We start from the raw sequence: 72089 nt of genomic DNA, 5'->3' as shown, positions 1-72089 counted from the left end.
AGTTCTGTTTGCTATAAGTCCAAATGGCCAAAGAAATCTGCATGGGTGGTACAGCAAAAGTGGTGCTAAGCCAGCTAACACCACATCATATCCCTGCACCCTCCTAGTATTTGAAGAGATACTAGTTGCTATGTCTTCCATAAGGCACCTTTGCACTTCTCTTTAGCACAAGCACTCCTGTTATCTGGATATAGCATAAAAGGTGAGCACAGCAAGTGACATGTTTGGGTTTTATTTTAAGTGACGTACTGTATGCACCTAACCGTATGTGTAGTCTCTTTCATGATACCATGATAAGTTCATCATTGACCCGAACTCTGTAGTTTCCCACAGGGCATAATGCCACAAAGTGTTAACATGCTTTTAATGGAAAAATAGGCATTTGTAAACTGGTTTACTGTTTTACAGTGGGGCACAGTGGCTGCATTTCTGCACCAAGCTTTGCCACTTTGTTTCTGGTGGTGGGTTTTTGTGGGTTTGTTTTTGGGAGGATGCTACCTTGGCTGCAGTAAAGGTTCTGCTTTTGACTGAGCACTCCATCAGCTGATCCCAGGGACCAATCCTTTTCTACCAGGCCCTATAAAGCTTGGCTCTCAGTCTAAGCAACTTGAAGAGGCATCTGCCTGACTAAACTCCTGCCACCTTTGGAATATGATATGACACCTGGCCCCTCTGGTTGTCAGCTGCTGCTTTTAGAACTTGACCTCTTTCCAATCTTGAGCTGCAATACCTGCCAGTCTTTACTGCTTCTTACAGAACTGAGTCATTGCCAGTGCTGGACTGTGCTACTCACCTCTGGTCCTATAGGACTAGCATGATTCCTCTACTTGAAAACCTGACAGCTCGGAACCTCACTGCCCACCCGCATTAGAACATGAGAGACCCATAGCTAACTTCAAGGCAGATCAATGTAAAACGTTGTGTTGTTTTGCCAGGGAGGCAAATAAAGAGTGATGGATTTCAGCTACCTTTGCTGTGTCTCTAGCAAAAAATCCTCATTGGTTAGCATTGCTGCCATTTGCAGCAGGAAGGATCCAGTCACAAAAAGTTTGCTTGTGGTCCATGGGGTGCAATTCCAGCAATTGAGAAGAAAGGACACAACATCCCATTAGAAAGCCAGCAATGTTACTGTTGGGAGACCAAAGCATTGCCTTTCTCTATTTAGCCTTTTTTTGTTTGTTTGTTCTAGAATTTATTTCAAGAATGATAATCAAGAGCATACTGAACTGTTAGCTATCGGGCTTATTCAATGTATTCATTGATAGCATATACAGATCACAGGCGCTGAAACTTAGCCATTAATTTGACTGAGAGTCTTCCCAGTTGCACCTTTTCATTCCAATATGTCTGCAAAATTAGTGAATTGTCATCCAGCAGTGCCTAAAGCTTCTGAAACTGAGGGACCAACTGAAGATATGAAGAACTGAATTCTACTTACTAAGAATATTTCCATCACTAAAATTGGACACATTATACGTCCCTATGTTTAGAAAAGGATGACATTATAGATAATTTTGTAAAGGACTGGAGATGTTTGTTGGTAGGGTGGTTTTTGTGGTTGCCTTTTTGTATCTTTATTTTAGATCTTGTTATTTATGTAGAAATTGTTCAGTTTGGTTGTGCATTTTTTATGTTTTATCTATTATTTATGGCTACTTTTGTTATGTTGTAGCCATGTATTTCTTTCATTTTGTAAGCAGCCTTGAGCATGAATTGAACTGTGGAAATGCAGCACGCAGGTAAAATTATGTATGTATGTAATGGTTTGTTCTTCTCTCACCTTCTCTTTCCTCAAAAATTCACTTTTGAACATTACACTAATAATAAAAAAGTGGAATTGCCCTAACAAGTAAGTAGGGTGGGAGTGTTTTCCCCCAAAATAAGAAATAAATGCCAGCTATTCTGCTTGAATATGTAAACTTATCCATTGTTTCACTGGAGCCTCAGATTGATCACAGGAGTCCTGGACATATAAAGATGAAGTGCAGGCGGCTTGTGAGGAAGCTTCTCACTCTTGGCAGTCAGTCTCTAAAAAATATCTACTACATGCCAAACTCAACATGCCTACTGGTTGGTTTGTGGGGTATGCAAATGGCAGATAGCCATGGCATGTGAATCAGTCATGATCAGTCTCGAATGTCCACGTGACAGAATTTAGAATAGCTTCCTCATGTGCTGGAGGGCATTTGTGTCACCCTCAAGAGGACAAGAGTGAGAATTGGATTTATTTATTTCAAATCATTTCACTTGAAGGCCCCAGAACTTCAGAACAAATAATACTTTAAATCGTTCTTACTGATACAAATCAAATAACTGGAGGAATTGGATAAAAGCACACACAACTAAATTATTATTGCTTTAGGTACTGCTGCTTAATTTGTTTTCCCACCCCATCCCTGTCTCTGGGTCAGTCAGGAAAAAAAATAAAATAGGAGCCACTTTGACAATAATAGATTTAACTTTAAGTGGGTCTCTTCCACTTTCTCTTTTGCCTTAACAATATTTGTATGAGATGTGTTCCAGTCTCCAGCCTGAAAGATGGTCTTTGAGTCAATTGCGAAATATTCCAGTGTTTTGTTAGTACTGTGGCACATTAACTTGTGCTACTGAAATTTATTTCTAATTGGGGGGGGGGGACATTTTTCCCATCTTATTTATTAGTGCAATCCCACTTTTATTTCATTAGTGCAATGAACTTTTGAGAGAGAAGAGGATGAGAGAAGAATCCCTTACAAAATTATCTGTCATTCCATCTTTTTTCTAAACATTGTCAAAGATGTATAATGGGTCCAATTTTAGTAATGGAAATGTTCTCAGGAAGCAGGATTCAGTTATGTGTATCTTCAGTTGACATCTGTGATGATTCTTCATCTCCTTTCCTTTTTTCAGTGAGGCCTAATTAAGGTTTATTTCCTTTGTGGCATCGTAAAGTCTGCTTTCTGCTTAACCTGAGAAGCACAAAGGCTGCTCTATGCTTGCTGTTGCTAGAATGATCTGCCATAGTAAAATTGGAAGTGTTTCATTGAATCACAAACAGCAACAGCTTTCCAGAAACGAGAGAAAAAGAGAGAGAGAGAGAACTTGACATCTGAAGTGAGAGGAATGCATGTGTCTATGTAGGAAATGCAGACTGCATTTTGAATTTATTTATTATAAACATTTCATTTCCCTTCTTGGAATTCACAGGAAAGCTACATTACTGTGTACATTCTTGGGTATAGTCAAGTAAGCAGAAAAGTTAACATTAGCTGTCTTGAGGTGAAGACTTTAGCATGTGGGTTTTGCACCCTTAAATTTTAGCAACAATTCCTAAAGCAGGCAGAAACATCATTAAGTGGTTCACCAAGACTCTCAGCAATTTTCAAGAGGTCTGTTAGAGAAATAAAGTTTGGGAATCACAGGTCTAGGAAGTTCCTAGCAGGCTGAGAAAGGCACTTTCTCCCTGTCATTTTTACAAACATAATATAAATAGCTAATATTTGGGGCTGCCTTAAGACATTTTGATGTCCGAAGCAGACCACCAAATCCTCCCCCCCTCCCCAGTATGAGGGACAACACATCATCCCAAACTCAATTCTTGCCTCCATTCCTCCACCTAATTCCTGCTACCTGAACATAACCTGAACCTTGCAGTATGGATGGGTTGACTCTACTGCCCTCCACAAACCTGTCAGTTGGAGCTGGCATCAAGATGACTCGCATTGCTCTTCTCAGTGTACCGAGTTCTTCAGGGAGATTTAATCTGACCCAGCTACCGTAGCAGTTGTGACAGGCATGACTGCACTAAAAATAATGTTTACAACAAAGTGATACCAACAGAGGAGGAAAGGTATCTCCCATTGTCTCAGAACATGGCACAACTGCCAGTAATGACTAGCTGTATACTTATAGGGGCTTAGGAACCAAGAACATACTCAGAAGGTGATGGACTCCGTTCACTGGAGATTTTAAAGCAGAGGTTAGATGGCCATTTGTCATGGATGCTTCTGCTCTTCCTGGATCAAATGATTAAGATGGTATCTGTATTTCTCTTGTATACGATGATATAGCCATGCCTGCTCAGGACATGTGTGCCTACAAATGCCTGCACACTACTTCTCCATATTCATGGAATAAGCCCTTCTGGAACATTTATGACTGAGGGGTAATTACCTCAGGGAAGGTCTTTCCACTGTGGTTCTGTTTTGCCAGAGGAAAGGCTGCTGCCTGTTTGATAAAGTTGGCTCAGAAAATAGCACTTTTGCTGAAATGCACAGGAGCACAAAGTGAGCAGCTTTGGGCCAAAATCTGGAAAGTGTAGTGCCCCATAAAATATTCAGGGAGTGAAAAAGACAGGACTGGAGCTTTCCAAGAAATTGTGCTTCATTGAGAAAGTAAACAAAATGGTTATTTAATAGTTAATGGTGAAGGATTGTCTCAGAGAATGGAGAGGGCCATTGAAAATTGCTGTAGTGGAAGTCAGGCTTGTATATCTGTGGTGGTGTTTCCCTCAAGTCTCATATCACAAATGTTACTTACCACAAAACAAAATGATCTGAAAATAAGTTTACTGGAACCCTATCCAGGCACTTAGCTTTATCACAGTGGGGGAGGGGGGAGGAGGGGAGTGTCAGGCATATACATTAAAGCCATACAACTCCTGAAACCTGAGGTAAAGCAAGATGCCTTGGAGGGATATGTGTCTTGTCAAAAGTGAAGAAGGGCAATTGATATGGTTTGTGCCTTTCAACCTGGAAAAATGTTATTCTGCCACATGGTTGCCTATTTATTCTCTCTTGTTGCACATTTAAAGAGGAATAGCACATTGATCTCAGTTTAAAACCATAGGTCAGGTTTTAGTATGCATTTGTTTCAGCCTGCTGCAGTTCATTAAAAAAAAAAAGCATAGAACTAATGCCCTTCTGAAACATTGCTTTGCAATTAGCTTAATTACAACAGCTGTGTCAAATGTATGTGTGTCTATGAAATTGATTCATAAACCTGTAGCTTGCTTGGGACACTTTTATGCAACAGTGAAAAGGCAGCTTTCACTTTGGTGATAGAAAGTCATGGGTATTCATGGCATCCCGGTTAAAAGTGTATAATTTATGGAAGCAAAAGTAATACTTGTGAGATTTAGTTTCTTACTTTAGTACACAAAGCCTTATTTATTTCCATTATCCACCATTTTAAATTCTCTCTCTCACTATATATATATATATATATATATATAGCCACATAGATAAATATACACACTGAGATTAGGAAATTAAAGAGCTACCAAAGTGCTGCTTGGACACTTTTTCCTGATTGCAATTCGGGAGCTCACAGCAGGAGGAGGATGAAATGGAATGCACCTTCATGCTGATAAATCATCAGTGATTCGAAGCTTGATGATTCATTTTTTAATCAGCTGAAACCAGGGCTTTAAAAATGCAGCCAATATATGCAAGTATGAGGCACATCAAAGAGCAGCATTAGCAAGGACTGTTATTTTTCTGGTTCATTCTCAGCTTGCTGAATTCCATTTAATGTAGTGGGCTTCCCCCTCCCCTTTTCAGCATATGCCACAAAGGCTCCCCCCCCCCTTTTTTTCTTTTTTTCTTTACAATAACCCTGCTGACAGTGAGTTATCTAAACTGGGAGTACTTACGTAATATCTGCAGAAATGGGAATCCATGCAGAGGCAGCCCAGTGCAGAGGTGTCCGAATTGTTCCTCTCTCTTGGCTGGAGGCACAATGTAGAGAATCTGCAAGGAGGCAGAAGCTTGAGGTAGCAATATTTTTACAAAGCAAAGCAGAATGCCAGATTCCTAATATTATACCATGCCTGGACTATGCAGGTGCCACTGCTTAGCAATTTGCAGAATTGAAGCTTTTTAATGCTCATTCCTATCAACCCTTGAAGAGGGCTATGAAGCTTGAATACACACAGTCTCACCACCATACTAGGGCCCAGCCTTAGATCATGAAATATACTTGGAATCGAGAGTGGATTTCATACTCTTTATTCAGCTCATAGTGGTGAGGAGGAATGGAAGTTCCCCCAGAATGTCTGCTTTATATACATTATTTACACAGTGGGCCCCACGTGATTGGCTAATTCCGGGATTCTCCTGTAGGCCAATCAGGTTGCAGATTCCCTTCCATCTGGAGCTGGATTGCATGGCTCCTGTGGACCAATGAGACTGCTGCATTCTGAATCCTATTGTTCTAGGACCGATCAGACTGCTGCATTTTGGATCCTATTCAACTCAGTACATAACAGATCAGTAGGTTGCTGGTTCAAGATCAGGAATGTCTATTCTCTCAGGCTTTGTTGTAGTTTTTAGTGTCAGGGTTTGGGGAGGGTGAGTTGGGGGCATGCTCCATATCTGGATCTCCCTGATTGCTCAAGGAGGGGGACACTGCCCCACAATCCCCCCAGCTCCCACTGGGACCCTCCCCAGCTTCCTACTTCTCAGACAAGGCATGGAGCGTCAAGAGTTCCGTAACAGGCTTTAGGATTGGGATCAGCAGCCTCTGACCATTGGCCATACTGGCTGGGGCTCATAGAAGGCCAACAACATCTGAAGGGCCAGTTATGCTGGTTTAGGGGTAACGCCACACATTTCTCTGTAATGTCTGTGTGGGAAACAGTGTATGAAACATACACACTCTCAGGGGTGAAAATAATCTTTTGATTTTGCTGAAATTACACATCTTTGCCAACTTTTGGGAAGTAATCTTGGTGCATTCCTGAGGAGCATCTTGATTATTTATTTATTCAATTTATATCTCACCCTTCCTCCCAAAGGAGTCCGGCAGGTAATAAAAGCCGCACATGATGCAACAGTTGTGCGTAGGAAACAATCCGATGTTATTTCCTAAGCAATGAAAAATGTATTGGTGTAGTTCTTTTTAAAAAATATTTTCTCCCCTTGTCAGTCAAGACACTTTAATTAGAACAGGAATGAAAGGACCATAATTCAGCCTTTCTGAAGTGATGGGAGTTTGAAATCAGGAGAATAATAGGGATGAAACTGCAAGCATGAAGAAGCTTTATGGGGAAACAGCCAAAGTTTCCTGTTGAATAACAGACTGCTTTCATGGTTGGTAACTGTTATGTGCTTGAGAAACTATAGATACAGTAGGATATTGTAACATTTTGTCATCGTTCATGGTTTGATGAAAGGGCAGTTATCCACAGACCACGTAAGGTGTTGTCCTTGTGTTTCCTTTCCATGCTTTTAACTGCTGTTGCACCAGCTGAAGTGGTTTGTGGATTGCCCTTTTTGAAACCAAAAGCAGCTTGAGACAGTCGCCAGTCAGGTTTCATCAATAATGAATAGCTTTCTAATAGGCTGCACTAATACAGAGATGCTTCTGAGACCCAGAATGGCCTTATTCCTTCAGCATCCTTAAAATGAAAGTAATATATTTTCCAAGTGCTCCAGTGATTAGACTTGGCAATGGCAGCTTTGCCATTAATTAGACAAAGTGAACCACCTAATTCCAAGAGCCCATGATGCAATCACAGCACATTCATTCCGGGTAAATTCTCATGATGTACAATTACAGCTGCTTAAGGACAGTACTGTAAAATCTGACAGGATGACAGCCTCTTCCAGAAATGATATGAGAAATAATTTGAATCTCTATCGGGAATATGCTCACAAACCTTTCACTGCTAAGATTGATAAATAGCTTAATCATAAATCTGCCAGTGACCCAAATGAAATTTGATGCAGTGCTGTGACGCATTCATGAATACATACAATAGGACTTAAACCAGCAGATGACTCTCTCTTTCCACTCCCTTCTCTCCCACTATATATTTATTTGCAATGTTTTGGGGTTTTTTATGATTCTATAGCTGTGTAACAAAGAGTAAAAAATAATAATTTGTACGCTATATAAATACAATTTAAAATAATCAAATAACCAAAATAAAATACAAGAAGAGAAAACAAGCTACCATTCAGAATGCCTTTGTTGGGCTGCAATCCTAAATGCATCAGCAGCAATCCAAAGGCCCAATGATACACACATGGACCGCCTTTGCATGAGGACTGCCCCATTCATTTCAGCGGATGTGTCACATCTGTACACACTGTCTCCACTGAAATAAAGGAGACATTTGTAGGAATGAAAGATTTCAATTCCTATCTGTGTGTTCCCTGCCTCAGAAATAGCTATATGAGGATCAATTATTTGGAAGTACATTGCATTCAGATTAATGGCACTTGCATGTAAATCTGTGAGAGAGGAATGCTTGTTAATGAATACCGATCCAGTAATGAACTATTTTATTATTATTAACTTTCACATTAGTCCACAGTTATATGTTTCTGTCAGTGTGGTGCTCTGGGTGTGATTCTGTGGGACATGACTCTCAGAATCTAACCCTCGATGCTTGAATTCCCTTTGTAGCCTTGAGTCATTACTATTACTCAACTGTAATTCCTCAATCCATAAAATGAGACTAAGTGACTTATCTCACAGGAGGACTAAGAATATAAAGACTGAATTTCTCTTTGCACACTAAAATTGCCATTAAAATGAGGAACTTTGGTCACAGTCCTAATGAGAGAGTGGATCTATTTTGCAGCGCTGCAACTGGTACCAAAATCCTCTGATTTTGATTTTTGCCATATACCGGGTATATCTAAAGATGAAGCTAGCCTATTTTGAAAATCAAAAAACAAACACCCCCAACTCAGTGATGTTATTTTGCAAATGAATTGAAAGAACCACTTTAAGCCTTACAAGTAAATGGATTTTCAAGGGAAATAGCTGGAATTCATTTGACAAGGCTGAGTAAAAAAATTCTCTTTCCCCTGTGACAGTTAATTACAAGATTATCACTCCCAACAGCACAGTAGAGCACAAGCAATTTTCATGGAAACGCAAAATTAGATTAAAGGATAAGGAATGCTATAAATATAGTCCATAATATGTTATCTATTGCCATGTAGTATCTGCACAATCCCGAGCAGGTGCCTTCTCTGGTTTGTCCCCAACTGCCGATGACATGTGACAGTTTTACTGCTACTTTTACCATTTAACATCTGAATAGCTCCAGCAGTGTACAAGGCAGGGTACATCAGAAAGAAGTGACACAGCCCCTGTCAAGCAGGCTTTTAGCCTAATATTAGACAAGACAGAAGCAGAGAAATCTTAGCAATTTACAGTGAGTACCTGGGGTAGCACAAGGGAGGAGTAAGTAATGAAGTCAAAAGTGGAAGTTGAATCAGGAAGGAGGAGTGGTCTGTGAACAAAGACAATGAATAAGCCAAAATATGGTGGGCTCCAGGCCTCTTGCCCCTCTCTTCTTGGTTTGGCCACCTTGCAGTCAAGGAGTTATTTCCCCACTTGAATGGTGGGGGGCGGGGATGTGAAATGGACTGATGCTCAGCCAAGATAATCCAAGGCATTTGGAGAACAAAGATACCCACATGACTATTTAATTCTTCTTATAATGCAAGTCAGAGAGGGGGATAGCTTAAGAACTAGAAGCCTGGAAGTGATGCAGAGAAAGTCAATGAGGGTATAAGTGACACCTATAACTTGAGGTGGGATGCAAGTTCCTGTCAGTGATAAAGCAGCTGTTGGCTTTTATATTTTATGTTAATTGCACTTTTGGATCTTTGTACCTTGATCTTTTGTGCTGGGCAAATATAGCATAATTAGTCTGCAAAAAACATTTTGAATCAGCATCTTAAGAGTGTAACATACTGCTGGTGGGGCTTATATCATGCCTTCTATAAGCAGCACCCATCTCACATTAACCATTAACCCTAGGAGTTCTGTATAACTCAAAAGCTAGTTCACAGCTTTGTGGTTTTGAGTTGCCTCTTCCTGTTTGGATTTAGGTAGGGACATTGATTTTTATGGTGCCTCATTTTTGTTATCAATGTCATATTTCACATGACATTTCATATTTGTATCTTGCTCCTCCTGAGTACTGAGGTGCCGCATGTACCTTATTAGTCCACCATCCAAAGTAAAACACAAAAATGTGCAGAATGCATTTAAATTAAATTAATTAAAGGATCATTGATGTTTAATCTATTGCAATTTGCTCCTCATTAAGAGGAGTAAAATTAAGCCCTCACTGATCACTTTACTGATGGACCTCCTGTTCTTAATGACCAGGATGCCTTAGGGACCAGTCCTCCTGTATCCTGGAGGTGGAATTAAAAGAGCTATTTCACTGCCCTTGGAAACATTTGCAGAACAGAACAAAAGACATTCTGACCTTTTTCCATTGGAAAGTCAATTGCCAATATGATGATATTGGATGTGTGGAGCGGGGTGGTTAGAACTCAGTTCCCAATGGAAATAATGCAAGCTCTCTTGGGTCTTAATTTCCTGGGCAAATTCTACTATCTACTATTTTTCTACCTTGCTTTATTTGAAGTATTTGAGACTCCATGGCACAGACAATTCTGGGCTTGTTTCTGCATATTGTGCTCAATATTAATAGCACACAATATACAGTTTTAAATAACATTCTAAATGCAATTAATCAGCACTTTAATGGTTGAACTATACCATTCTACCACAAGAGATTTAGGGCAGTGCGAGTGGTTTTCCCACAGAGTGCTGAGCCAAGGAGGGCACAAAATACTGCTACTACTACTACTACTACTACAACTACTAATAAACCTCTATTTATACAGGTACCTATTGAGAAGATCCAATAAAAAACAGCTGTACCAAAAGGAATGTGAAAATAATAAATTTTAATAATAAATTTTGCCCTCACTCAGGGCACCATTTTACCAAAGTCTGCCCTGATGTCCCCTTTTAGTTCCTCTCCTTTGTCATTTGTCTTATTTGTACCTTCTGTAAGCTAGTGATATCTGTATTTCTATCTCTGTGCCTCTGCTTCCGTTATTTTAATTTCATATTGTATATACAAGTGCTCTGTATGTAACACTGTATGTCGTTCCTTAGATTTATTTCATTCTGTTCTACTGTATATATTGATCCCCCCCCCTTTTGCCCTTGCACAGGTTATTTACCTACCCTACAGAGTTCTGGGCTAAGCAACTCGCTTCTTTGTGATCTAGTGTTTCATTTTCTTTTCCATAGATCAACACCTTTTCACTGTGCGGTGCTTCTTCATAAGGAAACAGGCGAAAACAAACAAAACTTGACAGCAAGCACTTGCCTGAGAACTTAACTGTGACTTGTAGACGAGCTGCAAATTCTTGTCTCTCCATCAATGTGTGTTGCACTGACTCATAAAAGTTGAGCACATCCATTGGTGAATTCTTACAATAGAGCTTAAGGATGCAGTTTTTTTCTGTTCTGTGCCCTTAGGTATCAATCAGGAAAAAACATAGTTCAGGCCATTTAATCAGCAGCATGAAAATGCCCAAGGCAATTTATATTTGTTGTTTTACTCACTTAGGATTAAGTTGCTCCAAGCTTGAGAGAGATCCTAAATTTGATTTCATTTTAAAGCTATGTTGCCCTCCTATTGGCTTAAAAATGCTTTGCTATTTATATCTGTACACTATGCTCTCAGCCTCTCACATCGTGTCCTTAACAGGATTTCACTCACAATTAGGGTACACTCACTATATATGCCACTTATATGGAGAGATGCCTGGATGGGTAATTTTCAGTAGTATTATATTTAGTAACCCCAGGTTGCTTTGGGGTGACATGGTATCTATCAGCATTTGAAGGAAGGGCTGTAGCTTAGTGGTGAAGCATCCTGAGAGTAACCCCTATTGGCACAACTATCTGGTTGGAGGCCACAATTGATCAGCTCCCTACATGGACACAGCAGTGTTGACAACAAAATGGGTTCATACTTTTAGCCCTGCCCTTTATGTTTATTCTTCTTTCTGCAACCTCCATTTGCCATTGTGTCTTTCTGCAACAAACATGTGTCGAGTGTGGTCATCTGCAGAAAAATACTGACATACATATGTCGCAGGAAAGTGGGCTAAATGCATGGTATGCTCTGCTAGGAACACAGTTCTGCTCTGCGTGAGAATGATGCATGAATAGGGCTCCCATGATTGTCTGTTTTTAAGTGGCCATTGCATGATGAATCCAAGTTATCCGAATCTACATCTATACTCTCTTATCAAAGAACAAAATTCCTTTACTCCAATTAACCATTTCCACATCATTTCAGGGCTTTGCGCCTCGTGGAATATATAAAATACCTTTCAAGGTGCAGTCCTTTACTTTCTGATGAGAGAACCCTGTAATATAATTCCATTTTTATTTATACATTTTACAGTGCTTTCCTTTGCTTTTGTCTTTGATAATTCCACCCTTAATATATTTTAGCTCTCTGGATCTTTGAACTAATCACACATTTACTCATGAAGAATAATAAAGTGAGTTTAATCTGTTAATTGGTTTTGTATTTTGGGAAATGCTTAGTGGGAAATTGTCACAAGGTCTGATGAATGCATGCCATGGAGCATTAAAAAGCACCCCTTCAATGGTGAAGAAGTGCCCCCCCTTGAGAAATCAATATATAGTTTCTGGATAAGAGTGATATTAATTGTTGTGCTTGGTAAGAAAAAGGAATATATTTTACTGCCTAGCACTGCTATGAAGTTGGCATTCTATATTATGTTGTAAAAATGCATTGGGAGGTAATGTTTTCAAAAATCAATGCGAAGCTGCAAGTTAGGGGGCATGAAAGCTTAGAAACTCTTTTCTTTAGTATCCTGTAGAATAGTAAGATTACTCCTGTGTTTGATAACCTCTGGATGGTGTTTGCATTTACAATCAAGATGTTGCTGTGGAAACCCCTATAATTTCTATACTGATGAGAATGTGAGTCTGGATAATTAATATTATTAGGGGCCGCTCGAATCTCTAAGCAGTGAGAGACTCCAGAGGTTCCTTACCCAAGTTTGGTTTCCTTGCAATGAAGTTCAGCAGAGTCTGTGGTATCTTTAGGATATATGGTTTTAGTTACACATGTATACAACCCAAACAGGGGATGGAGGGGCTCAAAGCATTAATACTCCAATAGATCTCACTTCCCCATTTGGTTTCCAGGGGAGCCCCAAAGTCCAGCATAGGTTCAGCACAGAGTGGGACGTGTCTCTCTTTCTGCAGTTTCCAACATTCAACCTCCAGCTTCCAGCTCACACACATGCTGGCTATTGTTCTCAAACATAGCAGCTAGGTGAGGGAAAGGCTCACCTATTTGTTCTATGGCCCATAGCAGCTTCTTAGGATATGCTAACTCATGGTGCTTAACTAGCCAGCCAAAGCTATTAACTTGACAAATTGCCTGGTTTGGCAAACTTCATCCTGTGCATTCTACCCTTGCGGATACAGGATCTCAAGAATTGGAAGGGACCCAGGGTATTGTCTATCTTACCCCCCAACTCATAATTAAGGGAAAAAATTAAATTTTGATGCTTAATACAGACCAACATTGCTTTCCTGAAGGATGCAATATGCTGTCATTGAGAAGGAGACCTCTAGGGGGCAGCACAAGTTGATGCATTGGAAGGAACGGAAGGTTATACGTACAGCGACTTCAGCCCTCGTCCAGACCACCTCCCCGCTATGCTGACATGTAAGGAATCAGGCATTTATAAATGTTTTAAGAATGAGACATGCAAGAATCTGCTGGTTTCTAATCATGTCAGAGCAGAAAGAAACTTCTGTGACTTCCCTTATCTGATTCATTTAATGTCTGAACCAGTTCTAAGAGTAACTTGAATTCGCCTTTTTCTTGAAGGTTACTGCAAACACTTCCCTTGTGCCTTTGCTGAGGGCACCTGCAAGATGATGTGCCTGCCTAACTGAAGAGACCAAGGAAAGACAAAGCAAAGCAGTTGGATTTTAATGTACGTGGATTCAAGACAGCTTGGGCTTAATGGGCCCAAATGGCTCCACCAATTGTTCCTTGATATTCCTAGGAAGCCAGTTCAGATACTGGACCAGCGGCATAATATGCTCTTGAGGACCCATCTTTAGCCAGAATCAAAGTGCAACTTTCTCCACCAGTCAACAAGAAAATAAATTGCATTTGAAGATTTTCGGAGGAGAGAAAATGGCAGTGAAATGCTCATAGGTCAGGTGCATAGTTTTTGTTGCCCTTAGCTCCCCCCCCCCCTTTTTTGGTGGTGTTTGTGAGTGCCCTTTTTGCATTCAGCAAATTATCTTGCTGGAATTTGGCACTCTGTAGCCTGCTTGGGTATCTGCACTTCCTGAAAACCTACAACATCTGAGGGGCACCATGTTGTCTACCCCTGGCCCCTGTCCTTCATTCCACTTCTTTTAGCCGCCCTGTCACATGGCTAGCCTCCCTGGCACTCCCATTTCTTACAGACCCATAACATCCCTCCCTGCCTCCCTCCCTCATATTAAGCACTGTGAAGTTTCCTCAGAGCCCCCCCATCTCAAAGCAGCTCTGTCTCCTTGAGTCTCCTCCTCCTCCTTCTCCAAATACTCTTCCAGCAGTTTCCTGCTTCTCAGCCCATTGTATACAACCCCACCCACTCATTCTTTCAGCCATCTTGTCTCTAGGCACTGAAGGGCAATAGCTACTTAAAAAGTAATGTAGCTACTAGTATGAATACTACTGAGAGCAGCATACTAATTAACTACGTATCATAAGGTGTTAAAGATGGAAGGGGGAAGGGGGTCAGATGCATGCCATGCCCCCAACATCCTTGTATATGCTGACCTCTCTCCTGTACTCTCTCTCCTGTAATGTGCTTAGGGCTCACTTCCATTTTATTTGATTCCAGAAAAAAATATATTTGAAGCCCTCTTAACCTGGAAAACCAGGAAAGTGACAGAATTTGAGATGGAATACCATCATACAGTTTTTTTCTTGCTGTCCTCTTGGGGGAATCACGGGACAGCCAAAACATGATTGTGGGTAAAGGTTGGGGGAAAAGCAATGTTGTCCAATGACATTTCTTGTGTCACACCATGCCCACTGGTTTGGTTGAATTTAGCATGACATGCCAGTAGGTCAGTCAAAAAGCCACAGTTCCATAAGGCAACATGTACTGCAATGTGAAAGCAACTTTGGAAAATGGGACAGAAGCACTAGCATTATAAACAGGAAAATGAATGCAATATTCCCATCTTCTGAATGTAACCCATATCTCCCTCCCTCTGTCTGTCTGTCCCTCTCTTTCTCTTTCATGTGTGATATGTTGAGAGTAAAACAACAACGCTTGCAGGAAGTTACCTGAACCCATCGGTGGTGGGGAGTGATAGATGGAAAAGCAACCCATTCTTCTCTCACTGGTTCCTTCTTGAATAAAGATTGCTTTTCCTCTTAGTTCTTTACTTATTTTCTGCTTCACTGTTAGTGCTGAACCTTCTTTTGTTAACCCCGTGACTCTATGATGAGCACATGTACACTGGTACTCAGAAAAGCTTTTAAACCTTAAGTTTCTTTATTCTTTCAACCGCCTGCCTTACAGACTATTTACTACTGCAGCCTGCTACACACACATACTCTCACCAAACTCCAACATGATCTGTCCTTCCAAGCTGACATGCACAGTCTTTGTGGGAGGTTTCACTGCCAGAAGCACAATACAATACAAGATTGGTGTGTATGAAGAAATTGTTCTCTACCGAAATCTTCCATTAAGGTGTGCAAACAGAATCATAACTTAGCCCCCCGTGATTCACATTTCCCTGCAATCTTCATCTGTTTAGCATACATTACCACAAAGCCCATAGAGTAGATTTTCTGAGATAATGGAACTTTGCCTGCTTTAATGGTGGCATACAACAGATGCAAGCCTTAAAATCTGCGAGCACCATTCATATCACCACATGCAAAACGGCTGCTGCATTTGTTAATGGAGAGATTTATATATATCGCCCCATGAGCCACTTTGGAAAGGTAGCCAAAGGCATTTTAACAATAACACACATTCTACTTTTGCCTGGACATACATTACGACATAAATATTGTAATCCTTAATATAATCTGGAATGATGGATCCTTATAAGCACTTAAGTACACATTAAACAGCAGCTTGTTTTTATTCACTTTACATCTGCAGTTGGGAAACAGGCTATCATGCTTAGCAGGAGGCCTTTCTGTTCATTTCAGAAAAAGCTCTCCGCTGGCTATTCAATTAATAATAATAATACAGCTGTAAGTCACTATTTGAAATGCAGCGCACATCACTTCTGCTAAGCCCCTGACATGGCTCTCTGTTGTCAGGCAAGTCCATGAACTGCAGAACTGCATTTTGGAAAGATACATCAGCATTCATTGAAGCCATCTATTGAGCTGGCGTCAGTGGCCCACAGTCTTTTTCGAGGGGTAACAGAATAGCTAAATAAGCCATTATGCCAAGGGAAGGGAAGGGCCTGATTAGTAACTTCTAGAAGAATGCTGTGGAATTAAAAATAACTGTCTTCAGCAGAATGGCTTAAATCTCAAATCTGCATGCAGTTTATACTCCCCAAGTCAATAAATGCCTTGCTGCCTGAATACAGAAGGTCTTAATGAGAAAACATGTACAGAACATCAGGCTGACTGTGTGCAGGTTTGCAATCCTGAGCCATGAAGTGGCCTGTGAAATATACCACACAGAAAGGCACCAGTAAAACCTGAAGCAGTCTGAAAAGCAATTTGAGAATCAGCAGCTGTTGGCAGCTGCCACTCAATGGAAAGGAAACAAAGTTCTGCATAGGAAGCCCAAGCCCTTGTTGGAGGGGTGAGATTTGTGGTTTTTAATACGGTATGTTCGGGATCTTCAACCGCTATGGGACCGTGGGCACATTTGTAGTTTTGAGAAAGTGTCACAGGTGTCAGTCACAAAATGACGGCCATAGGGGTGTAACATAGCAGAATATGGCTGGCATGGGGCATGTGGGGGGAGCCAATGGAATTAGGAACTGAGCAGGAAGAACTGCCTCTCACACACTGGATTTTTGAGGGGATATTTACTGACACCTTTCATGGGAGGCATAGGAGGTACTGGTGGGCCAACTAGTGCCCAGGTACCATGTTGACAATCTCTAATGTATAGACAAATACATTCTTGGCCAATCTGGAACCTCCAAATGTTTTTGATTCCAACTCCCATCAGCCCCAGCAAGCACTAGGCTGGTGAGGGCTGGAATAATGCTCCAACAATTTTCAACAATCTGTTACTTACTTAATCCCCATTATTGTTAGCTTTGAGCAATGGTGACACATTCTGTTTTGCCGCCTGAGGTGAAATGGAAAGGGGTCAGCCCACCCTACCCATGCCCCACCCATGCTGAAGCCTCCCTTACCTGGGTTGTGTAGCAGTGCCTGCAAAGCAGTGATAATGACAGCAGGTTCTAGTGAGATCTTGCCGAAATCTCACAAGCTCTCATGTGCTCTATGAGATCTTGCAAGAATCAAGATTTTGTGTGCGCTATGTGATCACATGAAATTTTGGTGAGATTTTGCTGGAAGCCACCAACACCACTGCTGCTGCTGGTGGGTGGGCAGAGCACCCACAGGGGTGTGCCTCTTTGGATTTTGCCACCTGAGGCATCTGTCTCAGTCTGTCACATGAGCAGGCCAGCCCTGGCTGCAAGAGGCGAATGCCCATGCTGAATACATTATTGAAATATGAATGCCTGCCCATGGAGAATTAACAGTACGAGAGAAGGAGGAAGAAAGACAAAGAAAAATAGGTTGTTATTATTTTGTTATTTATTAAATTTGTATACCACCCTTCATCCGAAGATCACAGGGGGGATTCACAACACGACTTTCTGCAATTAGAGACTTAAACTATATATTTTAATACAGTACTTCCATGATTATCTTTCAGCCAAATTAACTTGCTCTAATGGAGGGAAATTATGCTAAATAAAATCAAGAGTGAAACCATGGTAATTAAATTTGCCATGACCAATATTTACAAAACCTTCGCATTTTGGCATAGCACCACAGGTTTCTTAAGCACCTCATAATTAGTATGCAAAAAATAGCTGAAGGTAAATGAAATGAAAGAGTAACTTCTTTATAATAACTTGTTACACATACTTAATTATCAGGATTATTTGCATGCCTTTTGTGGCTTAGTCTCTGCACATTTGATGGAAACAGGTGTTGAGCTGGCTCTGAGCTATCACAGTGATTCATTAGCCTGCCCATATATCAGCCTTCCTAAACTGTGATCTTTTTGCAGGAAAGAAACCTACTTTTGTGGTTTATTGAATGTATCTTAAGTGGCCTATAAAGAACAGTCCACTTCCTCCTTTGATATTTGCCTGGTGTGGTTTAGTCTGCTGTGCATGGCGCTCCATTCTTCTCCCTCTCCATCCCTTCCACTAGTTTGAGTGAGAGACAACATGAACTACTCTACAAAGCTACGAGAGAGGTACGTATATAAGGCTTCACACATACCATACATTTAAAGCATATTACTTCCTCTGAAGAATCCAGGCCTTTCTAGTTTATCTACCACAGAGCTACAGCTCCCAGCACCCTGAACAGACTACAGTTATCAGGATTCTATAGGGGAAGTTATGTGCTTTAACTTTAAATATATGATGTGTAGGCATTCTAGTGGGGTTGTTCTTTTAAAAAAGGAAGCTGTTTGATGAGAGAAAAGTACTTCATCCTGGGACCCACAGGTAAAGAGAGAATATTATAGCTATGACTACATGGCGGATTTCAACTGTATTCTGAATTTGAAGATATACAAGCAGCCTTCTTGTTGATGAAGATATGGGTTGAATGTAGGATTAGATTAGAATAGTTGATAGACTTAGATAGACAATTTTTGTCATTTCCTATTTTACAACTTAAATATCATTTACCAATAAATGCAGACTGGCCATATCTATTGTATTGGTCAAAACTCAATATTCTTTCTAGGTGGTGTTTCACTAATGTGTAGACATGCACGTGGAGATCAAATCACGAAAAATCTGCTCCCAAGTTTTGCTTCATATTCAGCATCTCATCTGAAAACAATATCTGGGGCTAAGAATACCAAGGTTTTGTTTTTGTTTTTTTGGTGGTGGGGATATTAAAAACTCATCAGGGTTGTTTTTAAAACCTAAGATAGTCACACATCCTGAACTGTGACTGAAATGTGTCCAGAGCCCACAGTTAATTAGAAGCTATTAACTTCTAGTGAATTCCAGTATTCCAATTAAAAAACCTATTGTATGAATAAATAAGTTTGGCTCACCCAATTGTTTGCTTCAAATCACTACTTTTGCCAACAGTGTGGAGAAGTGAACTGGAGGCTACGTGGCTTGGAAACATTTTTCAAGAAGTTTGAAATGTCTTCCCAACCTTTTCTGCCTGATAAATCATGGGTGCAGAGGTGAAAACAATAAGCGCTGTTAGGAAGCGGTACACACTGACGGCTATAAATAACTCCCTCCAGGGGAGTGAGAAAAAAAGCCATGGAAAACTGAAAGTGACAAAAGAACATTCTGGAGAGACGGCCTTGCGACTGCCCCTCCGAACTCTCTCGGTGTGCTGGTGGGAGGGTTCTGATACATAGCTCTGTACAAACACAGACTACCCTATTTCTTTCAGTGTCAGGAAATAATCTATTTGTTGTACAATGGAAATTGGCACAAAGCAATTTCTGACACTGGAGGAAAAGGTCAGGCCCCTTGTTATGCATAGCTCTGTGTGCTCATTGGAGCCCCAGTGGAGCTCTGCATCCTGGCCTGGGTATCAAAGCGATAAGCCTGCTGAGTATTTTTAAATACTAAGTCTGAAGACTAGGCTTTAAAATGTGTCCAGAAGCACCAGTTTGCTTTTTTTTTGCATCTGCATTGCATTCTTAGAACCCATGAACAGATGTTCGGCTAGACCATAAACGAAGCTCTAGTGTTGCTCTTCTGCGGTGTGAGAACAAATAATGGTGGTTGTTAGCAACTGAAATGGCATTGATTTGGCTCATTAAAGAAAAGAACCCAAAACCAACAAATTAAAATGATGAAAGTAGGAACAGAAGGGAAAACAAGACAGGGACAGAAATTCCAGATGGGGCTTAAATGTAAAACAAGCCACAAAACTTAGGACAGGTTGTTGCTCCCCGTACTTACTAGCCAGTCCTAACCCCACCTATAGGTGTGAGGCAAAGAATAACACCTGCCATGGTAGAGTGAATGCTGGGGCCCTCAGGTCTCACTACTGCTGAAGCTGACCCCTTCTAAAATGAAATTAAAAAAACATCTTCTTAACAGGCCAGGGCTACTGGTGGTCATTGAGCTCCTTGCCCAGAGCCCCCTCTGACCTAGCTGCCGCAACTATGAAGACTTGAATTTTTTGGAGTCTTAGTCCAAACAGTGTAGCCAGTGAACTTCACCTCATACACAATGTCAAGACAATTTTATTTTTTGTGTGGGTGTGGTCTTGCTTCTAAATTCTTCTTCAGGACAGAGGAGACAAGGTTGCTTCTAGCCCCAAAGCAAAGTGACAAGGGACTCAGTGACAGCACCAGTGCTGGTAACTATGACCTTCAGCTCTTTCTTTTCACAGACTTGACATTGGCTTTTTGCATAAATCGAATTGGGAAAGCCCAGTACAGTAACTTCACAAGTGCCTGCAGACAGCATTAAGTTTCATGCAATAAAATGAAGGGTATTTGGGAACGATGAAACAAATTAAAATCAGTCCAATTGCAGTGGCAGATGCTCTCCGGAAGCAAAGTAACAAATATTCTTAATTGAGGTTTAGATAGCAAATACACAAACTATCTCCTGCAGAGAAATGCGAGAGACAGCTGGAGTGTCTACCGTAACATTTGCTTGGTAAAACTGAATTATGACAGTTTTACAAACGTGCTTCCGTGTGGTGATTTATAATTTCTAGCTATACTTAATAACCATTGAGGTTGAGCTCCCATTAAATTATTTAAAATTGAAATAACCCCAGCTTCCTGATTCTCTGACAGCAGTATTCTAAGCATGTTTACTCAAAACTAAGCTTTCCTAAACTCAATGGGATTTACTCTGTAGAAAGTATGTTTGGGATTGCAGCCCTAGATTTAGGTGAATCACATTGTTCAGTGCATTGTTTTCTAAAGCTACAAAGACAGACATGGTAAAGTAGCCATTTGAGAACTTATTTGGTGGCAATGGCAACAATGATCAGATATAGAAGGGACCAGGATACCATATGGCACTGTTGACATGGATGCCTTAAAGCTTGTTTTGCCTGAGGATGTTTTTAAAAAGGGTTTGAAGTGGTGAGGCCTGTGACCTCCTTGCTTGACTCATGCCTTCACGGCTTTTGAGATTGGCAAGACTGGGTTTGGGTGACTGGCCCTCCAAAGTAGCTGATGGCTTCTTGAGAAAGGGAGAGGCTACTATCCGCCTTAAGGAAGTGAAAGCAAGACCAGAGAGAAATTTGTTTAGATCTTTTCATCATGGACAGTTACTGTCCCATCTCTAATTTTCTCCTTTTGGACAGGATGATAGAGCAGGTGATGGCCTTTCAGCTCTAGGTACCGGTAGTTTTTAATTATATGTGGATCCATTCCAGCTAAGTCCAGCCCTGGTTATGGGATGGAAATAGCCCTGGTGGATAACTGAGACATGTTCTGTCACTGAGCTAAAGCCCTTAATGGGCTGTTTGTTTATGCAGTGTTCAAAGCATTCCTACAAGACATGATATGGTCCTAAGCTCCCTAAGGAGGCTAATGATTAACTTATAGTTTTGTTTCTCCAGTCTGGTGAGTGTTTGTAAAAATGATTTGATTATTTGGAATTATCATGCTGTATTTATTATTGCAACAACATTTTATTATCTCACGTTTTATATAGCAAGGATGACTCCATACCATATCTGTCTCTTTTATGATAGTATCCATCTTTACAACTCTCAGATGGAAAGGAAATACAGAAATATATTGTTTGTTTGTCGTGATAGATTAAGAAAGGGGGCTGCCACCCATAAATAGTTGTAAAAAATAAAATAAACCAGCAATTTAATAGTATCGTAAAGAAGCAAAACGATATAAGGGAGATTAAAGTATAAATTAAGATGCAGAGTTCTCTGAACTGGAGTATAATTAATGTCATTTTCTTAGATAATGCTAATATTCTGCTGTTTTACATCACGTTTCAAGGAGATCTTAAACTTCATTCTGTGTATCTAAGTTCTAATTTTTCACTAGATAACTTTAGACTGCAGTGGTGGAAATCTTGAAGAGGGAGTTCAATGGGTAAGATTTAAGTGTGAATTTTTCATCCTTTGTTATTAGGAGGAATAGAGCACAAGAATGGCCCATTTAGCCTAGCATGCTGTTCTCACAGTGGCCAACCAGATGCTTGTGGGAAGCCTGAAAGCTAGACATGACCGCACCAGCACTCTGCCCACCTGCAATTCTCCACAACTTGTATTCAGAGACATACTGCCTCTGGCATTGGAGGTGGAACAATAGTAATCATGGCTAGTCTAGTGAATTTGTGAATTTGCCCAATCCTCTTTCAAAACCATTTGGGTTGGTGGCCTTAACTGCCTCCCATTGGGGCAGACCCTCCAAGTGTCGCTATTTTCCAGGGACATTCCCAGATTTACAGAAGCCGTCCCAGTTTCTGATTTGATCCCAGAATGTCCCGCTTTTCCTTAGGATGTCCCTATTTTCACTGGAGAAATGTTGGAGGGTATGGAGTTACGTGACCCCTGAACCAAAGAGATAAGTAACTATACTACCTTTAGAAGATATCTGAAGACAGCCCAGTATAGTTTACAGCTCCAGGTATGGCTGGAGCAACCAGCCATAAATTATTTATTTATGTTTATAAATGTTTTATTCAGATATCTGAAGACAGCTCTATTTAATTTAATTTAAAATTATTATTATTATTATTATTATTATTATTATTATTATTATTACTATTATTACTATTATTATTATTGAATAGGACGTCCCTATTTTCACTGGAAAAATGTTGGAGGATATGTTGGGGTGGGTTCCCATTGGGGCAGGTTCCTATGCACTCCATAAATAAGTAATTTCTTTTATCTGTCCTGAATCTCCCAGCATTCAGCTGCATTCTAGTGTTATGAAAGCTGGTGGGACTTTTCTTTATCTACTTTCTCCATGCCATGCATAATTTTATAAACCTCTATCATGTTACCTCCCATTTGCCTTTTTGCTAAATTTAAAAGTCCCAAATGTTACAACCTTTCCTCATGGGAGAGTTGCTCCATCCCTTTAATCATTTTGCTTGCCCTTTTCTGAACCTTTTCCTGCTCTATAATATCCTTTTTGAGGTGAGGCGGCCAGAAATGTACACAGTATTCCAACTGCGGTTACACCATAGTTTTGTAGAACAGCATTGTGATACTGACAGTTTTGTTTCAATTCTTTTCCTAATGACGCTAGCTAGGAATTTATCTTTTTCACAACTGCCACATGCTGGGTCAACATCTCCGTCGAGTTATCCACTACAACTCTGACAGAGCTTTTTAAAAGGAATTTTCACAGTGGGGAGGGGGATTAACTCAAAGAGATACTTAAAAATCATGCAAAATGGCATTTTTAATCTTCAATTTAAATAATGAAACACACATTTAAATAAATAAATAAATGTCACAAAACATGTATTTTAATAGTAAATTATCATAGCCGATCACCGTGCCTTAGCCTGACTTTACTTACAGGGATGTTGTATGCGTAATGTGGGGAAATGGAGAATCATGAGTACCACCTTGAGCTCTTTGGAAGAAACAGTGAGATTTAATACATAAGATCTCCAGCTTGTTTACTCGTGACTATGAAGGGGGGGGAGGGTTTGATATAACACAAGCAAATCTTTAAAAAAAATTAAGAAAAAGGAATCTGATACACAACCAGGTTATTCTCGCCTATGCATATGAGACTTGACATGCAGGTCCTCTGCTAATCCAATGTGTGGGTGTCTGCTGCAAAAGGCTTGTCTGGGTGGGTTGTGACGGCAGGGTGTAATCCATGCTTCCATACTATGTACAGATCCTGCACACTTCATTATCATCTGAGCCATTCTCTGCAGCTTCCTACTTTTTTGTAATAGCTTTGTAAATTTACCAAAGTACGGGGTGTGTTTTTTAATCCTCACAACAAACTTGTCAAGTAGGCCAGAGTGCAATTTTAGCAAAACAACAACAAGCATTTCCACTTCAAAAATTAAAAAAATTATTATAAAAGACTGTAAAGATGAGATTCTTGGCGGTTGGCTTATAGAGAAGCAAAAATATGCAAGCAACACTGTGGCCAACCACTCCAGGTCACCCACAGCATCTTTATTCAGGCTTGAGCAGTGGGAGACCTGGTTAAGAACTGTTCAGTGGCTGACTTTGGGCTTTAATATTTCAGTGGTGCCCTGTATGACACCAAAATTCAGCCCCCTGCCTCTCGCCTTCCATTGTTCTTCATTGTTGAGGTGACCCCCACGGTGCCCTCTCAGCTCAGCATTCAGTGTGAATATGCTGGTCACACTCCCCTAAATCCGCCTCTGGACTGCCAAGTCTCTAAAATAAAGGAAATGAGCATGTACAGAGTTTGCCTTCCTTGTGAATGTTCTCTCTTGGCAACACACACACACTTAAGGCTAAAAGAGGTTTTTAAAAGATCTCTGGGATATATTCCTCCCCTTCCACGTCTTCTTTAGGCCAATGGGCTTTCTAATCACTTCGAAGAAGAGTGAGTAGTCAGGCTGCCATTTTAAGAAGAGTTCTTATCCTCAATAGACACATCACCATTTTAAAACAGCACAAAAATATTAAACATCACAAACCGTCATCATCATACATTTGAAAATAAGAGCACAAGAGTCGCTGAAGCAGACCTCTGCAATACTACTTGCATTATTTGTTTATTAGTTTAAAAAACAAACAAAAAACTGTTCTAAATCAATGATGAATGGATCCACCAGATCTCACATGCCCAGCAAAAGGCTAATAAGACCCTGGCAGAGATAGAAGAAAAGATGCTTGATCTTTCTGTTCATGGTTTTTACCAACCTGTTCCTTCCACCAGTGCTAGATTTACTGATAAACCTACAGACAATCTCACTGCCGGTGTGTTTGGGACTGCAGCTTTGGCATTTTTGAGCAATGACATGCTGAGATAAGTGACACCACAGAGTACACTTGTACTTCTGAATGTATGTTCTATTGCCAACAGTAGGTCTAAGAGGGGTTTTTAAATCGGGACAGACTGTAAATGTGCGCCGAGTGAGAATGATTTATGACTGTAGCTGTGAGAGAAGTTACCTTCATAAAATTGCAAATTGGACCTGTGGCATAGATTGCACATTTGATTCTTCTAAAAATAATCACAGCACGCCATATATTGGAGGTAAGGTTGTAGTGTTTTCAATGTCATCTGATAACACGGCAACCAAGCTCCAAAGAACTGTGAAACTAGCTGTGTGAGCCAAAGGGACTTTTAGACTCCTTTTTCTCCAACAGCACCCTCCCTACCATGTCCCATGACAAACAAGTTTTGATACAACAGCTGTTAAAAAAAAGTCACAACTTTTACTAATGCAGCCCCTTCTCTGACCCCAACAGCTCTTTGGAACTCAGGCAGCATTTATAATAATAAGGCAGTTCTATATCAAAAATAAAACTCCCAGTAGTAGTAGATGCAATATACTTTTGTGTGCAAATTCTCACCTGTGAAATGTGTATATGACTTTATTTTGACACAACCTTTTTTGGTAACAATTTTTAATGGAAAAATGGAGTCCTAATTGTTACCAAGATTAACTCAGGCTTCCCTAGGTTCCTTCAACTTACTACTATCAACTTTTCTACTTGGTCTACATATACTACTACTACTAATTTATTACTTATACCCTGCCGATCTGGCCAGCCTCCCCAGTCACTCTGGGTGGCTTCCAACAGGATATTAAAAACATCTAAGTCTTTAATTTTGCTTACTCACCATTTAATTTTACATTGTTTTATTCATACTAGCATCTGCTGTATTTGTTGTATTAAGTGGAGTGCACTAGTTTTTAACTGTATAATTAATCATAACAACAAAAACAACAACTTAATGAAGAAGAAAGAAACATTTCTGATGGCTGGAAAGAGACAGAGAGTGTAAAAATTGCTTGATAAGGGGAGCAGTTCACTATTTTTCCTCTATGCCACTTAGCTATCAGATACAAAATGCGCACCAGTCTGAGTTTCTCTAGGGGCTTAAAATATTAAATATGAAACTTTAAATATAAAGCTAAGGCATAGAAATAGATTTCCCTTTGAAAACTTGAAAGGGAATTTACTTAAACTTATAAGTAACATGTTAAATGTTCGATTTATCTAAAATTAGGCACGAAAATAGTTCTAAATTCCGAAATGATTCCATGTCCAAACTTCAGAAATTAATTTAGAATAGATTTCTAAGTCCTAAATTCAGAAATCAGAGCCACAGTTCATCTACTTAGATATAAGCTCCATTGAGTTCAATGGAACATACTCCAGTTAAGTGAGTATATGATTGCACCCTAAGTCCCAAAGTAAATTTAAAAAATGTTCATGGGGAGTAGAAGGAGGAAGCTTTCAACCCTGCATGGTCAGTTGATGTCACTTTTGTCCTTGGCCGACCACAGGGGCTGGTGGGATTGCCCACCTGAATTTGAAATTTATATGGGCAAATGACAGGCCCGGATGACTGAGCTGTGCCCTGTTGGTGGAGCTGGCTGACACAGTCTACCATGGGGTATTGGAGAATACATGGTCGAGCCTTCCACAACTAAAGCAAAAGGGCTCCTGCACAGTGAAATACAGTCGTACCTTAGTTACAGAATCCATTCCAGAAGTTCGTTCGACTTCTGAAAATGTTTGAAAACCAAGGTGCAGCTTCTGATTGGCTGCAGGAGCTTCCTGCACTCAATTGGAAGCTGTGTAAGCTGCGTTGGATGTTCAGCTTCCAAAAACATTTGCAAACCGAAACACTCACTTCCGGGTTTGTGGTGTTTGAGAGCCAAAATGTTTGAGTCGCAAGGCATTTGAGATCCAAGGAACAACCGTACGTCTTTAACAATCTGCTGTTAAGGTGAGAGTACTTTTCTCAAAAACTGATCAGTTGGGGAAAGGATCCACTCCTGACTTAAAAGCTGCCCCTTGCTCCTGCCCAGTGGTTGATATAAGAAAATTAATGGAAGTAAGACCTGATATAAATGGTTCCCTTCTGTTATACAAAAATGGTGATCCTCTATCCAGACACCAGTTTACAGCCATCTTGCACACCAAGAGTTAATTTCTGCTTTCCCTTCCTTCTAGTATCCAGGCTATCCATTTTGGATACCAGCTGTTTTCACAGTAACATGTTTCAGAATCTTCTGTGAGTTATAATTCAGTTGTTACTGTGGGGTGGCTGAAGATTCTCTAACCTCTTTCTGAAAATAAATTTATGAATTGGATCAAGCTCCTGTTTGTTTAGGGGGCATAAATATATTACTCCCATTTAGGTATGGAAGAGTAAGAAATATTGCACATGTCCAGCTAGGTCAGTCATGCTACATTATGCCTGCCTTAACCGTTGTAGCAGTAATGTCACAATTCATCATGTCACTACAGTAATTACATTATTATATACAGTAGCTCAGAGCTTGTATGATTTGATTTAGCGGCTCTGTGTGGAGTTAGCACCCTCCTCCTCTGGCTTTAAAATTGAACTAGGGTTTTTTTTTCTTCAGACAAAATTATTTAGACATGAATTTACCCTCCCTAGCCAAAGTTTTATGCACAGTTTCAAGAACACAACTACCCTTTATACTGGGAAAGAGGCTATCAATGTGGTTTGGGGTAAAACCCCAAATAAACAGAACCTGTGTGTAGATGGGACTCTCTGAATCCCTACCGATTTCCCCAAAGCTGGCACTTAGCAGGGTACCACCACAGGTCTCCCGCTGGAGTGCTAACTTGAAAGAGGCTGTTAGGAACTCCAGTTCCCAGAAAAATCTAAATGCATAAGTAGACATCGGCCTGCTCTGTCATCCCCCATTGCTACTGGTGAACAGTCCTAGGGCAGGAAAGAGGCCATTCCATCTGCTTGCCCACCCTGTTCTTAGGTGCTTTGCCAGCCAGAATGCTGTTCCAGAGGAGGAGACTGGTAGCAGCTGTGGCTAACTGACTTTCCTGAGTTCTATTATTGCTTCCTGGAGTGGGGCTATGTTTCAAAGTTGCTCAATATGATTCAGTGTGAAGAACTGAGACAGTATGGAGAATGGCCCTACCTGGGTGAAGTTTGGAAGTGGTTATGTCACTGCTAGGGGTTGTACTCACTCTACGTACCAACCTCCCCACTCCCACCATGCTGACCCCTAGAGTTTCTGCTTCCACCCCATGCAGCTGCTAAGCTACCTTTCACCTTCCCAACCCCATCACTGAAGCCACTTCTCTCTTCTGCAGCCCTGCCTTGCACCCACTGTCACCTTCACTCCATGTCATGTCTGCTATTCATATCCCTCTTTTTCTGCACTTCCTTACATGCAGGCCACCCCCATAGTTACCTCCTGTATCTTCCTCTTCTTGACTTTTCACCAGTTTTTGTGGATCAGCGTAGTCAACATTATACTTGTTAGTTCTTTCCCCACAAAACCTCCATACCCTATTAACTTGACTATGTGGACCCTTATGTTTTCCTATAGACTATACTATCGCATGGATGCCCAGCTCAAACCTGGTGATTCAAGCATTCCTCATCCAGTTTCTGAAATTAATCAAGAATATGGCATATAGTAATCTCTTTAGGTAGCCCAGCTATGAATCTGTGTGAACATTTTCTTTCTTTTCATTCATCTGGTCATACTAATTGTTTAATCAAGAATTACACTGTGTAGGCTCTCCTGCATTAAAAAAGAAGATAAGTTTTTAATTACTTTTTGTTGGTGGATTGGCCACAGGGGACAGATAAAATGAAACTGATTATAAAAGAACTGTCCAATATGTTTTTAAATGCTTCCTTTTGAAAGGAGTTGAAAGAAATATTTAAGAATTGGGTGGTAACTTCAACTGATGCCTTTTATACACTTTCCCAAATTGACAACCAAGATTCTAAGTGTTTTAACAACAAACCTTAGATATACTTGAAACTTGTTTTCAGAGAATAAGTACCAAATTCACCAGCACTTGTTTCAAGAGCTGGATAGGGTCATTATACTTCAAGTGCAAGCTGCTTGAAATACTCCAGACTTTTTTCCCACTGGTCCAAGCACCCTTAGAATCACAGAATTTTGGAGCTGGAAGGGAACATGAGGCTCATCTAGTCCAACCTCTGCAAGGCATGAATCATTTTACCCAGCATGAGGCTTGAACCCACAACCTTGAGATGAAGAGTCTTGTGCTCTACCGAATGAGCTCAACACACCCTTTTTGCTATTTCAGAAGTTTTGTTTTTAAAAAAGAAACTGACTTTCATGAGTAGCCCTAAGAATTAAATACATAGTTACAACACCACTTGTGTCGTGTAGCATAGTACAATAAGTAGGGACAGAAAGTACTCCATGAAATTTCATCAACTAGTTACATAGCCTCTCCACATATTTGTTTGAGATGCTGCTGGACAAGCTGTCTATGCATCCTGATTGAATCCAAATTGTATCAAAGTGATCTACTTTGACTATTTCAGAAGTGAAGAGCAAGATGGTAGTAGGTTCTGAGAAGAGTACCCCCACCTCCTAAGTCAGCTATCATATTTGCTATGCTTGGATGGAAGTGGTAGGTTGAGTTCCTGGTACAGAATCATCAGGATTTCTGGCTAGCCATAAATGTGGCACAAACACACCCTCTATAATTTTTTACCTCTAAAGCAGAGTAGGGATGGGGAGGAATCCAGTGTGCCTCAACTTGGAAGCAGATACACCTGATCTGCTCTTTCTAAACCAATGCAGGGTTTGCTCCAGAATCTGTGCTTTGCCAGATTTTCCATACTCTTACATTATTTCATATGAGATCATCTAAGGGTAGAATTGTAGGGGGAAATTTGATTCAGTTCACATTTAAAGACATTCTTTCTATTCTTTCTGAAGCAATACACGTTACAATAGGCTTTGTTCAGTTTTAAAACTTTAATAAGCAAGTTACTATTTTGCATAGCAAGCCTAAAGCACAGAAGGCATTGAGGCAGTTAACTCAAAGGGAGAATGTTTTACAATATTTGTTTTGCCTCAAACATTCTGGTATAGTTTTCATATGTCTGTTTTATTTTGAGAAAAATGCAAATTTTAATGGCCCAAGTCTAACATTCATGATGGCCCATTCCTCTACCAGATTGATTAGCTACCGTGGAAGGTTTTCTCAGGAAAATTGTTTTCTCAAGACGCTTTCATTTAGCGTCCCTAAAGCTACACCCTTTAAAGCTCCTAATTTGCATGGTAATAAGTTGTGGAGAAGAAGAAGAAGCAGAAAGACCATGTTATGTGGTGTTTTTTTTCTACCTCTGTGCACAGCAGCACAATCGCAAAAGACTAATTGAATAAGCTCATTATGTTGGCTGTTAGTTAGCAGCAGAAATTCTGTTCATTTTTCATATTGCAATAGTCATCGGCATACCTAGGAGGCAACATGTCCCAGATCAATGTCCCATCAGACTATGGCAGGGTGTTTTCTCCTTAAGTGAAGTGACAATATAGTAGTCTAGTACTAATCTTGTACACACACTCTTACCCATTAGGTGAATGACGACTCAGAAGTTTACTCAGTAATCTGGCTTTTATTTCTGGAAGCTGGGAGACCTTGACACTGACAAACAAGGAGCTTTGAGGGTGTCAGGTCTGGCAAGGCAGACCATTTAAGATATCCCCAACATTCTCTATTGCCTTAATGATCTAGGTACGAGTCAATTCATGTGACCATGCTGGGCAGAGTGAACATGCAAAGGCAAAAAATGGCATATGCTTGGCTGGGTTGCACTGAAAAACTGCAAACTACTTTGTCCAGAGCAGCACTAGAGCACTCCCATGGGCTTCAATACCTGGGGATATTTCATTCTGAGGATAACCTATTGCATTTCTCTATTAACAGCTCGACTGCCTACAAAATACACTGCACACATGTTGATTGATCCTCACTTATTTCAAGATGAAGGGCTGCAGCCTTGGAACTAGGAGGGGAAAAGGAGAGGATGATAGATGCTGGCGGTCGAGAAACTGGGAAGATAATATAATTCCCAAATGAATTATCCTGTCCCAGAAAAGTGAAAGAAAAAAAATTTCTAGGAAAGTCAGCCCCACTTTTCAGAACAAGCTATGTGTCTCAAGTCAAGTTTGTTGCTTAGCTACATCTTCCCAAAAGACTCTTGTGAGTATAGTAAAGATGAAACAAACGTGTTAAAAATAGAACACCAAGAAACATTTATTTTCAGATAGAGGGTTAACAGTAAATGGAACAGGCCGGAGAAACAGCTAAGATGATTCACAGCAGATGGACAACATTTTTGGGGGGGGGACACTTTAGTGGGGTTTTTTAAAAAATGAAAACATCATTAATCACCTCATTTAGCATGCATGTATTTTGCACTATACTACAATACTTTTCAGAATTTGGAAGATGTAAAAAGACTGTATGGAAATCCCTTGCAGACGATCACAATGACTTGAGACAAACAGTCAGATTGGGTATCCACAGCAGTGACCAGAGGAGGAATGACCACTGGGAGAAGTGCAGAGAGAGAAACACACCATGTTGCCCCTGAGGCAGCACAACCAGCCACCTTCATCTGCCCCATATGCAACAAAACATGTCTCTTCCATATCAATCTCTACAGCCACAGCAGGTGCTGTAACTCTCCAACAGTTTGACTTCACCCCCCCCCCCCAAAGAACACTCTAACATTGTCTCCTGAAACAGACAGGTGCCAACAAGAAAATGTGCACAAAAATGTCCATAGAGTAACAAAAAGCTATTTTCCAATTATAAAACTAGAAATAAAGTGGTGGTGGGAAAAGGGAGTTCCTGCATAGAACACTTTCCTGATTTATTTTTAGTGCAATGCCTTCTTGCTTCTTTGTGTTAGGACAGTTGATCTTCCAGATCCCTCCCCCAACTGGAGATAGTCACTGTAAGTGAGAGCAGGACACAGCATTAGTATCGTACAGGACTCTTGGGCAACTGTTGGGGCCTAAGCACTCCAGCCAGAGCACACCACTGATGCCTGGCTGGGTCTCCCTTTAACTCATGGCCCAGTTGAATGAGCAGTAGGCAGCTGGGTGTGGCAGCCACTATTTACATTTTTGCAGAGCTTGGAAGAGCAGAGATTTATACATTTGTAAATTTTGCTTTCTCTACACTTCTCATTTCCCCATTATTAAGTTCGGTTTGCTCTCAACGCAATGTATATATTACCCTTGGGGTCCCTTCCAGCTCTGCAATTCTATGGTGCTATGAAATATATGTTTTGCAAAAGAACAACTCCACATGAAAAGTTGGATGCATTTTCCTATAATATATGTATTTTTGTACAACATAAGCACACTTTTTGTTTGGAATAAGCATTTTTTGCAAGCAGGTTCCCCTTAACAGAAGTAATTTGTGTACATTATTTTCACCTATATGCACATTTCTAGATGCATTCTTTGGTTGGAGAACTGCATATAAAAATTCAGGAAAGAGCAGATTTCAAATGAGAAATGAATTATGCATTGTCAATTACAAATTAATTATAGTGTCAATTACTTACAGTGGGTGACTCCAAATTCTAATATGAGAGAGATTCTCCCATGCAACATTTCTGGGAGAACTTTGTGTACAACTCACATTAGTAACTGAGCTCAACAAACTGGAATTGGATATCGGATGATAGCCCATTGGAATGCTTGACACCGATAGCCCCAGAATTACGCCTCTCAGTACTTGGGCTCCACAAAGCAGGATCTACATCTGTTTCCATTGGTTTTTGATAAGGACAGGAATGTCCCAACCCCTTGATAACTCTGCAGCAAGCAGCACCAGTTTTTCCTAGCACAAGGACAGCCAATGTGGGGCCTTCTAGATGTTGCTGGACTACAACTTCTATCATCCCTAGTCATTGGCCATGCTGGCTGGGGCTGATGGGAATTCGAGTCCAGCAGCATCCAAAATGCACCATGTTGCTTAACGCCTGCTGGAACGAATCAATTTGTTGGCCATAATTGCAGTGATCCCCTTAGGGATTGGGGGCTCTGCCACAATACCTTCACAGAATGTTCCCAGCATTTTATGAGGCATTTTTCAGGGAGGAAAATCTCATCTAAAAACTCAAGAATTTTCTGTCATACAGAGCTAGGCTTTCTCAGTGTTTAATATTGATTCTAAACTCTAACCCAGTTTATCTTTCTCACCTTGGCTAGCAACACATTGCTACTCATTATTTTCACTTGAAATAAAGCCAGTCCAGGACAGATGCTTGGCATTGAGTCTGCACTCTGCTGTCCATGGAAATCACAAATTCTATTAAACTGGGAACAGGCCACAAGTGAGATTAGATATCATCTATTCACTTGGCTTCCTCCGTTATTTATAACTCTGCAGAGAATGAGCTACTGTACTTGCTTGCTGACAGTAGGACTCTTATTTAAACTGGGGACCCTGAAATGGCATGAAAGCTTACTCATCATGTCTTTTTTAACTGCAGTTACTATTGATAGGATCTTTTCTCATACACTTTTATTTCCACCCTGTGCCACAACCATTTCTGATTTTCTGGGGTTTGCTTGTATTGCCTGCTTTTTTCTATCAAGAGATATAACAATTCCTTGGTTGGAATTCAGTGGGAAGATCTTCTCATATCCAGCCATTTTTTATTGTCCTGAGACTATTGGATGTGCATTCCCAAATAGTCTTTGTGACCTTCTTCTGAAGTGAGAAATATTCCTTTTTCATTTCCAGTGCTGATGGATTCAGTGGGCCAGTCAGCTTCAGATGTATGCATTTAAAAATTTGTTTTGACACCCCCATTAATTAACATTTTAAATATTACCCAACTATGATTTTTTCAATTGTACATTTCCCCCAACTCCCTCATGTGCCTTCTGCCAATAATAAATCCTCCTCCTATACAAATATAAAGTTTTGATATATGAAGCTGAAAATCCAAAGAAGGGGATTTTCTCTTTTTTTGGAAGGCCCGAGATTCTAGATTTCTAAAAGAAAAATGCCTTGCTAACTTAGGATAAATACATGATATTTTATGTATCATAAACACTAAGCATTATAGGGCTGAGCCTAAGGAGGGGGAGGGGGAGTTGGGGGCTTTTTTTTGTATGCAAAGGTTTTGAGCAACATCTAAATCAGGGATAGGCAACCTAAGGTCTGGGGGCTGGATGTGGACCAATCGCCTTCTCAATCCAGCGGACAGTCCGGGAATCAGCATGTTTTTATATGAGTAGAATGTATCCTTTTATTTAAAATGCATCTCTGGGTTATTTGTGGGAGCTGCCTGGTGTTTTTACATGAGTAGAATGTGTGTTTTTATTTCAAATGCATCTTTGGGTTATTTGTGGGGCATAGGAATTCATTCATATTTTTAATTCAAAATATAGTCCGGCCCCCCCACATGGTCTGAGGGATGGTGGACTGGCCCACAACTGAAAAAGTTTGCTGACCCCTGATCTGAATGCACTCATTGCACAGCAGATTTTCAGTCATTGTTTAGAAAGAGAACAAACATTAGTTGTATATTTAGGAAATATTGCTCAGCAGCACACAGCTCAATCTTAATAGCCCTATTCAGACACTGAAAAAAATCCATTGTAAATCAGGGGATGGGTCTGTTTGTTGGTCTGTTGTCAGCTGCAAATAGCTATACACTCTGCACCCAGAAATGCACACCCTCAGTAACTAGCAGTAATTAGAATTTAAATCCTAACTAAACATTGTGCAAGGCCTCTGATCCAGGCTGGATCATCCCTGGATCATCCCAGGTCAGACTGGAACTGCTTCGAAGTTATTGATCAGGCCCTAAACTGGAGCGATGAGACCATGCACAGCCCTGCTATCTATCTCTAGAACAAAATCCCTCACTTGAGGCATACTGTTGCAGGCTGGATTTTGAAGCATTTGTTCATCCAGGATTCTGGTGGAGTAGAATAAAAAGGGCAAGTGTAGCTATCTCTCATGTATCCCCATTGATCGGGCATTTTGTTCTCAAGGGTTAGATGTTTAGGGGGTACAGAGGGATTTTAGGAAGGTATGATTGTGAGCCTTTTCAAATGTACCACCCACAGCACCCTGATATTTGAGCCTATAAATATAGGCCAATTCGCGTGTAATTATAAAACGCTGGGGAAGAGTTGTATTCAATAATACAACTCAGCCTATAATAAACTCCATGGGAGGTAACAATTCTTGTTCAAAACTCATTTAAGACAGAGGTGACTGTATACTCCTTTTGGTACTACTATGACTGCTTTAGAATTAGCTGCTGAATTCCCCTCACTCAAGTTTTCTAGCATGAAATTCAGAGACAATTAATATATCCCTCTTCACCCTGTTCTAAGAGAAAAATCCAAAGCACTGTGGCAAAACTCCAGCTACTTCCTTGAAGCTTTCAACTTGCTGGATATCAGCAGCATTAGCTTGCAATTATCCTATGTGACAAGACTACAAATTCTTGCTTTCTACTTTCAGACCAACCTGATTGCAATTTCCTCCCATACTTTTCCTAGAACCACTTATAGTTCTTCTCCTAATGGAAAAACAGAATGGCATACAGATATGGTCATGGAAAGCTTAGCCTCTAGTTACTGCTGGTGCCAGTAAGTACTCTTGTGGTTATAATAAAGCTACTCAAAGCCTGACTATACATTACATATAAATGTGTGTAACAAAAGACCCCCTGGCCCTTCTGATCTTTCCCCTGTTAGCGCCAGCTAATCTGCCTTGTACTCCTAGCTGAGAGGGTCGGAGTGAGCAAGCAATGACAAGCAGAAGGAAAAGGAGAAGCAGTTGTCATGTGCTTGATCTCATCCCTTGTTCTTCTGGGTAGCTGTGAGCACTGGATCAAATGTAGAGATGGTGCCAAGCTTCATAATTGTCTGTGGTGAAGTAGGAGATGAGGGCCACATCCACATCATACATTTAAAGTAGTATCATAACAACTTTAAAAGTCATGGTTTCCCCCAAAGCATCCTGGGAAACAGAGGTGCCTGTTTGCCCCCACTATTGAGGGGGCCAACATCTCACGATGTGCTGACATCATGTACAACATCGTATGGTGTACTGATGTGGTGCACACACTGATATCACTCAATACTGAGGTGACCTAGCACCCACCTTAAGAACTTGCAGGGCACCTGCTGTGACCTATTTTTTGTTCAGGGTGCTGAGAGTTGTTAGGAGACACCTTCCTTCTATTCACTCCCAGAGTTACAGTTCCCAGAATTCCCTGGGAAGATGAATTGGCCAGATTGACTTAGTCAAGTCCAGGTAGGATACAAGCAGTTGATCCACAAACCCACGGATGAGAAGTAGGGGGAATATTGCCCGCTAATTGCATTAATTCCAATCATACCACAGTGGCTTAAATCAATATAACCATGTTATAGTAATGGGCTAAAACCCACAATCCATTATAAGTTCAAGCACATTTCAATGTATGGCAATCCTTTATACTTCTCTGTGATAATATATTGTAGACAGAAGTTTCCATCTCCTGGGAAGTGTAGGATGGAGTCTAAGTGAAGAGAGGGAAGTATTCCAAGATTTTAATGTCTCCTAAGAATAGGAGATAAAAGCATAATTCACTGAGCTCTTATTTTAGTCAAATAGGAAACCTAACACTTTGAAGATGAGACAGCAACATGAACTTTGATGGGCACAATGTTCTACTTAGTAATGGCTCTAAGAATCACTGCCCAGACATCCCTTTTGGACATTGCCTCCTAGTCCCAGACATGGAAAGCAGCTTGCATTATTTGTCCTGCCTGCTTCTTTACTCAGCCTTTATTTTGTGATGTTTTAGTTGCCCAGATAAACATATTGACCAGTGTGGATGTTTTGAATGTTATCTCTGATTGGCTTTTCAGCATAGCTCCAGTTTTCTAAATGTGTAACTGTTTTGGAATACAGAATAAAGGTGCTGAAGATGCTGAACTCCTTTGTCAGCCCCATCACTGCTTCAGAAGTTGTACAGTAGTAGTGGTTGATGTGACTGTGCTGCTACCCCACCTTCCAAACTCACAATGAAGTTGCATGCTGGTTCCACCTAGGGTAAGAGCTAAACTTCTCACCTGACAACATCGTAAGGAGACACTCCAGTCTATCTGAGGACCAGGATTTGTGTTTGGAATGGCCTCTGTGGCCTTATTTGCATGTAACCTCCAGCAGGAAGGTTGGCACCTCTATGATTAGTCTGTACATGAAGGTCAGGAGGTCAGAAAGTGTGGTAATTCAGAATGGGAAAGAACCTTGCCTGAGAATCCTGGAGAGTCACTTCTGACAGTTGCTAAAGTTACTACTGAGCAGTGTTCTAAACTCCAATAGTAATGGGTGCATTCTGAGAATGTTATTATTGCGAGCATTTTTCTGAACTCTTGTCGCAGTACCCTGCGCCAAAGATTTCCATTCAAATTGCCACGGCTGGCGCTGGGGGCGTAGCAGGAGAAATTCCTCCCCGCCAACCCTACATGAAGGTGATCACTGAAGCAGGACCTCATAGACAGCCGCGTCTCAGCTGGCTTTGCAGATCGGGCTGCTTCCTGCCCGCCTGGTCTGTAAGGAGAGGGTGAGGTGGGGGGTGGATGAGCTGTGAGGCTGCAACCCACCCCCTGCCAGACCCTAAGCCACTGTGGATGCTGCCGAGGTGCCGTTTGGAGCTGTTGCCCTGTTGGCACTGCAAATGCGGAGCTGCTTGTAGCTCCAAACAACACTGTGAACCCAACAATACTCTCACTCCATGAGGCAGCAGCAGGAGTGATCCTGCCCCCTCCTCCCCCTCCCTCAACATGGCTGGGCGGGGAAGCTGCTTAAGAAGTTGGAGCAGTAGAATGAGCAGCTCTGCATTTGCAGCCTCGAGCATCCCTCTGTCCCCCGCCGCTGCCAGGAGCATCCTTAGATGTGCCTCTTTTGGTGCTGCATCAGCCAGGGGATCTGCCGGGCACCACAGCACAAATGCGATTAGAAATTGTGTTTCAGCGCCCCACGACCCAGGTTCCAGGCTTTATGTAGCTCCTTGCTTTTCTTTCCTGGTTTCGAACAGTGCTACTGATCTAGATGGTCTGACTCAGTATAAGGCAGGCTCCCATATTCCTATGATTGCATACTTCCATACCATGTTGGTGAACCTCAAAATCAGGAGAAGATGAAGAGTTTGATAGATGAAATATCACAGTTCACACAGCTTCAAGTCAGCCGTACTATTGCAAGATGAAGCGTTTTCACTATACTTTTATATGTCACCGTACTGAGCCAGTGGTGGAAGTAGGCTTGTCATCCATTTTTAGTGGCACAGTCACTTCGGGAGAACCAGGAGAGGAGTGGAATTGAGTGACTGGAGACTAGCTGAAGCTAAAGGGTGCAAATTGAATTAAAAGCCTCTTCTGCTGGTCAAATGGATTAGCTCTGTTTTCTCAGCTTCCTTTGAAGTCTGATCATTTTTGTTCTGCTTTATATTCAAATAGCCATTTTGAAATCGGGTCCCCAAAGTAATTTGTGTTTAGCCTGGTATAGATAATACTTTGTCAGCGATTTTTATCAAAGCATCATCAGTGCATTAAGCTTTAACTTCTTTGTTCTTCCAGCATTTTGCCAAATCCCTCTTTGCTGCAACTAAGTTTGATTAACTCTAATAGCCAAGTTATGCCTCTTCTTATACCCTGCATCCCCACTTAAGATCAAATCTGATAATAAATATCCATTTACTCACCCCCACCGTTTATGAGTTGTTCACTGATAGCGTGTCCTCAATACTAAATTATTTTGAGGTTCTGGCATCACCACCTACCACAATTCTGTGGAGGGCCTGCCACTTTTGGGATTTTGAGAGTGCTATCATTGCCAACATGCCCCTCCCTGCCTTTTCTATAGAGTTTGTATCTAGAGATAACCAGAGGTGTCCCACCAGTCACACGGGGTAAGGCAGCTGCCTCAAGGAGCACCCAAGAGAAGCGGCACTGAGTAGGACAAGGAAGCCACTGACCCACTGGTTCTTTCCATGCTTTCCTTCAAAACCAGGCACTGAATCTCACCCATTGTGGCTCAGATACTTCTGTCATTAGAAGATAAACACCTATACACAACATCTCTCTTGAGAGGCATCTGATCCATGTATTTTCTTCTGTCAAGAGTTGGATACCTCAGCTGGGAGAGCACGAGACTCTTAATCTCAGGGCCATGGGTTCAAGTTCCACATTGGGCAAAAGATTCCTGCATTGTGGGGGATTGGACTAGATGGGGTTCAGGATCCCTTCCAACTTCTACAATTCTATGATTCTATGTTTCTGTCAGGTCTCCCTGCATTTTCATTGACTCATTCTTCCTTGCCCTTGACTCTTTGGGGTGATTCATTGTGAACCAGAAGCTGTTCAGCTTCTGTCAACTTTTCCCCAAGGGTAGGTTTCAAAGCTGCTCTGCCGCAGCCTCACTGCTATTTAAAACTAAACAGAACTACAAAATGGCACAGCAGGCGTGACCAGGTGAGCAGATGGCTGTCAGTCTTAAACATCAGTATGGTGTTATGAGGAACTGAGCAGCTGATCAGACTTTGGTACTAGTTATCGTAAGCAGGAGGAAAGAAACTGATTTGCTTTTGCACACAAGAAACAGCAAAGGAAACTCACAGACGAAAAGAACTACCAGAGTCCAGGCAACATGTATGTTCACTTGCTTTTACAGACTCATTGCCTTTGCTTGCCATTATCACTGTGATTGAAGGCTTCTGTGTGGGATGATGTAGATTAAGACTGCTGGAGGTTTTCATGGAAACACTGCTAAAATGTGTCTTTTAATACAGTTTGGACAACCAGTATATTTTTAATCTGTCAGTTTGACTGCTCTCTTCCTTCCATCTTCCCTGTAACCTTTTAATGACCTGTACAGGTTCTTCCAGGTACCTAATTCAAACAAGTGAGTTATGGATTAAACACATGAGTGACAAAGTGAAATTTCATTCAGAGCTGATTATTTGACTCCGTTTTTATTTTTACAGCTAAAATTCCGGGTTTTATTTGTTTCATTTTCCATTCTACTCTGCACTATTTGGTAGGAATGCTTACTTATTGGCCCCTGCCATCACCATCACCACCAACATCATCAGTATCATGACTATTATTATTATTATTAGTTTCCATACTGCCTTTCCCATGGGAGTCTAAATACACACACACACACACACACACACACACACAATGGTAGTTACTGAAATTTAAGTTGACATTCATGCCTCAAAAGCCTGGATGAACAGATTTGTCTTCAGTTTCTGTCTAAATGTCATCCACATGGGCGACAGATGCAACTCCCTGGGGAGAGAGTTCCACAACTCATAAATTCTCTCCTTTTGTTCCAGACATGCTAAACAGAGACCAGGTCCTTGTGACCCTCCAAATATTGTTGGACTCATCAGCTACAACCAGCATGGCCAATGGTTAGAGATGAGGGGACGTCAAGGATGATGGGAGTTGTTGTCCAACAACATCTCTAGAGGGCTGCAGCTCCCACACACGAGGAACTAACATAATACAAGACATTAGAAAAAGTAAACTAACAGAACTTCTCAAGGCTCTGATAAAATTATCTGACTTAATGTTGCTGTCAAAATTAGCCTTGGGTCACTGTAGTCTGAGAAAGATTTATTAGACTGTGTTAAATCACCACACAAGGCCACCATTAGTGGAGACACAGTAAAGCAGTACCTTCCACAACCATAGGTCCCCTAGAAGGCTATAATTCAAATGTGATTATACTTTGGCTGAAGAAAAAGCAATGGAATCCTCAAACTGGTACTAAATCAAAAGAACAGGGATGCTTTAAAATTTATTCTTTAAAAAAGAAAAAAAATCATTACAATATATTGCACAAGAAAAAGAGGGAGAGCTAAACAAACAACTTTAACAACTCTAACCTCAGCCTCACAGACACGTAGATCATCTGTGCCTACTTTGCCCTCAGAAGTGGAGGGAGAGGGCGAAGCAGAGCAGTTACAATTGGAAGATATGGCCTCAGGAGCATCTGTTTCTGTTCTAGACAAAATTTTTGAAAAATTGGAAGCTTTGGACAAGAAAGTAGATGCGCAATCAGCAAAGATTGACAAAAACACAGAATGTCTAAATAAATTAACTACACAAGTGGCACAGAATGCACAAGCAATTGGACAGTTAACGGAGGCCTCAGCAGAAAATCGGAAATTGACTGAGGACACTAGACAAAAATTAGAAAATTTAGAGCAAGAGGTAAGACCACTCACTAAACAAGTTGGGGAACATCAGATTTATCTCTCTATGATAGAACTGCGAAACCGTGAGAGCAACTTAAGGATTAGATCACTACAAGAGGCAGAAGAAGGACATCTAACTGAGTTTTTGACCAAAGAATTCTCCAAGTTCTGGAACTTGGAAGAAAAGGACTTTAAAATCGTGTCAGCTTTCAGACTTGGAAGATTCATAAAGAAGGAGAGGCCCAGAGACTGTTTGATAACATTGAGATCAAAGGAGGAAAGGGATAAGATTTTGGGACTACACTTTGTAAAATCACTGGAGGTCTTGGATAGAAGAATTGAAATTTATAAAGATATCCCAAGACTACTGCTTGATCTTAGAGCCGCCTATTTTGAACTTGTTAAACTACTAAGGAGCAACGCAATTCCATTCAGGTGGGAATTTCCCCAAGGAATATCTTTTACCTTTAGAGGGAGAAAGGTCAAAGTAAGAACACTGGAAGAGAGAGACAAATTCCTGTCTACCTACGGAGAGGACCTTCAAAAAGGAATTGAACTACCTTCTGGGCCTGAAGCAACGCCAGTACCAACATCAGCATCTGTGGAACCTGAAGATCCTGAGAAGATACCACCCCTTGAAAAATAACCAGATAGTTCAGGATGTCTCTGCAACTGTTGAGCTGGAATATTAATGGTTGTAACATTCCGGAAAAAAGGAAGAAAATATTTCATATATTAAAAAAAGAACAATTGGACATTATTTGTTTACAAGAAACACATGTGACGAGGCTCCACAGAAAAGTGTTAATAAACAAAAGATTGGGCCAGGAATTTGTATCGTCTGACAAAGTTAAGAAGAGAGGTGTGGTGATATATGCAAAAGAGAGCCTGTCACCTAAATTCCTATTTAAAGATGAACATGGAAGAATTTTGGCTATTGAGATACAATATCAAGGAGAGAAACTGCTGATATTAGGAATCTATGCACCTAATGAAGGGAAATCGGAATTTTACAAGAAGTTGCAGGAGACAATGCTGGACTATCTAGACTATAACAACATCATAATGATGGGAGATATGAATGGGGTCGTATCAACTAACATGGACAAGTCACAAAGTCAAAATGTTACAAAAGACGGCAGACTACCTAAAACCTTTTTTGAAATGACTGACAATATGGATTTGATTGACATTTGGAGGACAAAGAACCCACTAGGAAGAGAGGGAACATTCTTTTCTGAAGCCCAACTGACCTGGACAAGAATCGACCAAATATGGATTTCTAGAGGCCTGGCACCTAAGGTCAGAAAAGTGGAAATCTGCCCAAAGACCTGCTCCGACCATAATGCAGTAAAGATGGATATGACACTATTACCAACTGGATCCTTTAGATGGAAGATGAATGACAATTTGTTTAGAGATCAGGAAATTACCAAGAAGGCCCAAAAAGTCTTGAAGGACTATTTTGAGATAAATATGAATAATATGGTGGAAAAAAGAATAATCTGGGACGCAAGCAAAGCTGTAATGAGGGGATTCTTGATACAACAGAATGCAGTAAAGAAAAGAACACAAAATGAGAAAAAAGATAAGATTTTGGATAAAATAAAAGAATTAGAGAAAAAACTAAGAGTGAATCCGAAGTCACAGCCAACTCTGAGAGAAATTAAACTTTATCAAACACAATATTCTAAATTGATAAATCAGGAAATTGAATGGAAGGTTAAATTAATGAAACAAAAAACGTTTGAGTCGGCGAATAAATGTGGAAAACTGCTAGCTTGGCAGCTGAAGAGAAGACAAAGATTAAATATTGTTACAAACTTAGAGGTTGATGGAAAAAACATTCAGAATCCAGTGGACATCAGAAAGTGTTTCCAGAGATATTTCAAAAAATTATACACCCAAGGGCCGCAAGATGATGCTGAGATTAAACAATTTTTGGTAAAAAACGGACTGTCTAAATTGTCACAAGAAAATAGGACAATCCTGAATTCTAAAATAACACGACAGGAGATCGAACAAGCCATCCAGAACATGCAACTTGGCAAATCTCCAGGACCAGATGGGCTGACCTCCAAGTACTATAAGACATTAAAAGACTATTTGATACAACCTTTGATGGAGGTCAGCAATGAAATTATGGAGGGGAGGAGGGCACCGGAGTCGTGGAAGGAAGCGTTTATCACATTAATACCAAAGTCGGAAGCTGAAAAGACACAACTTAAGAACTACCGTCCCATCTCTCTTTTAAATGTGGATTACAAAATATTTGCAGACATTTTGGCAAATAGATTTAAAAAAGTTTTAAATGAAGTAATTCATAAGGACCAGGCCGGCTTTCTCCCAGGAAGACATCTGTTTGCTAATACAAGGAACATTATTGACATTTTGGAACTTTTGCAAACAGACATAAATACAAAAGCAGTTTTAATCTTTATAGACGCGGAGAAGGCCTTTGACAATATCTCCTGGAAATTTATGATGGGAAATTTAAAAGAGATGGGAGTGGGACGGGGTTTTGAGAATGGGATCGGGGCGATATACTCAGAACAGAAAGCTAAACTGATAGTTAATAATGTGGTTACAGAAGAGTTTAAAATTGAAAAAGGGACACGACAAGGTTGCCCTATTTCCCCTTTGTTATTTATTTCGGTTCTGGAAGTGCTATTGAACATGATTAGAGAGGATCGGTTGGTGGAAGGAATTCAGGTCGGTCAGAAACAATATAAATTAAAAGCTTTTGCAGATGACCTGGTTTTGACCTTGCAGAAGCCAGAGCCCAGTACGAAAAGAGTATTACAACTGATTAATGACTTTGGTCGGGTGGCTGGATTTAAACTAAATAAACAGAAAACTAAGGTTTTGGGGAAAAACTTGACTGATACAGAGTCAGAACGGTTTCAGAATGAGACGGAACTTAATGTGGTTAAAAAAGTAAAATACCTAGGGGTAAACATAACAGCAAAAAATCTAAGTCTATTTAAGGACAATTATGAAAAATGCTGGACAGAAATTAAGAGAGACTTAGATAGTTGGTCAAAATTGAAACTTTCTTTGTTAGGCCGAATTGCTGCTATCAAGATGAATGTATTGCCAAGGATGTTGTTTTTATTTCAAACACTTCAGGTCTTGGGCAAAACGGGGTGCTTTCAGAAGTGGCAGAGAGACATTTCTAAGTTTGTCTGGCAGGGCAAAAAGCCCAGAATTAAGTTTAAGATATTAACTGATGCAAAACAAAGAGGGGGCTTTGCCCTGCCAGACTTAAAGTTGTATTATGAAGCCGCAGCGTTCTGCTGGCTAAAAGACTGGCTACTTCTTGAGGACACTGATGTGCTAGATCTGGAAGGGTTTAACAATGCTTTTGGATGGCATGCATATTTATGGTATGACAAGGTTAAAGCAAATAAGGCCTTTAAGAACCATATTGTCAGAAAATCATTGTTTAATGTCTGGATAAAATATAAAGACTTGCTGGAAAATAAGACACCAAGGTGGCTTTCACCTTTGGAAGCCAAGGCCCGAAAAAGACCCAATATGGAGGCTAAATGGCCAAAATATTGGGAAATACTAGAAAAGGATGGAGACAATTGGAAATTGCAGAGTTTGGAGAAAATGAAAGACAAAGTGCGAGATTGGTTACATTACGCTCAGATTAAAGAAGTTTTTAAAAATGATAAAAAACTAGGGTTCCAGGTGGAGAAATCGAAATTAGAAACAGAATTGTTAGAACCAAAGATTAAGGTACTTTCAAGGATGTATAACTTGCTGTTGAAATGGAATACACAAGATGAAACGGTTAAATCGGCTATGATAAGGTGGGCACAGGACATTGGGCATAATATCATGTTTGAGGACTGGGAGAGGTTGTGGAACAATGGATTGAAATTTACTGCATGTAACGCTCTGAAAGAAAATGTAATGAAAATGATTTATAGATGGTATATGACCCCAGTCAAACTTGCCAAAATTTACCACCTGTCTGATAATAAGTGTTGGAAATGCAAAGAGTGTGAGGGAACGTTCTTCCACCTCTGGTGGACTTGCCCTAAAGTGAAGGCGTTCTGGGAAATGATTTATAATGAACTGAAAAAGGTATTTAAATATACCTTCACTAAGAAACCAGAGGCCTTCCTTTTGGGTATTGTCGGCCAAGGGGTGGCAAAGAAGGACCAGACATTTTTTATGTATGCAACAACAGCAGCAAGGATACTTCTTGCAAAACATTGGAAAACTCAAGATCTACCCACACTGGAAGAATGGCAGATACAACTGATAGACTACATGGAACTGGCTGAAATGACCGGCAGAATCCGTGACCTGGGAGAAGAGAGGATTGAGGAGGACTGGAAGAAATTTAAGAACTATTTACAAAAGTATTGTAATTTGAGTGAATGCTAAACAAGACGCTAGATCAAAATAACTGAGCACCACTAAATTTAGAAGTTTTTAAGAAAATAAGTAAGATTGTGAAACTTAGCTCCTTTTGAGAATTATAAGATTATGAAATATAAGGGATATAAGAATTTTAAATAAGATGATAAATTGCTGACAAAACGTTATAACGATGAAAATGGGAGCGGGAGATGTGAGGAAGTCTAAAGAAAATGTGAAAATATGTTAAGATCAATGTTACATTGTTTATTATGTTTATTTTTATTGTAAAACTTAATAAATTGCTTTTAAAAAAAAATAAACTTTTTTTTTAAAAAAAATGTTGGCGTTAACATATTACTTACTAGTCCATTTTCAATATATTACAGCTATTTGATGGGATGCAATGCTTAAAAGGGTACTTTGCATCTCAAAGTTTGAGTGCCTGGCCTAATACGGGGTCTAATTAGCTGAAAGGAGTGAAGCATACTTTTAACTCTGGAAATTTAAACACATGTATTCTAAAGAGAAACAAATCAGATTACTGCATCTGTGGTAGCAGCCTGGAAGTTTTATGAGCTCTGTGTGAGGTCAGTGAGAAAGGGGTCTGAATAATGTAGAGTACAAACTGCTGCAGGAGCTATCCCAGGGCTCATTCCTCTGTCTTGCACATGCAGGTTATACAAGTAAAAGAGCCTTCTGATTGAGAAGTGCTCACTCCTACACATGGTTGACGTAGAAATTAAATTTGTATGCACATTTAAGGGCACATACCTAATTTGCCATTTCTGAACACAGCCACATTTTGAAATTTGCATTTCTTTGAATTTTGCAACACAATTCTCCAACCAAGTAATGTGTACAAAAATGCAAATAATAAGGTAAAGTGTGCATAAAAGTGAAAACATTACTAAAAATTGTATTAGAGGAAGTGGCTTTGCAAAAATATGTATATTAGGCAAAACTGCACTGTGTACATGAAAAGAAGTTTGCTTAAAATGCTGATGATGAGGACATAAAAAATAATAATGCAAACTGATGCGAAATCTGGATAACTGAACTTAAGGGCAGAAAAATGAAAAAGTTAGAGAAAGCAAAGTTGACAGATTTGCTCACCACTGCACACTTACATGCAAATATATAGGTGTGCAAACTGTCCTGCATATATCAGATTTTTCATTCTGTGTCGTCCCCCCACCCCGAGAGGTAGAAGAAAGTATGGAAGGGAACCGTACAGCTATAAGACAGATGGAGTAATAAAACATAATTATTGACATTGTTGTTCTCTGTGTGAGCAGATACGTATTCTAGTCATAATATGAATAATTTATTCTTCTATTTGAATTTCTGATGAACAAAAGCTGAATACTGCCTACCAAACAAATGCTTTATTCAGCTGCAATCCTTCCTCGCTTACTGCCTCTGCAACATACAAAAAAATTTAACTTCTTGTTTGGTACTGGAAATAATTGGTAAAAGTGGTTTTAAGTCAACACATGCCATTTTTCTTTACATTTCCTCCTTTTGTTAAAGTCAGTATGTGTACTACCGGAGGAGTAGTTATAATGTATAATGGAATCTGATGGACTGCAGTTTCCAAAGTGGACTCTTGTTCTGATCTGGCTGGTGCAGATCAGGTGACTCTGCTTTGGAGTTGGAGTTCATAAGAATCAACTCCTACTCCACATCCCACCACTCTGTTAGACACACTAATAGCAGTACATAGCCCAGAGCACTATGGAAGGTGAAACCCTTGCAGGGGCTCTTCCTATTCTGTCACTTGGACTGTGTGATGGGAGGGAAGAGGTAGGGGAGGCCCCCCCCCCGCCTTTTCTGGTTGTGTAAGTGTCACACCTGTAAAACATGTTCAGAGCACATTCCCTCTCCTCAAGTAATCCAGGGAACTGCAGTTTGTTAAGAATTCTCAGAACTGTAGCTTTGTGAAGGGTAAACTAGAGTTCCCAGGACTCTTTTGAGGAGAAAGGGATATGCTTTTAATATGTTTTAAAGGCATGGTGTGTTCACAGCCTCTGTTGTTCCCCCTCCTGCTGCAACCGCACCAAAAGAAGGGAAGAGATGGTTAGGGTTAAGAGGTTGGGTGTGTGTGAAGGCAACAGAGACAGAGCAGTGCACAAGCCTTCCAAGATTTTCAGGTTGGTTCCAGGCATGTTTCCATGATTTCTACCCATGAGGGATTGGATGGTGATGGAAAAATCTTAAGCCAATCTTTGGAAGATGCAGTCATCTCTAGTTCTTATGTAGCACAAGTGATAATGGATAGTTAATGGGAGTTAATGGGGATAATGTGCACTGCAGTGCAGCAATGACAAGAGGGCAACAGGTTTCCCACCGCTGGCATCAGTGGATGATGAAATCATGGCATTGAACTCGATAAAGTAATGTTTGTAGGCTGCATCAAAATGGACTAATAAAAGGCCTAGTAGCTTCAAGGGAACATTTGCATGTCACTTATTAGTCAGATCTCTATAAATTAAAACCCATTATGCTTAATGTTATTCTGCAATCACTCTGGAAACTACTAATCTTGACCTCTTTTCATTTCAGCTGCCGTTTGGCTATTTCTAGGTCAAGCTGCCCCAGGGATCTTAAGAAGAACCAAAGTCAAAGCAAAGCTGTCAGACACAAATGAACAATTGCTGGCAAGATAGGACAATCCATGTTCCATGAAACGAGAGATGAATGAACAATCAACAAGAATAAATAATCTATAGGAGACAATGTAATCCAGAGATAAGTGAGATACCAAGTTGATTTAGAGGGGGCAATTCTCATTTTAAATCCATGAGATCTTGCTTCTGAAAATCAAGCAGTTAATAAAATTGTATGCTGCTAAGAAGAAATAGTGAGACTAGCAAAGGTGGTGGGAAATCAAATACACTTCTGCTGTAAACTGGTAAATTGAATTGTGACTAGAATTGTGCCATCCTAACATGGTGCAAATGTACACTCAGAACAGCAACATTGAAACACTATGAACAATATGGTCTGTGTAAATAAAACAAGCTTTGAGAGCTGATGTTGCTTGAGCCAAATCCTGATGGGCGCAGTCATCCCAGCCACCCTTCCTTAGTTGCCAATCCTAGAGACAAAAGAGGGCATGGATGAGCAGTATATGTGACAATAGCAGCTGACCATTGTGCAATTGATACAGAATGAGGTTCTGCCCCTCACTTGCTCAAAGTGGATCTGCTTCAAAATTAGTTTTTGACCAGGAAGGTCGAGCTATCAAACTCTAAACAGGAATTCAGATGTAAAGAGAAATTCACTGTAATCTAATTCCAGGTGGCCACAGTCAACAGTTACCTGAGCAACCTGAGTTAAGTTGGCATAAGATGCAACCAACTATGCCTGCTTGATTGACAGGAGAAGAATCTACTTCTTATTGCTGCTTAAAATAATGAACTGTCACAATTCGGGAATTCTGACTGAATAGTTTTTGTTCTGGACAACATATTATGTTGCAATGAAAGGTAGCTAGACTCAGATGTCCACGTAATGATTAAAAACATCCCTGTCTACATTAAATGAGGCCTAGAAATCAGTTGGTCTCTCTCTCTCTCTCTCTCAACCAACCAACCAACCAACCAACCAACCGTTTCCACTGATAGATATCTACTCTGCAGCTGACGAACAAAGAGGCAGGTGTCAACTTACATAATGAATTCCTTTGAGGTAGCCACCACGTAGAGTCGATCCAAACCCCCGGTACCACCTAATTTAGAGCCCTGTATGAGAATGTGTCACTTGGTCCCAGTGGAAGATTTGTGGTCCTTGGACAGCCCTTTGGGGCCCCCTATTCATTCAACTAAATAAACATGAATATATCCAAAGATATGACAGAGCTGCCTGCTCCCTAAACACTGCTTAATGGTGTCCCTTTCTGAGCAACAATTACACCAGTCTCTTCAGCACCAGACATCTCTCTGACCATTTTGGGCAAAGGATCACAGCTCAGTCTGTCTGAAACCCTGGAGAGATGCTGCCAGTCAGTGTGGACAGTACTAAGCTAGATAGAGCAAGGGTCTGACTCAGTATAAGGCAGCTTCTTATGCACCATGCCAAGGGATTGTGCATGCAATAAATTCTTCAACGTTGAGAAGAATATATCCATAATCAAAGATTTGTATCCTACCTTTCTGCTTTGTTAAAAAAGCATCCCTAGTGAATTACAAGCAATGTTTCAGACACAACCTAATAAAACTATCAGAAATCACTGTAATGAAATGAAAAGAAAAAGCTGTTCACCCACAGATATAGTAAACATGCTATGAACAAGCCATTTCACTGCTGCTTCAAGAACTCTGTATGTGCCCTGGAGCCTCTGCTTGCATATTGGCCGTACTTTATCAAAGTGAAATGATTCCAGCCTGCAAGTTGGAGCAACATTATTGCATACTAAACGTTTCTAGTCAATCATTAAAATTAGCTTGAACCTAAATGTTAGCTAGAAAATGAATATTAAGTGTTCAGTTAATATGACCACGGGACCAGAAGCATCATAAAGATGAGGAAAATTGGTGCCTCACAATTTTAAAATGTGTTTGATTAAACAAATTAATTTTGTAGAGTGCTTTGAAAATGAACAGTGTGGTGTAATTGCTTAGCATTATGATAATGAGGTTTGCTAACTTATCGACAGCTCCGTTTATTATACAGCATAAAAGGCCTACAATACAGTAATGTGCTGATAATGCTCAATATGAAATAGTACTGAACTTTCCCTTCTTTTCTCCATTTCCCCTCACCAAAAATGCCATGCAGACCCAGTCAAATCAGATGGTTTTCTTGATCAGCCTGGTTAATTTGCTCTAACAATGTCATTGCATTGTCATTGTAAATCAGGTCACTGAAAAATATGGGAACTGTAAAACATGATACTAGATTCTCTGATACTAGATTGCGCAGGTGGCAGCATGGGGAAATATGTGGGTTAGGTTAGTATCTGCATTCTATTTCTCCAACTGAAAGGTTATTTGATATGACCTTTGTCACAAGTTTAAAATGTAATGTTTATTTTTGTGGGATTTTAAATAAGGATGAGATGACTATTCCAAAGGGAAGCAATTAAATAGGAGCCCCCCCTGCTCAAACACAGGAGCCACAATCTCCACAGCCCAACTATGAATTTCTCAAGTGAGACATTTTATCTTTAGGAAGACAGGAGGGTTATAAAGTAGCAGATAATTCCCAACTAGTAGCTGAGGTTGTGGTGTGACATCACCACTCACCTGATCTCTGGTTGGTTACTGGAAGTTAGAGGGGGAGGGACAAGGTCAGCATGGTGCAAACGTATCAGTGGGAGCATCAGATTGGCACTGCGAGTGCATTTGCGCCATGCCAACCTTGCCACCTTTTCACCTCCCCCTATCTACTTTCTGCTAAGAAGCAGTGATGTGACTGACTGGGTGTCAGACCATGCTGTCTGCTACTGTTCCCAGCACAGTGGCAGAAAGGGATTCTCAGGGCTGTTTCTTGATGTCAAATGATTCACACAGGCTCTGTTCTTGCTGGAGATTATGCAGCTTGGTAGTTCCAGCCCAAGACATTCTGCATCCTGAGGCAAGGACAATATGTTTCTCCCCCTTCTCATTTCACATGCAAAATCCATCAGGCAGCTGAATCTTACTTTAACGTTGGCATTGGGTCAGCATTTTCTGCTTAGGGAGGACAGAGTAGGCACACACAGCTCTGTCCTCCAGTATCTCACTGCCATTCCCTCCTCTCAGCATCTGCTGCCTGAACTAGGTTCTTCATTCTGCCAGCTCAGGCCCTATGAAAATCAAACTTTTTCTTTTCATGTGACTAAAACAAATGAAGACTTTAGGTAATTGCATTCAAAAGCATTTTCAGTCACCTGAGATATTGTTATATGATAAACAGAATTTGTTGAGCAAGAATAACCTTCTTAACTTTTAGCAAATTAAATGCTGGTGATTGAGCAAATGGAAACAGAGGTAACCCACCCCCCTCCACATACACAGTTGAAGCTCTTTCTCATGAGTACCCAAGAGGAAGGAGTCTGCAATTATGGGCCTAACGTGTGTGGCTTGCAAAAACTTTTTCTTTGAGTTTATATTCTAGGCTCTCAGGAGACACAGGAAGGAGCTGCGGAAAACTCAGAGTTTCTATCTATTATTCTCTCAAATAGGTCCATTAGGAAATCTTCTCTAGCGAGTGGTGATCTTTTTTTAATTTTTTAAAAATACTACTATTATTGCATTCATACAACCCTCCTTGTTATTTCTTTCATTATATGCAGTCTGTTCATTGCCTTTAAAAAAAGCTCTTTATCCACTTTGATTAGATAATTTCTCCATTATTTAAGGTTTACGGTAATGTTGTGAAGAGGAGTCTTTATCCTATTTCTTGCACACTGGGATCTGAAATCATTAGTTCGTCTTCTGCTACAATGATGGTTTCCCCTGCCCTCCCATCCTCCCTCCCTTGCTCTTTTCTCTTCCTTCTCCTATTGCTTTTCCGGCTTTGAATAAAAACGAATGAGACTGATCCCATCCATAAGTTATGCCTGTTGGGCTGCATAGAATCACTGCTAAGCCCCCTGTTTCAGAAGACCACAGCAGGCAGGAAAATATGTGCCACACAATATTTGCACATGGGGCAAAATGTGTGTGTGTGTGTGTGTGTGTGTGTGTGTGTGTTGCAGTGTGTGTTTGGGTGAGTGGGAGGAAGGGAGAGCAGAGAACTGAATCTTAGGAATTACATCCATAACTAATTCCTCCTTTTTGCAATGACAACAGCAAATGATCAAAAGACTTGTTAGGATAAAGGTGGCTCGGTGGAATGAAAAGCATCCTGAAGCCAGCATGAAGCTGGAGTAGATGTTAAAGGTTGAGTAGAAGGACTGCAGGGGAGAGATGAATAAGGGAAAGGCCTGTTGCATGAGAAGAAGCCTGTTCCACTCATATAGCAGCAATGTTTGATACAGCCCAATGTGTACACATTCATGTATACTGGAGGTGTGTCACACCCTCCTATATGCATGTGTATGTCTGTGTTTAGAAATCTTGAAATGTTTATCTTAATTTTTTATATCTACATCCAATTCTATCGCTAATGATTTTGGCTAGCTTTAAAATCTGTGGAACACAGGACTACCACAAATCTGCCAACTGATGCCCTAAGAGAAAGGTAAATATTTGGCCTTTTCCATCAACTTGAGTTATGTATAATTCAATGTATCTGAAGCAAACTCTTGTGGGTAAAGCAGAGCCACAAATAATGTAGAAGTAGTTTGCCATACCTGTGACACTGTATGACTGTCATTTTAAATTGGCCTGGGTAGCAGGATCGCTGCGCTTAGATGGCCAGTGGGATCTCGCTGTCTGTCAGATTTTTGGCTTGTTCTTGACAAGTTGTCTGACAACTCAGTGACTACAACCCAATTATGCCTCATCCTTGCAGTTAAAGTGAGCTAGTCACAATGTGATCACTGGGACCAAAGTGACTTTAAATCCAGGGATTCTGATTGCTGTATGAATTACACTCCGGTGCTCCAGTCCTAACATTACTGGGAAGGAAGTTCTATTTAAATCAGTGGAAATTGTTTTCAACTAATGTGGCAAAGGCAAGATGATGCTTCAATGTGGGTCTCTAGTTCCCGTCTCTGAGCCCAGATATACTCATGTGCAAAATGTTGCTGAATGGAACTGGAACCACACATGGTACTTTGTGAATTTACCTTTACACTGGCATTAAAATGCAGATAGCTAGTCTGGGTTTTCAGATTCACATTGCATTGCAATAACAAAAGATCTTTTTATTTGTTAATAATGACCACAATGGGTTTTTGTGCATGAAAAACAAAAGCCTGGATCCAGTTTTGTTTTTCACCTGCAGAATCAGCTCTCATGAGTGCAGAACATGTTGTGTTTACTGACATATTGTGCCACCATATCAGATATCTTAACTGTAATATAAAAGAGTTCTCCCTTAGTAAAGCCTTCTAATACACTCTAACATTTCTCTTTTGTTACTTTTTGCTGCAATATTTAATTTTCTGGGAGACATTTTCCCAGCGTGTTTTGTTTTATCTCATACAAATTGGTCAGTTTCATAGTTAAGTTTGGACAGTTATTAAGACATAACAAGTGCATTGTAGTTGTAGTTAGATCAGACATATTCTAAGAAAAGTGTCTTAGAATGTTTTTACATTTACCTGAGTACATTCAGAAAGAATATGATGATGCTTGTCCATCCTGTCCACTTCTGTTAATGAAAGGAAATGCTCTTCAGAGATGCATCACTTCTTTTAGCCTTCACACAGATTGGCTTTAAAAATGAATTAATTCTGATTTGATATGATTTTTGCTTCTGTGTTGTAAACAATAAACAATAAACTGGTTAACAGTTCCCTCATGAAACTCCAAGGTTAACCTCTGTCTTGGATCAGTTTCCTCACTATATATTTGTTCCTGCTTAGACTCACATTTGCTTATCTGTGTGTATTTCAGTAAATTACATAAATTATCAGGAAATTCTGTAACCACAGTGACTGGATAAAAAAATACAGCCCTATGAGTATCCAATTTCCATGTCTTATTGGGGAACACTGAATATTGCCATTGTCAGAAACCTCTGGTTAGCAGGGAAACGTAAAAACTAAATGAAAACCCTTGCAAGACAGCATGGTAGAAATGTTTTAAATCCACTTGCAACATCATTTGATGTACTTAGTGCAGAAAGGAAGAACTTGGGTTTAACAGTATTGCTTCCATATACACTGAAAAAAATCCATTAAGTCACTTTACTGAAGATGTCTGACAGAAGGTTTTATTGGCAATGATCTTGGGGGAGTACTTCAGCTACAAACTTTGTTTTCTGCTCTTTTCAAGGGGAGAAAAATGCATTGAAGCAGGCGAGGACAAGATTACAAAATTATTTTTTCACAGCATCTGCGGACTGCTGCAGAGGCTGAATGTTGAAAGTGGCATGAATTTTCTCCCAGGGGTAGGTTTGGCCCCAGTTTCACCCTCCACATGGGAAGCCCCATGGTCCAAGTGGTTTTACCTGTAAAGGACAGTCATACCTTGGAATCTCAAATGGAATCCGTTCCGTAAGTCTGTTTGACTTTTGAAAATGTTCGAAAACCAAGGCACAGCTTCTGATTGGCTGCAGGAGCTTCCTCCACTCAATTGGAAGCTGTGGAAGCCCTGTTGGACGTTTGGCTTCCAAATATTGTTTGCAAACCGGAACACTCACTTCCAGGTTTGCGGCGTTCGGGAGTCAAAACATATGAGTCACAAGGCATTTGAGAACCAAGGTACGACTGTAGTATGTGTTCATGTGTAGGCGGTCCTTGGACCACAAAATGGTGAGTAATTTGCTGTGTGTGTGTGTGTGTGTGTGTGTGTGTGTTTGTGCATGTGTCCGAATATGCAGTTGTTTTTAACCATTTTATATATGCAATTGTTTGCATATGTTTTTATTGTATTGTGACTGACATTGCTTTGAGAAGCTTTATAGGAAGTGGTTCATAAATGAGATAAATAAATAACAATAATTTCCTTCAGATGTCTTAAACACACACACACGAATGCAGCAGAATGAACCAAAGATGGGAAAGAAGCAAAAGTTCCACAAACTAGATGTAAGGTGATGCAATATCCATTTCCACAAGGAATGTATTTTCGAATTCCTTATTCTTCATAATTTGATATGATACTGTTGGGGCTTACTATGACATCAAAAAGTCACTTTCAATATTCACTATTGCTTCTCCTTCCTTTAGTGCAGTAACAGGAGTCTGTTTGAAGTCAATCCTGCAGTGTAACTAATGAGTGAAGTAACAATGCAAGATCGCTGCAGGCCCACAAAACTCTGACTCTTCCTTTTCAAGATGTGGATTAGCAGCTCTATGCATTCCATTGAAAACTTGCATACAACAGACATCACTTTTGAAGGAAAAAAGAATAGCTAATAAGTTTATTAATAATAGTGAGAGAAGATACCTGATGCTGTAGTAAACATCCAACACTTAAGTAAACTGATTTTTAAATGGTTATTATTTTTGTCCTTTGCTTAAAAGGTATATGAGATGGAAGCTGTTAAATCACTAATTCTCAATTTTAATTTTCAAAAACTATTGAAAACCATCTCAGTTTCATGTAGCCTTACAATCCTGGGTCCATCAGGACCTGATTGAAAGAATATCCTTAATTCTATTACATCAGGATGGTGACATCTTTGAGAAGACAATAGTGTCATTTTTCTTGGCTTTGAACATAAGGTGAGTATTCTCAGAGGATCACCCTGAGATTGGAATTAACTGTGAGGACACTTCAAGAATGCTAATATTTGGGCCTTTCAGATCCAGATTTTGTTGGAGTCATGAAACTGAGTGGTTTATAACATTCAAGAAGACTTCTCCAAAACACCTTGAACTTAATGAAGAGTTCATTACTAGAAGCTTGTCTACCTTTTGTTTACTTTTCCTCTCATTCTGCCCACATGTGTAATAAAGCTTTAGGGGCTCTTTCTCTGTTGTAATGTGCCCACAAAAGGGAGTGCTTTGCAGGGGCAATGAGACAAGAATTCTTTCATTGCCAGATCTGAAGACTTTCCCCCTGAAAGTTCCTGACACCAAGTGTTACGTGTGTGTTTACTCCAACGGGGCTTCAGATTCAGGTTTGTGATGAAAACACAGCTCTGGGACACTAGAAGGGGTAAAAGAAGTTGGAATTAATGAGTTCAAGAGAAGAGCTACTGACAGGAGACGAGCTGAACACCCTTTTCCTACACACCCCATCATAGGTGCCAAGTGTGTAGGGCTGTCGGTGCTCCAGTTCCCACAACATTCCCCATGAAGGGGTGGGGCACTGACATTTGTTTGCGCCAGGGCTGTGCACGCTGCGGGGGGCATGTGTTCCCGACATCAGCACACCCAGTGGTGTAGCATATATTCCTGCTGAGCGTGCCCCCGAGGGAGCCCGCTGTGCCCAGCCCGGTCAGGTGCACTGCCCAGCTGAGGATAGGGGTGTCCAACTTCAGGAGCAAGCTGATGCCCAATAGAACTGGTAGGATAGAAGGCAGGAAAACCAACAGTAGGTCTTCCCTTACTCTTCTGAGGTCTTTCTAGGGGGTTCTCCTGCCGGATCCTCTTACCACTCCTCATCGTTCAGCCACTCCCTGACATCGAGCTACTCCTGACTGGCTGTAAGTATGCCAGTAAGTGGGTGGGAGCTAGTAGAGGGCATAATTGATAGATTTTAAAAATAAAATTGGTTTATATGTATTTAGCAGAGTAAAAATAGCTTGCAAGCTGGAGCTAACCCACCACCTATCATGTATCTCATTCACACATCACTAGCATTGCTAAAAATGGTACGGTATAATCAAATATAAAGGAGTCCCCAGTTAAAGGTTTCTTTCTCCATGAATCAGCAGAGATGACTCATTCCCCACAATGCACCTGCAGGCATCTTGTGACTCTCTTATCTGTGTTACTGGGCAGATTTGGCATGTAACTTTCTGTCTAAAATGGCTCGGATTACAGCATACTATGTGGGTCCTGGTAGGAGATTGCAGGAGTTGTTGAAGGTTTTCTGTTGGAACTGTGGATTCGAGTGAAGAGATCATTTGAGGAAGAAGTTGGAAAATTGACAGAAATCAGAGAACTATCAGTTGCAGGACTTTGAAAGCAACTGAACTTAGGACTTGGCTGTGAACTATAACACAGCAAGGACTTGGAAGCAAATAATCCTCTCTGGGCTCCGAGAGAGAAGACTACTTGTAACATCTATAAATAGTGTTTGTATGTATAGTGGTGTATGTTGGTGTTGGCCTTGTAAAGAAAACTCTGCCAAGTGACTGTTTTCTGTAGTGAGCTTAACTGCGTGACTGAACTTCTGTGGCATATACACCCTGCCTTCTACTGACCGGAGGCATGAAAGGTTGCTTATACCTAACAAGAATGAGGTTGGTGTGGCAATGCCCCATTCATCTTGATGGAGTACCCTTCACTGCCCCCATTGGAGGATGCACTGCACTAGAGAAAAACCTATCAGGATTTGCTTACATGCAACAGGAATGCAATGTTTAAGTTGACCTTTATTTGTGTAGTTTGTCAAGCTATCTCCTCTGTACGTCCCTCTGTGGGAGTTCTTGCTTTTGAACTGCATTTTCAATTCCTCTTTTCTTTGGACAAAAACAATCCCTTTTCTATACCCCTTCTAATATAGTCTTTGCCTCCCACCTCCTTTTTGTCCTCATAGCTACCATTATTTGCTGCCTCACTGGTTGTTTTCTTTATTTAGAAAAGAAATCTTTCCTTCTGCTCTTCTCTTGCCAAGTATTATTCTCACTGAAGCCTACGTTCTCATTGCAGAATTTCCACAAACCCTCTTTATGACTGACCACTTGTTCTGGCTTGTTGCTGCTTTGCCCCTCTTTCTATGTGGTTATTGATATCTCACAGCAAAACCTGTTACGTTTGAAACGAGCCATTTCTCACATTCAAGTAGAAATACTTTGCCTTGTTCTGCTTACTAGATTATCAACGGTCAGCTTCATGAAATTCTTAGCACAAGAGATACTTCAGTAGTGTTTTATCTGAGAAGGTAGGGGTTTTTTTTCCCATTCTGGAGATTCCCTCTCCATAATAAACCCCTTGCTCTCTCCTCCCATTAAGATTTAAAGTGTACTCATGCCAATCACAGGGCTTCATAAGAACCTGCTGCTATTGTTCTTTTTCATCACAAGTACTTTTAGCTGGTAGTGGCTACATGCACACTGTACCTTTGCAGCCATTCAAAGCACATTCATTCTCTGATAGGATTCTGGGCACTGTAGTTTACCCCTCACAGAGTTGCTATTCCCAGCAACCATTAACAATAAGCAATGCTTTAAAGGTAGGAGCAGGGTGTACACAGCCACTGTGTGCCCATTGCATTCCTCGGTTTCATCATTAACTATGTTTACTCAGAAATAAATTAGTCAGTTTAATGGACCTATTCTCAAGTAAGTATGCACAGGACTGCAGCCTAATCATATATACTAAGAGTAAGCATATATGCCTATATCTATTTATATATGGTGGAGGTGAAAGTTGAGTGCTTAATGTGCATAATATCTGGTCATTGTGCACATTCACCAGGCCTCATGGAGAATATGTACACAATCCTTCCATGCAGAGGGAATGGAGCATATTATCCAGTCAATATATACACAATCCTCACAGGCCTTGGAGAATGTGCATATCTCAGCTGAATGTTGTGCTCTTCAGGGAAGGATTATATATACATTCACATTGGCCTCTCACTATGCACATTAACGATTCAACTTACACTCACCTTATCAAATGTGTGCCCGCGCTGTTTCTTATGTAGCCAAAAAGCACTACCCATAAGTGAAAATTACCGTATTAGCAGGGTTAGGGAAAACCAACAGGTTTGCAGAAAAACAAAAACTACTTTGGGAAAAATGCTATAAAAGATGGTGGAAACCAGAAACAGCCAAATGAGGGCTGAGTATGTCCAGTGGTCATGGAATGGTAGCCATTGGAAGAGGGCACAGCTGGGTGACGCAAACCCTTAACAGGAGCAGTCTGTACTACCATATTTTGTTGCTGCTTACACAGGAATGGTGATGCATTCTTATTTGACATTCAAAGCCCAGCACTTTGATTACCATTCCTGCCTTTGTGGGCTGGACCCAGAACCTGGTAGAATGCTGTGTACCTTGGAAATGGGTCCACTCCACCAGACATTGTAGTTTTGACTTAGATTTGGGTATTGGTTGAATTCTGTGGCATATCAGAGAGCAATCACCCAAAAGAGCCCTCTTCCATCCATCCCACACTATCTAAGAAATATGTATTTGTCATTTGAAGAACAGCTTACATTTTGCAATGGGTAGACAATGGTTATATTAAAGGCCACTTTAGTGGTGGACAGAAGAGGCACGATCAACAGCATCCTCATAATATCATCATGTTCAACACAGTGTTCATGATGGAGGCTGCTTGTGTTTCATAGGCATTGAACATCCTTGTATTTTTATTTTTATTTCCAATTCCTGGCACATTTCTTAACAATTAATAGAACATTGCAATTTTAACGTCTGCTGAGCAGCTTTTGGACTTGGATTCTCTGTGACACAGAGACATATACCTACTTGAAAAGATCTATAGAATTATTTACAAAGGATGCAAATTAAAACAAGCTGCTTCATAAAAGTTATTAAAATAATCTCATTAGGTAGAATATCTGTGTAGAAATGGAAGTCAAGAAGAGAAGGGGAAATTATAGAATGGGAGATGTCAATCTAAACGTATTGAGTTGTGAAACATTTTAATTTGCATGCAAATTAAATATTGAATTAAAAAGCCCCAAGAAAATTAAAGTGTGAACTATTTTGGAAATAAAGGGAGAGACTGAATCATGAACTTGGAGATTTGCCTTTACTAATTTCTTTTCAATTCCTGTCTGTGTGTGTGTTGATGTCCCCCCCCCCCCGCCTTAAGCACAGGTTTTTTTTAAAAAAAAGATGGTAGGCTTCATTTCATCTGATAATTTTACTGCAAGATATGTGTGTTTAGATGAGGGATGGGAACCTGTGGCCCTCGAGATGTTGTTAATTGCAACTCCCTTCATTCCTGATTATTTTATGTGATCGTTGGAGCTGATGGGAGTTTCATTTTTTTTTAAATAATATTTATTAAGATTTGAAAGGTTGCAAAAAGAAAAAATAGAAAACAGCATATCAAGCAAAAACAGAACATCACATCACAATAAGAAAAAGAAGAAAAAAAATATACAATTAATCTTCCCATAACTTATCTTTCATTTGCTTGTTTCCTTGACCTCCTCACACCTCCCTTTTTTGTATTCTAGTTCAGTTAGCTATTTCAGCAAGTCCTTTCCATCTTTTCCAGTTTTTGTCCTATATTTTGTCTTAATATAATGTAACTTTACTTTCCCTCCTTTCACCATTTAACAATCTGTTTTTTCTTAATCCTTTATAGCATTTCTGCTAAAACCACATTACTTCATTCCAACATCCTTCTAACATTCCTTAATTTTACAATGTTTCTGTAAATAAACTTTAAATTTCTTCCAATCTTCTTCCACCGACTCTTCCCCCGGAGCTGATGGGAGTTTCAGTCCAGGAACATCTGGCGCCATGAGTTTCCAACTGCTAGTTTAGGTAGGTAGGTACTGAGTTGAATCCATCTGGTGTCCTTGTGCTCATGAAATGGCTTTCCACCCAGCAGGTGGCTCTGCTAAAGGGAAGAAGAGGGGAGGCCATTTTTGAGGATTTCTTAAGGGGCAACCACACATTCTCCATCTAGCTTTGCATGCACATTAATCCTGCATTGCTAAACAGAAGGATAGCTCTGACAGTACTGATCCCTTACCGGTGGGGATGACTACTTCCAGATACTCATTCCCTCTTTACTTTTACTCTTGTGATTGGGAGAACAGCCTGATTTCCAACAGTTCTGGTTTCTGTGCAAATTCTGACAGGGACCTGTGAAGGGAAATGAACCAAGGAGGCACATGACTGACATGTTGGATTTGAACTCCAGCATTCTGAACTAACAGACTAGAAATATGAAGAGGCACACAGACAAGAAATTGCAAGCCCGGAGGGTTTACACTCTGCATTACCTCTGAAGTACCTCTGACAGCAAATTACAAATTGAGAAGTAGTAAATAAATATAATAAAAACCTAAAGAAAAATAAAATTCAAATATCAACATATGTTACCATTAAAATATATGCAGCTTTGAAATTCCTCCTTGCTTATTACTGACAACAAGCTAACCCCCCCCAACCCTTATCAAATGCTGATTCTTTATGAAAACTGTTAAGTTTTATGCTTGCTTGGCTATCTTTGGTGTCCTGAAAGAAGGAGGTGATTTGTCCTCCTCTGCCCAAAGGCAGGGCTGGGCGGACTTCAGGCTTGTGAGATATTCTTGGTTTGTATAAGAAACCTGAGATCCATCAACTGGGAACAAGTGCAAGAGACATGGCCTTAGAATTAAGCGCTGTAAATGTTTTTGAGTACCCAAACTGCACGGAACCCACACTCTTCCTTCCACACAAAAATCTACTCCTGGTTGTCCCTCACTCAGCTGTCTTAATTTCTGCAGTATAGTTTGTGCAAGAATGAAGAATTGTGTTGTTCTTGCCATTGGTAAATGATTGGGGGTCAAATCCCTTTTTATTTCCTTCAGATCACCCACAGTGATCTCCCAGAAGAGATGTGGCAAAGGTTAAATCAGTTTGCATTTTAGTACTAGATTACCAAAATGGCACTTCCTGAACCAAAGCACACACCCCACACTGAAGTCCCCCAACCAATGTGTACAAAAACATGTATATTGAGGAAATGTTCATGCGAAAATGCATATATTAATGAAAATAATGTGATGAAATGCATTCTCTTAGGATAAATTCACATGCAAAATTTCACACAGATGTGTTTTTTAAAAAATTACAAATGTACGCAGAAATAGGGCAAACAGAAAGAACCCAAAACTGACAGAATTATCTACCCCTGTCTAACAGTAGGTCTCACTCTAGCTTCTGCCACCCACTTTTCTATGGCTGTGTCTCCATGTTTTTCTCTACTGTGCCTGCCCTGTTTTTAACATCTTCTGCTTCTTGGAGCATTCTTTGAAGGGACATTTGGCCATTCTCTGTAAAGAATCTGTCCTGCTCTTCTAATTCTCTTCTCTATGGCTTTAACAGTCCACTTGAAATGACTGACTCATCCATCTTGGAATGCTTAGGCCCTTAAGAAAAAGAGCATCAGCAACATTTTTAGAAGCCTCAAAGACTTTGTACCTTTCATGCACCAATAAAGCATCGCTGACGGAAGAACATAAAAACACTGAAGTGAGCATTACCCAGTTTCATTCATTCAAATGAGTTGTGCTGTTCTTCATTTCTGAACACAAACTATTTCCAGCCTTTGTGAATAATAATCATTAGAATTATAGTGCACACTGGCAATTATAATAATATTCCCCTAAAGTACATTTAATAATATACCAGGTTTCAAAAGCTTAAGCAGTTCTAAAGAAGGAAAATGATTTTGTTGGAAAGACAGGGAGTCACGGGAAACAGTACAGGCCAAGGTGATTATCATTTTCTCTTTCAGCTTATTGACAAGGATAGACATTCTGAATATTATAGAGTCATGTTTTCATTTCATATCAATCTTCCTTCAGAGCTGTGTGTATAGTCCTTTATACACTTCAGTACTCCAAAAAAGCCCTCTCCATTTCTAATCCTTATGGGCAACATTTAATTATCTTCATCTGTTTGTGCAATGGAACTCCACTTGCGCAACAGGACTTCTTCCCCTCAAGGTCCCAGATGCTCCCCAAATTGGCTCTGGAGGCTCCATCAACCCTTCAGAGAGGTTTTTGGGGGTACAGAGCGGGCTACAGGAGAGAGGACAGGTTGGAGAAGTTCTGAATGTGCTAAATGATTTGGATGTTCAGCTCTTCTTGGCAGCAAACTTCTGGTACCGTAGCACAGAATTTTAATTTTACTCAGCCCTGCCTTTCTTTTAGTTAGTTTTTGCCTTCATTTCTAGCGCTTGCTTAGAGCCAACGGACATAGATCAACTTGTATGTGACCTTTAATATCTATGCAGTTTTTATGACTACTCATCCCAATTCTTTTGCTTACAATTCTTAACGAGTTACGCATTTTGTAGGACTGATCCACAAGTGCTTCTATGATGACAAATGTCCTTTGTACAGTACTATGAGGTTCTCAAGCTGGTAGGCATACAATCACATCAAGATATTCACACAACAATCATGTATATAGAATCAACACATCAGGGAGTGGGGAAATTATGCCTCCTGACCTTGCTCCTCATCTTTATGCATTGATCTTAAGGTCAGAATAAAGCACATGAATGTACAAATTATACACACCTAGGCTCTGCATTCACAAGTGGGGACCTGTGGATTCTATGTACAATTGTTTGAAAAGCCTTGGCATTCTATAATCACAGTAAGCCCACATAGGCTGTTATTGTCAAAATTGCAGCAGTGCCATTGTATGACTGTGTTTTTCTGGATCGTACACCATCACATCCTTACAATCACACTCAGGCAGGAGCTTCATGCACTCACATAAGGGAAATTGGGGGAGGTCTACCCCACCTACTAAAAGATCATCGGCTACTGGTTGTTTTTGATATTAAGCTTTCTGAGAGTACCAAAAACCCTAGCAGGCTGTCTGAACCATGAAGACAGGCTAGGCAGTTCCCTGGAGTGGCACAATTAAAGATGCTTCTGACACGACAAACAACCTGGGGACATGGCTTCTTGCATGCCTTCTGGCATGGCCGGTCTGTATACCAATCAAAAATTTACAGAATTTTCTGTAATGTCTGGGGGAACCACCTGGAACAGTTGATGGAGTGCGGCTCGCTGAAGAAGCCATGTGCATGTAAAAAGTGTTCTGTTGTCGCTGCAAATACAAAATTGACAAGTATCTTTCCAAGCAAATCAGCTGGTTGTAGTGATGGGGACCTGTGGGAGCTTTCTGCATAGAGCCAGCTTAAAGGCAGACCTAACAGGGGTTGCCACAATCTGTCTCCCACCCAGCCTGAGACATCAGCACTGATGATTTATTTGGATGTTTTGGTTCAGGTGAGAAGGACTGGGCTGGAAGCTGCCAGCTATTTATGTTCTTTATAGCCAGAGAAAGCCATCCCCTGCTCCCTGCGCAGACATTTTAAAACTATTATGGTGACATAATGCTTGGATGATGTTCTCTGCTACCAGGAGTGTCCTCAAAACCTAAGGAAAGTGCTCACATGCCGTGTATAATAAGATGGTGAAGCAGTCTGTTCCACCTTCCCATGCTATCTTTGGCATGGCTACAGGTTCTTTACCTACAGTCTCTGATCTGGTTTGCCTTTATCCCTTCAAACAGCTCCCTCAATCATTCAAGAAAGGCTGTAATCACTACCAGTATAAGCCAAATTGACACTGATGCTGCAAAACCACACATTTCTTTAGTGCTTTGCTGCTTTTAAAACTCTTGCCTGCTTGAGGTAGTACAGCCAATGGTATACCTTCCAGATATTGCTGAAGTCTAATTCCCACCAGCTCCAGGGAGCCTGGCCAATGGTCAGGCTTGATGGGAATTGTAGTCCAGTGCATCTCATGGCACAATGTTGGCTGAACCTACAGTACAGTATATCCAGATTGAAATTTCACCAGCAGAAATGGGGGGAAGGGGGAAAACAAAGTTCTCAGATTCCCCCCCCCCCCAATATAAATTGCACTGTTGAACAGAATGGCTTCCCTCTCAAGTATTCCTGAAGTTCAGTTAGCCTTAGCATGATAAATTAATGTGGCTACATCTTCAACAATCCTAAGTAATTCATCAGCATTTGAAATATGCTATGATGGCTATTTGAAGATGCAAGCAAAGCATAATTCCATGATGGATGGTCAGAAGTGCCTACGGAATTTGAGACATTAAAACTTTGCTTCCATTTTAATCTTTTTGAGCCCACTGAATCCTGGCACAATCTCCGTCAATATTAATGGATTTGTTTTAAGTTTTAATTTGGCTCAAAATCCATTCTGCTCTTTAGAGTCCACAACAACAACAAAAGAGAGAGGATGCAATGAAAGTTTGAAGAATGCATGCTCCAACACCATAAAAACATAAAGGAATGTTAAAATAAAAAAACTCCCAGAAATTGATGGGTTTGTCAATTCACATTCACAATACACACACAATCTGTTGTGTAAATAGTAGCCTAACATTGATGAATAGAGGGCCTGTTTCTCCACCTACCTTCCTGAAGGCCTCCCACCTTTCCATTCATCCCTTGTAACATAAGCTTTTAAAACCTTAAATGTTTGAGTATAGCATACTGTGATTTCAAGCTGGGCTCTATATCCTCTCTTCTTTTGTCTTCTGTTTTCCCCTGAAGAAGAAATGCGAGGCCACAAAGCACAGGTTTTTTGTTTACAATGGCTGCCATTAGTCAATCAAGCTGCTCATGAAGAGAGCTTGGTTCCTGCTGTTTGCTCCCATCAAAAAAAGAAACCATTACCTCTGGAAGGTAATTACATTCTCCAGACACATATAATGCTGGAAACAAAAGCTGCACTTTATAATGCAACTCAACTTTCTATTGCAGCCCATTTTTACATCCAGCTATGTAATGAGACTGGGACATCAGGTTGCCCATTCATGACAAGTTCCATTAAAGTACACTGAATGCCAACCTCTATTTTGCTCCTTTAATTTCTATTTAGAGATAGGGGTCCCCTCTGATGCAGTTTGGGCAAGCGTAGGACCGCTGCAGTTGGGGCGTGATGTATGTGGTTATGTTTTCTAGTGGTGCCAGTAATGTTTGTTTTGTTTTGTTTTTATGTCATTACTAAACACAGGGCATGTCTGTTAAGACATCAACCTTAGCTTCCACTTTCCTGGATCTGTGGTGCTTGAGCTAACATGAGATAGCATTAACTCTGGTGTTAGGCCAGGAGATTATTCTACCACTGATTATATATATATATATATATACACACACACACAAACACACACACACACAAATGCCAGAGGGCCCACATGCACACTTAAAAAACCCCCTAAATTATATATATGGTGGCGGAGTGTATCAGCAGTGGCATGTGTGGTCCCCATGATATTTTCTCAGGTTTCTAAATGTGTCTATAGGCCCACAAACATTGGCATTCCCTAGACTAACCACTGCACAGCACTGTCATGTGCCATAACTGAAGGCATGGGCACTGGACATTACATCCACTAGGTGGCTCCCTCTGTAAACATTGTACTGTAGTGTTGGCAGAATTCTCACTTCAAACTTTGAGATGCGTGTTCAAAACTAGAAGGAAAAACGAGGCAATTTTTAACATTTCTAAAAACTTGCTCTACCTGTAGACATTTTTATTTGCACAGTTTCAATTTTGACACATTTCTAGACTTCACCAGGGAGATTGTGTATGCCAAATTTCAAGTCAACAGCTGTTCTAGTTATATCTTGCAGAATTTTGATGCTTATAATGAGGGGTCTCCCTCATTATCCATTACCTTGCTCCCTTAACTAAAGGGCAATTCTGTGCCCCTTTAATGCTGTTTCATAAAGTGTGAATTAGGTATGTGAACTCACTTGTATTTCTCACATAGCTCTGTCTAACACGTGCAGGGAACCTCCGTGGGGACAGGACTTTCTCTGCATCACATGCTCACCTTCCAATGCATGTAGAGCAATGAGAACAGCAAGGTGAGGTGGATTTGGTGCACTTCTCTTCACTGCCTTCCCTCACTTGTTGATTTCAGTCATACTAAGAATGCCTGAGGGTTAATCTTCTGCATCTTTACTCAAATCCCAGTGGGTCTTACTTATGGCTCAGGACCGCAATACCTCAAAGACCGCCTCTTTCCATATGAACCTACCAGGACCCTGAGATTATTTTCTGAGGCCCTCTTTTGTGTGCCTCCTCCTTGAGAGGTCCAGAGGGTGGCAACATGAGAACGGGCCTTCTCTGCAGTGGCTCCCCATCTGTGGAATGCTTTCCCCAGGGAAGTTTGCCTAGTGCCTTCACTATACACATTTAGGTGCCAGGGAAAAACATTCCTTTTCAACCAGGCCTTTGGTGGTTGTGATTTACATACTATGCCCTTTGAAAAAAAAAATGGGGGGGGGGAGCTATTGGGTTGATGTTTTTATTTTATTAGGTATTTTGTGGTTTTATATCTTGATTTTATTCTGTGAATCACCCTGAGATCCCTGGGTATATAAATCAATCAATAAATAATAATAATACTTCTTCAGTATTAATACTTCTTCAGGATTAATAATACTTCTTCAGGATTAACAGTCTAAGAGTGCAATCCTATGCATGATTTCACTGGGGATAGGATTACAGCCTATAGCCCCATATGGGCATTCAGGCTCACATTATGTTAACTACATGAGCCAGCAGAGCAGGGCCACACATGTTCATATCATGCCCCATATCAACTCCTTCCTAACACTGTTCATGCATGGGAGAAGATGTTGGCAGTTGAGCAGCCTTCTGAGTGCACATTAACTTTCTTTGTGAGCTGAAACCCTGAGATCATTGCATGAGCCCGAATGCCCCCAAAGGGCTTAAGTCTCCCTCAGATCAGAAGAACTGAAGCCAAATTATGCTACAAAGTGCTATTGAAACTGACCAAAACCAAAGATGAGGACACTACATGTTTTTTCTGGATTATACACACTGTGCATTCTTTAGCTCTGATGAAATGAAGCATCACAATGCATACTATCTAAAGATTGAAAAACTGAATGGCAATGTGCTTTTCACAACCCTCATCTAAATGGGTTTTTTACTTGCATGTGGTGATGAGTAAGTGCTGCAAAAAATATAGTCCAAAAATAAATGCAAGCTATGCAATAAGTAAATACCAAATAGATATGGTTGGGCAGATAGGATAAGATAATCAAATGATTTCTGACAGTCTGAGAACAATGTATGTCAAGGCTTCACTCCAAAAGAAGTTTTTTCAGATAACAATTGTTGCAAAAGCGAGAGAGAAAATATATATTAAAATACAGTTAAACATATGTCTCTGTAGAGTGCAGTAATGCACTTGATTATTTGGAAGAGTCTCTTAGTGCAGTGTATAGCAGCCTGCCTGCTGCTACAGCAGATTTGCATCGGCATTCTGACAACACTTAGAAGTCAATGGCTGGTCACCTGGCAAACTAGCATTAGGAAGCCCATTGGCCAAAGGACAGTTTTCACAAAACATGTAGTTACGGAAACAATCAATTAGCCCTATAGTTGGGATCTAGTTTTTCATTCATCCTTAATGTATGCTGGCTCATAAAATGGCTGCACATTTGTTTCAAAGAAGGATGTATTTGCCACTTTTAGTGCTATTATACATTCATCGTTTATCTGAAAAATCACCATGAAAGGTCATTTGAAGTGTTATTAAATCATTAATGTATTTTCTGGAGTTCTCCCCCCCCAAACCCCCCCCCCCCCAGATTCTGGGTTATGACTGCATTCCAAAAAACAAACAACTTTTTATATTTTTGTAAGAGTGCTTTCTCTGCAGTTTTCTCCATAGCAGCCCTAACAGCCAATGAGTCAAACCATGATTCAGCTTTAAAAACACCTTATCCCTGTGCTAAGGCTTTCAGCTTTTCCTTTTGCTGATTTGATGATGGGAGCAGAATGAAAGTTAGCCAAAAAGGCCCTCCCTGTTGGTGACAGCGGTAGTCCCATGTCAATCTCCCTCTCTAGTTACGCAGGGCATCTCATCTCTGATGCCATTATAATAGGCATCTTCCTATCATACTGCATTTTATATAACTGGGTATCACTGGTGTGGTTGTGCTTCTCTCTGTGTGCAATGTTCCTCAAAACCCTTTTCCCTGCTGCCGCCACCTATTCACTTCTTCTCTCTGGTACTAATGAGCACTATGCCATCCCATCTCCTTCATTGTTTCCTTCTTCTCTTGGACTGCACTGCCCTTAAGCCAAATCAGTATGTACAAGAGCAAGACTGGGAAGCAATTCTTCCTGATCTCTCTCTGGTATCTTCTAGGAAGAAACATTCCTCCTTAGAAAACACACCAGAGTGATAGTAAGGAGAACTGGCTCTCATTTCCCTTACCCCTGCTCTCTGATTTGGCTGCAGAATAATGCCCTCAGAATAAGGACAAAGGAAGCAATGGGTTGTTTACAATGTGGCACCAAGTAACTTGTTCCATCAGCACAATGATTTAAGCTTGTGCAATGGAACTTCCCCCAGCTCCACCTCTGCACACACCCTAAATCTGGTGGGTTTCCCACCAATCCTCTGAAACAGATTTGGGGAAGGCATGGGGGTGGGGCAGGAGGAAGAGAGTGGGGAGCTCCACTGCACATGTAAATAATTGTGCTAAAGGAGTGAGTGCATTGGATACTGCTCAATGTTTCCTGTTCAAAGAGAAAGGAATGGAAGAAACTTTGAAACAAAAGGTACTCATTAAGCAGAGGAACAGTGATAGGTAGCTAAGTGGGCAAAGACATTTTCCCTGTTCACATTCCCCTCTCAAATTGCTGAAATGCTGCCCACAGTTGTGCAGTCTGCAAATGGCGTGGAGAACCAAGTATTTCAGCTCAGCTCTAAAAAATACTGAAAATGAAGCTCTCAGGACAAAGTGTAAGTTGTAGTACATTTTATACATCAGGGGAACTCAACAGTGGACTGCCAAACTTATCATCAGCATTGTGGTTTCTGTAACATTTGGTTCCGCTCTGGGTTGCTCTTTCATTCTGTACCCATGAGGTGTTAGGCTTCTCAAAGGAATTGCTCCTCTCCACTCTTCTATTAAATCAAAATTAGGCTTGAATAACAAAGAGGCAAGAATAATGCTCAGTAGGGTAAAGCAGGTAAAATAAATAAAAGTAATTGATGGTAAGGAGAAAGCCTGTCAGTAGAGAATAGCTTAATGCATATTGTCTTGGAATACACAAATATTTTGCAGAGGTATCTGCAAATACTTGGGCCAGTGGAATAATCAGCACTCAAGGTATGTATTTTTTAGTAACAAAACATTTGGAGAGAAGCTAAGTTTAAAGGTACAAAATAAATAACTTTTGCCGATAATTGAATCCATCAAGTACATCAGGGTTTTTTTTAAAAAAAATGGGCTGACCTAAAACGAACTGATTTATATTGAATTTCATCAGGACCAAATTAATTTGTTTAAGCTCAGAAACATTCCAAGTTCCAGGTATGTTTGCATTAGTTACCAATGATGAGGCCTGAAAGCTTTCCCTTCCCCAGACTCCTACTGAACTGCTCTTTACTGGGAACCCTGTTTCCCCTGAATCTCCCCACTGCCTTTTCCACTTTCTTCCAAACCATGTTTGGGGGTAGAAATAAGATGACCTTCTGGTCCCTTGATAAGGCCTTAGAACACTACCAGAATAGCATTCTCGACAGCAGAATTGCTAGAGACTGCAGTTTCCCAGGCTTCTGGATTCATAGTAAGGAGTCAGGAGCTCCAATAAACTACAATTCTCCCAAATCCTGGTACCTGGGACACACCTGACTATGCTGGTGGATTCTGGAATCTATGGGATTACAGTTTCCTTGGGCTTCTGGCTTGTTGCTGAAGATGCAGCTGCTCTGTAAATTACAATACCCAAACATTGTGTTGTCTATAACGTTCCTGCATGATTTAGTGAGGGATGTAGCAACAACCCTTTCCATTGCCACTATGTGAGAATCAGTGGAGATAGTCTGAACATCAGGGAGGCTTGGGCTTATCTTATATTTATCCCAGAAATAATGAACTGGAGGAGTTCATAATCTGAATTCAGTGTTCACTTCAAACCATTAAGCATGCATGTTTGTGAGAGTATGTGTGAGGGCACACACATCTTTCTGTATCTACATGTTTCTGTTTTGCCTTTGAAGTTAAAACGGATATAAAGCTTACATGAAGTGAAAGATGGATGATCAGTTTTCATAGAATGCAAGCATGTGGTCTTTGATGCCAATAAAATAATAAAAGGAAAGATGTACACTCAGTGGCTTGTTAAAACAAACAGTGGTAGAACTAAGTGTATTAAAGGCTCATATTGTGAATGTGGAGAGTAGTTCCTCATTTGTTTACTTAAATGTAAAATAAAGCACCCCACAAATTGAATATCTATAGCAAAGCTATGAACCCTGACAATTAATTAAAAACAATCCACAGAGGAAATAATAAACTACCCAGAGGGACAACGACACTTAACCCCAATTAAACTAACATGCCAGTAAATCAAAGAAGCAAAATAGATGTAATCATTCTAAATTTACTATAGACTTTCCTTACTCTGCATCTGGGTCTCACTTGCCAGGGAAATTATAAAACTACAGCAGAATCTTATGTGTTTACTTGGAAGTTAAAGCCCCTTGGTTCTTCTTTAGTAAGTGTGTTTAGGATTTTCAAAAATGCAAGTTGGTCAACAGGACATTGTCAGAACTGCCTCTAAATGCTCACTCCAGGCATTTTCTCCCACACTTGTCCATGTTCTGATGTTTTCTCTCTGTGTCTAGAGATGCACTCAAGGTTCATTTCTCTTACACAAAAACAGGAAACCTATAGGTATGTGATGATGTCCTTTAGACTGAGGGTGATGAACCTGTAGTTTTCCAGATAAGACTCTGTTTCTGTACATGAATTACCCATTCAGAAAAGAAGCCACAGCCATTAGAAGAGCATTAAAGCTCTTTTTATGAAAACCATGACTCCCATAAGGCATCGCTTAAGGGGAAAAAATGGTGATAGGCTTATTCACAGTCATAAGATAGCCAAACCTTTCAGAAAAGGCTCAGCTATTGTGTAGGGGATTAGGGATGTGCAAATGTTTTAGACAAATCATGAATTACAAGACTACTATCACTTCAGGGATGATCACTTCACATCTGAAGATGATTCTG

General features: G+C 40.4%; 2 long non-coding RNA genes across 2 annotated transcripts; one reads left to right on the top strand and one right to left on the bottom strand.

Moving 5' to 3' along the window:
- Positions 1-31851: 31851 nt before the first annotated feature.
- On the bottom strand, positions 31852-37236 carry LOC308481132. The gene is made up of 3 exons (XR_013988469.1): positions 37102-37236; positions 35507-35558; positions 31852-31953 (listed from the first exon to the last, which is right to left on the bottom strand). It is a non-coding gene; the product is annotated as an uncharacterized lncRNA (long non-coding RNA).
- Positions 37237-37365: 129 nt separating this feature from the next.
- Positions 37366-49176, top strand: LOC308481065. Its single transcript, XR_013988437.1, has 2 exons — positions 37366-37503; positions 48180-49176. It is a non-coding gene; the product is annotated as an uncharacterized lncRNA (long non-coding RNA).
- Positions 49177-72089: the final 22913 nt, after the last annotated feature.

Source organism: Podarcis pityusensis (genome assembly GCF_964106645.2).
Source record: "Podarcis pityusensis genome assembly, chromosome: 7".
NCBI lineage: Eukaryota > Metazoa > Chordata > Lepidosauria > Squamata > Lacertidae > Podarcis > Podarcis pityusensis.
This window is presented reverse-complemented; position numbering and strand designations above follow the sequence as displayed.